The following is a 72,089-nucleotide window of genomic DNA, read 5'->3' on the forward strand; positions in this document are numbered from 1 at the left end:
TTAGGACAGGCACGATTGATATCACGGTAATCAACACAGACTCGGATAGTGCCCTGCTTTTTGTTCACAGGGACTATATTAGAAACCCAATCCGTCAGTGGAATGGGGTAAATGAAACCAGCTTTGAGAAGCTTTTCGACTTCTGCTTTGATGGCTGCGGCCTTTCGGGGGTGCACAGGGCGTAGGCGCTGACGGACAGGCTTAGCACCTGGGTACGTAGGTATTTCGTGCACCACGATACTGGGGTCGATGCCGGGCATTTCTTCATAGGACCACGCGAAGACATCACGGAATTCGCGAAATAGAGCGGTGTAGAGTTGAACCTCCTCTGGAGTACAAGTGACTCCTATGTAAATGTACTCAACAATCCCTGGTTTCACAGAGATGTCGATGGGTTGGGTTTGCGTGATGTTTCCCATATTGCCCTCAGAAGACACTTGGTAAAGCTGAATAGGTGTTTGAAGGGGCGGGGATGGGATACACGAAGCAAACCGCTCGAGACATGCGATCATTTCTGGATGGGGAGGGAGAAACGAAGAGTGGTGGTGATGATCTGACCAAGGGAGCTCTTCGAGAGACATGGTCTCTATGATGGCTTCATCGGAAGGAAATATTTCCTTTAATGGATCCGAAGTAGCATCATCTCCTAGCCAAGGGAAATGAACATATGAATCGGGAACACTGCCCGGAAGAGGAGGTTCAGCAGGGGGAGCCGATACAACGACGATTTCAACGTAGTTGAGCTCGGCAGGACTCAACGGCATCATATCACCCTAAGAGTCTATCTGATTAGCGGGCGGAAGGACCCACGGATTAGAACGTACAGAGATCATGTTAATAGGGGCGAGATTCAGAGGTGGGAGGGGAAAGACTCCCATTAAAGCAGGATCTTTGAAAAGTCCGGCACCCACGCTCTCGAATGACTTAGAGGTATGCTCCACAAATGGCACATTACCTTCAGAAGAAGAGGCGAAGAAGGAGAGCTGGTCCACCGTGACAATCTTCCCCTGGTGAGGGAAACGAATGACACGGAAAAGGGAGGAAGCCACGGCTTGCATGGCATATGTCCAGCTATGTCCGAGGATTAGGTTGTAGGTAAGATTGGCGTCGACAACTTCGACCTCCATTTCTACCGTCTTCCCTTCCAAAGAGATGGGCAAGCGTTGGAGGATACCCTAAGGACGGGACTCTCTTCCATCAAAGGCTTCTAACGTCGTAGGAGACTGACTCAACGTAGGAGAACCAATAGCTTTCCAGCAAGAAACAGACATGGTGCAAGTTGAGGCACCTTCATCAATGACTGTACGATGAATTGTTTTGCCATTGATGATGACCTATATAAGGAAAGAGACTTGGTGAGGCAGTCTCGGTGTAAAGCCCTCGAGATCGAAAGAAATCAAATCTGAATCAGCCGGGTCTATGCCACCAATAGCTGATAGCAAGGACTTTCTCTGGGAGGGGCAGCTCTAGAGGACTTCTAGAGCGGACATAGCAGACGGAGCCTAAGCTAAGTCCTCAACAATGCTATAATGCTGAGCAGCACGAGCATTAGGGTTGTAAGACGACTTCTGGAGTACACCTTTCGGAGGGGGTCGGGGGATCGTCTCAGTGCTGGGCCTTTCGATGTGGAGAGGACCAAAACTGGACGGAGGAGCGCTGGAGGGGATCTCCGGCTCTTTCCCGACAGGAGAAGGATATTCTTTTGCTCGAGTAGAAACATGGATGGGAATTGTCCCAACCATGAACACTTGAGAGCCGAACGAGGAAGAGGGTTGAGATGGGTCTGCCACCATTTGAGTTTGCTGGGAAGGGAAAGGTTCTTTAAGCACGGCAGGAGGCCCAGGAGCACCTTTCAATAATCGACTAACTTCGGACCGCCTTGGGCAGTCCTTAGTGTAGTGATCCTCATCACAGATAAGACAAGGATACTTAGGTTTTCGTTTGGCTCCTTCCTCGGGTGGAGGCTTAGGGGAATCCTGCTTGGGCTGTTCGGATTTATTCTTGGCTTTCCCTTTCTTTTTCCCTTTCGAGGATTTATCCGCCGTGGTGGACTGAACGGCGTTTACCTCGGAGGTACTTCCAGAATTAGATTGGCCCTGAGAAGCATTTCCACTAGAAGCGTTCTGCTTTTTCTTCCCAGGTTTCGTGGCCGATTTCTTTAATGACGAGTTTACAGAGCCAATGACTCCGTCAGCAGATGGTTTTGGCGGAGCCTTGGACTATCCAGGCCTCGGGGCATCTGGCAAATAATCATATAAAGTACCCGACTGAGAGTATACTAAGTCAAGGTACTGAGCACACGCGATAGCTTGCTCTTCAGTTACACAAGCTCCCATGGCGATGTCTCGCGTGATCGCAGGGACAAAGGAAGTCGTGAACCAATCGGTCAAGAGTTGATCAGGAATCCAAAATTTGATCAAGCGACGACGCCGTCTCCATTCATGTATATGATCAGATATATGCGTAGCCGTGTCCTGTTTGAGAGACGTAAGGAGATGAGTCCCTGTCTCATACCGAATGGGTAACTGAAAATGAGTTAGGAATGCCATAGCCAGCGAGTTGAAATCTTGAAATGCTCCGCGATTCAGCTCAATATACCACTTAGCAGCTGAGCCGGTGAGAGTTCTTTGAAAGAGGCGGAGCCGGATAGAGTCATCAAGCCATGAGTTCGATGAACACCAAAGGTGATAGGTCATGACATGGGCTTGAGGGTCTTCACCAGCTTTGCCATCAAATTTTGGGCAATCACCGGGTATTTTAGTCGGAACTGGTGGCCAATATGGGTTATGAAGAATGGGATCATTCGTTAACTTGGACACATCCGGGAGTTCCAACGTCGCTAAGAAAGGCAACTGAGGGTTAAAGGACATTTGTGGCTGTGGAAGAGAGGTAGTACCAGGGTTCCAACCAGGTGGTGGTTGCCCCCATGGACTTTGTCCAGATGGGCCCGGCCCGAAGGGGCCTTGCCCATAGGGATTTTGCCCGTAGGGGTTCTGTCCATACGGATTCTGTCCATATGCAGACAGTTGTCCCTGGGTCTGCCCCCCAGCACCCCATGGATTAGCAACTTGACCTGTAGGTGCAGCGTACTGATAATTCTGGTAAGGAGTGACCTGCATCTATTGATAATTTTTATAAGGGGTAAACTGAGTTTTCCCCTGGGGTTGCTGGTAGCCATACATTTGCTGAGCTCCATACTGAGCCTGATAAGAAGGCTGCGCTTGGTAAGAAGTTTGGGGTCGTGGCCCACCTTGCATTTGATAACCAAGTTGAGTTTGGGGCCGAGAAAGATGTCCTTGAACAGGTTGGGCTTGGACCATCTGGCCGGAAGGTTAGCTTGGTTGGGTTTGGGATGGACCTGTTTGCCCAGAAGGATGTGCTTGCTGGGTGCCAGGTTGTCCTTGAGCAACCAAGGGTTGTCCTTGCGGAACAGATGGTTGAGCGGACTGGACGGCCGGTTGACCTTGAGGTCGGCCAGCCTGTCCAGAAGGATGACTAAAACGGGCAGTGGGTTGGCCTTGCTGCGTAGAAAGCTGGCCCATTTGCCCGGAAGGATGCATAGACTGAGCAGTGGGTTGGCCCTGCTATACGTAGGGCTGCCCCCCTTGCCCAGAAGGATGACTAGACTGGGCAGTGGGTTGGCCCTGCTATACGTAAGGCTGCCCCCCTTGCCCAGAAGGATACCCCTGTTGGACTGCCGGTTGACCTTGTGGAATATAAGTTTGTCCAGCTTGTCCAGAGGGATAACCCTGCTGGAGACCAGGTTGGCCTTGTTGGATGTAAGGTTGTCCTGGTTGTCCAGACGGGTAACCTTGCTGGGTACCAGGTTTCCCCGGATAACCAGAAGGTTGACTCTGATAGGTAAACGATGGACCACCAGCGGCCGAAGGTTGTCCCTGATAGGGTTGTCCTTGTGGGCCCCCAGATTGTCCTGGGTAAGACTGGCCATAATGTGGCTGCCCTTGGGGGGCTTGCACATAAGGCGGTTGGCCTTGATTAGGCGGTCCTTGAAGCTGTGCAGGTATTGCTTGGCCCCCATGAAAAGAGTGAGTACTAGAGTCCCAAGCAATGGATAACGGTACCAAAACCTTAACAAAAGGTTGAGTAGGCAAGGGTTGAGAGAGTTGGAGGTATTGACCAGTAGAATCGTAATAGAAAAGTGGACCTTGCGCGTTCGGATCCTGAACAGCTTGCCCATAGGCATCATATGGCCCCCCTCCTGGAACAGGACCAGAAGAGGGTGGAGCACTTTGTGCAGGGTGGACGACTCTAGGCGAGAGTTCCGACTGGCCACTACTCACTTGACCGTGAGGGGAACCAGCACCAGTGTTCAAAGATGAAGACGTTGTCACGGCACTAACGACCTGAGTCGAGTGTGCTACACAAACAGTTGGATTCGTGGGAATTGAGGTAACATATGTAGTATGGGGTTGTGAAACAAAAGTTCTCGTGGTGGGAGTGACATGAGGATCCCACATGGTCGTAGCAGGAGTCCTGGCAGTTACCCTATCCCTCAACGACTGATAACGCGGGGGGAGTGGAGAAGTAACTGGGATGGGAGTTTCAACATTCGACACCACAGGTGTCTCACTTGTGCTAGGAGATGTCTCATCCATGTGGGAGGTAGACATTGGAGACGAAACACCAGGGGGGGTAACAGGAATATCGTCCTCGTCAGGCTCCCATAAAGGGTTCCAATCCTCTTCGTAAGCTTCGTCACCCGGGGCACGAGAGTTGATAGGCTGGATACTCGGGATAACAGGAAGAGTATCACTTACAACTGGTACCTCAGGAGCAGTGGAAGATGGAGAGCCTTGATCACTTGGAACAGGAGTTGACGATTCAGCCAGGATGACAAACTTCAAGTCAAGACCTAAGGGAGTCTAACGATAAAGGACCCTACTCAACTAACGCACACAAGATCTAACCAGGTGATGTTAACGTGGTCGAATAAATTTTTAAGACACAGGAACTAAACTTGACCTTTTCATGTTTTAAGAGTCGAGAAAAGGAAAAAGATGACTCTAGTCTCCTTCGAATGTTTAATGAGCACGAAGTGACAAGACGCTCACTGGCACCTTTTCTTTTAAGGAGTCCGAAAAGGATCAAAAGTGACTACTCTGGAGACTCTAGGCAGAGGGTTTACCAAGCAATCCGTAAAACTGCTTATACACCTTGGCAATCGTATGAGAACCAAGGACTTTCCGTACTGCAGTCAATCTTCCCGAATGTTGTGTTCGGTGCGTTATGGCTCGCAAGGCGGCAGACTCGGCTTCCTATGGATCAAGGACAAAAGCCTAGTGGGGTCTCCCTATATACGCGATGGTACGTGGGAGCACAATCCGTGTTATACCACTATCGAGTCACAGAAGGAGGAATCACCCAACCGTAATGTGAAACAATAGTGACTATGTTTAAAGACGTCGGAACACGTCTCTAACCTAGACCTCTGAATGTTTGCGTTAAGTTCCAATGCGTTTTTAGGTTTATTCAATTTATTTTATGGTTGATCTTGAATTAAGTTTCGGTTTCAGGTCCTATCGTGTGATCTCTCACAATTGCCTAGATGCAAATTACATGCCAAAGAATACCATTTCGTTCGATGAATTCTAACTATGAGAGGGTTAAGAATTTTCAATCAAACAAAATGAACACAATCAATCAAACAATCTAATGCAGCTAATGGCAAGGAAATGAGACTTTTTCTTTTGAGAACACAAATCAATGAAGCGCTCTTTTTCCCATTAACTATTGAATGCAAAAGATATTAGTTCGATTTCTTTTCCAATGGCACAATGCACTTAAAATGAATTTTGAGAGACAGCAACACCGAGTAAAGAGAAATAAAATCACTCAATGAAAAACATAACAAATGTGAAAAGAGCCGGTTGACCCCAAACAACTGTAATCCGTGTCTGGGTAGTGAGAAGTAATCGAAACAATATGGGGACTGGTTCAATAACAATCACCTAAACAAACAAGGAAAGCAAACAAATAGGAAGGTTTTCGCAAAGGCAAAATCAAGTAGTAACGAATCTTTGTGAACAAGTAACGAAATCGAGATGATAACACCAGGTCACAAGACACAAAACAAGATCCGCCCAACAAGACTTCGCAAGCAAGTGCTTCAATGTTCAGACAATAGAAATCAAGTCATAAACCAGGTGGAAAGAGCAGGGGATAGTCAAACCAACAGGCTCAGGAGGCAAAATTGAAAAAAAATCAATTCTACAGGATCAGCGCGGGTGATACACAGCAACAAGGCGCTGATCAAAAACCACGCATAGCAACAAAGGGCTGTCAGCGCGGAAGTACACGGCTTAACCGCGCTGGTTCGATTTTCAGAACCGTCGCGACTGTTAAATGTACAAACGCGATGACCACGAAGTCAAAGAAACCGCTATGCGATGTCAGCGTGACTGTTTTGTTATAAACCGCGTTGAGGCTAAAAAATAGGAACAATCAAGCCAAAAGCTCCCAAACCAAGGCAATGACTCTTTTAAACAATCAAGGCACCTCCCAGACTGAACCAGGAAATCCAAAAGCAGAGAACTAATCCCCAATCTTTGAAAGGAGAGCAACAATCAAACTCAAAGCAAGAATGAACAAAAGGGACAAAGGCCAGCTCCCCAGCGGAGTCGCCAAATTGTTGGAGAGGTAAATCCCCTCTACGGGTAGAGGCGATCCCCACTAGCCCAGAATGGGTCTAGCAACAATCAGTCAATGCTACTATGCAAGTTCCTAATTGCAAATAAAAGGTAGGCAATGAAGACCTACTTGGATTCCAACACTAATGTTTGATGAAGAGATGTTGCTCTCGCTCCTTCGCTTTGGTCGGTCACAATCCTCCACAATCCTCGTGCATAGACACCTGCACACACAAAGAGAAACACAAACACAAGTGTGAAATCTAATAAATGCAATTATACATCAGTCAGAAAGGACATAACTCACATTAACCATTATAAAGACAAATGAGAGTGGAACCATAATAGTAGTCATCTATTATTAATCAATAACAGAGAAGAGTACAACCAAAGTTCTGACGTCGAATCCTTCTCAAGAGGGTCCAGCCAACAAGTCTCTTAAGCATTCGCCCTTGGAGGTAGATCTCCCAAGACAAAAACTCTCTCTCACACAAGTTCACACAAGAAAGTCACACTTCAGAACCTTCCTTAAGCTCTCTAGCAATCCCACACTTGTCACACCAACTACCTACTAACAGCAGCACTCTAAGCACTATCAATTCCACACTGTCAAAAACTAACTGCTCATGGCAATGGTAGAGGCTTAAATAGGAGAAGGAGTCTCCATGAATGGTGGGAGGATGAGCTTATCTCCAAGGAAGGTGGCTCAAATGACGAAACAAACATGCCAGAGAAGGGAGGGCGACATTTACAAGGCCAAGAACCAGGTCTGGAGCAGGGAAAATTTTAAGAACCCCCCCTAAATTTATAAATATAATAAATGGGCGAATCTCCATGGTATATAGGAAAAATGGAAGGCGATTTTAGCAATAATATAATATGTATATATAATTTTTTGGCGAATCTCTCACCAGGCATGGCGAATTTTTAGTCAATTATAAAATCTTGTAAGATCTTGGCGAATCTTTCACTAAATAATAAAACTTTGTAAAGTCCTAGTGAATCTTAGCATAGGCTACATGCAGGTTTAGTTCCCTCATTTAAATAGGCTACATTCCAGGTGAATACCATGGGTCAATACCATGTGCCATTTTGGTGAATACCATGGGTCAATACCATGTGCCATTTTATTTTTATTAATTCTAATATTAGGGTTAATAATGGTTTTTTGTATGGTATTAATAACAATCTAGTCCATGGTATTTGTCCCATAGTATTTTGGCCATAGGTTTCACCTAAATATAACCCATTTTTTGAGTGTTCGTAAATATAAGGTGACTTATGAAGTAAATATAAAAAAATGTTTTATTTGTTTACCATACCTCTCGTTTATTTATATTTTTATTAATTTACCATACCTCTTTTACAAATATGGTATTTGGCCCATAGGATTCACTTAAATAAAACCTCTTTCTTGAGCCTTCATAAATAGAACGAGGGTTATGGACTAAATATAAAAAGAGGTTTTATTTATTTACGATACGTCTAGTTTATTTATATTTTTATTTATTTACTATACCTTTTGAGTAAGTATAAAAAGGCGTTTTATTTATTTACCATACCTCCACTTTACTTATATTTTTATTTGTTTACACCCTTACATGTATATAAGGTGACTTATGGAGTAAATATAAAAAATGTTTTATTTATTTACCATACCTCTCATTTATTTATATTTTTATTAATTTACCATACCTCTTTTATAAATATGGAATTTGGCCCATAGGATTCACTTAAATAAAACCTATTCTTGAAAATGGGCGAATGGATTAACTTAAATAAAACCTATTCTTGAAAATGGGCGAATGGAAGGTTGTAAGTCCTAATTTCAAGGGCTAAATTTACCTTTTTTACCCTCTCCCTTAAAATAAGGTGGGCTATTTGAGATGATTTGTAAAAATGTACTATGATACAAAATATTCGCCCACTAAAAATTTAAAACCCCTTAATTTCGCCAAAGGGCGAACATGCGCCCCTAAAATTATCCTTGGTCTGGAGTCATCTGGAAGGCCGGCTGTTAGAACAAACTTGCCCAAACAAGATCAGCGCGGGTTTATAACCGCACTGGAGCGCTGAAATTGCATCTTCATAACAGGGAAGGTTATGTCAGCGCGACCCAATATGAATAAAAGATGCACTGGTTCATGAAATTCGACCAGCGTGGGAAACACGTGTGCTTCCGCGCTGGCAGCGCATTCGTTGTATTATGAGGCGCCAGTCAGCGCGGTTATTTTAATAACAGTCACGATGATGGGAAAAAATTTGGCAAAGTAGGTCATTTGGCAGCATTAGAGAGCATGAGCATGATTAGTTTGAATTCATGACACAGTAGGGAGACTGACAGGGAAACAGTGACAAATTACTGTGTAACAATGTCCTCCACCATAGGAATTGCTATCTTCCCGCTCCGCGTCTTGCATGCCCGTGGGCACACCCGGGCCATCAACATGTCTAGAGTATCACCACCGGGTTGCTACCCCTCCAGAATAGGCATCTCACCTCGACGTGACAACCCGGTCAAAAAATAGATGTCTTTGTAATCAAACTCGATGTCTCGGTCTCGGATAACGAACTTCCCATCAATGGGATTCCAGGCTCTGATCAAGAGTTCCAGAAGGTCAGGCTGTGCTCGCAGGCGCGGAGTTAAGAAGAATTTAAGCAACCCGCACCCCCGCAATGCATTCCAACACCCAGCATCGGCAAATGCCACTATGTCCTCGTTATCATGAGCTCGTTCCTGCCAAATGAACGCCATTTTACCCTGCATGATCAAAAAAATTCATTAGGGCCCTGCTCATAAAGTTTCACACGTTATTTTTATAAAAAAACTTGTTGTGCGGCATCAGCGTGACTATTTTTAAAATAGTCGCGCTAATCATGGCTGCCTTTGATATTTTTTCCAGATCAGCACGGAAGTACATCACTCTTTCGCGCTGATCCGGGAGTGGTCTGTGGAAGTTTTTTTTGATCAGCGCGGACCCGATAGGGAAATCCGCGCTGACCGAGAGCGGAATGAGTTTCAAAAAATCCGCTCAAACGACCATTTCCCACCATTAAAATGCAGCAAAAGGACTTCAAAATGGAGCGTAAGGGAAGATGAACCTACCTGGAACTGACTGCAGGATGGTTGATGCACGTACGAGGTGGAATTTGGCTCGTCAACCTCACAGCTCCAAGTCGTTCTCCAAAGCTCCAAATGGTAACAATGGTAAAAAAATTTGTTTACCCCCTATTTATGGTAAATTTTGAAAATTAAATATTATTTTTCATAAATATGGGTTTTTTATGATGGTTTTTACCATATGCTTGGTTCCGATATAGTTTTACTATGTTTTTATGCATGTGGTCTATATTATTTCGAACAGGTTTACGCGTGCGGTGTTCCTTGTGCAGATTCTCATGCTGGTGGAATTACGACAGTTCTATACACACTTGGTCCCAAAACGTCGTCTTTAAGCTCTTTTTCGACGTGAAATAAGAAAAGATAGCCGAGTCTCCCTCTCGACTCATTAAAAGAAGCGAGAGGCGGTCGCCTTTAAAGCTCTTTTTTTGACCGTTTAAACTTAAAAAGATCGCCGGGTTTTTGTCGTTTCGAACTCGTTATTGGCTACAAAACGACATGCTTCTGACCGCTTTTCTACTTTTTCGGGTCGAAGTCACTATTTACGAAAAGTACTCCTCGATCATACTGGTCGGGTGGTTCTTTCGAGCATCGTTTTATACTTTTTCGGGCTCGAGAGACACAACTTTACGAAAAAGGACCCCCCTGGAGTTCACTTTTCTGCTGTCTTTTTAGACTCTCTAAACAGGAAAAGACGCCAAGTTCTTCCTTTATCAGACTTGTTAAAACTTAATGGCATCGGATTCTGTCGAAATGACGCCTTCCAAGCATATGCTATCCCCGTCAAGCTTGTCATCAAAAATGATCGGGGTACTCGCCAGAAATGGTGGGGAAAATGGAACCATAATCATTGTCGTGTTGGCAGTATGTCGCTCTTGAACATGGCACTTGTCCGCAGTCGCGTTTGGGTGGGAACCTCTGATCTTGTTTTTACACTTGCCTCCATGGGTTCGGGTTATCCTGTTTGACCTCTCATCTGCTCACTGCCTTGTCGCCATGACCCCTGATCATTTAATGTCAAATACTGCCAAGTCCGCTATTGTGCCGCCGATATGTTCAAGAGAAGTTGACCTCTGCAAGAATACTCAACCTCCCTCTGATACCTCACACAAAATATCTTATCCTTCTCTGTCTCCTGTCGATGATGTGGGAAACATTATGGCCCACCTTCGATCAGGGTCACTTCCTGTCGACTTCAGCCCATTATCCAGGAAGTTGACCTAGAGACTCCCTTCAGGTGCCTTGGAGCCTGCATGCCTCAATGGCAGGTTCTTCATGTTCGACGCGAGGTTTTCATCATTAGCCTCCGATCGAATGATTCTGCGGGTGTTCGACTTCAGCTCATTGATTCACACGCCATAGATTGTACCTATAGTACCTTGAGGACCATTGTCATTATTGGTGGTACCTCTCGCGTCTGTTAACAGTTTTCATCATTGACTGGTAATTAGATGATGTTCTTGCATGTTCGACTTCAACTCCCATATTCACATGCTTGAACTTGTACTTTGTTTGGGTCGAGATGGAGCGCAAGACCCTGGATTTTGTCTATTGAGATCCAGGTTGTGATTTTGTGGATTATTATGATCATTACATGACTCATTGATGGATGGTTGCGCCCATACCTGAGTCTTCATGGATGGCTGCGACCATACCTTTACTATCATCATGGTCTCATTAGCTGGGTGGCTATGTCCATACCACAGACCTCTTTTGTATGTCTTTTGGATGGCTGCGCCCATGCCTAGACTACATGTAATTGATTATCAGAGATATCAGTTGTACTTGCGTGCAGGTTCTTCCTGGTGGTGTTCCAGTTCAGTCGGTTTCATAAAGCATTTCACCCCTCCCACTCTCTCAGGCTTCATGCTTTAGGGGGCATCTGTTACACAGTAATTTGTCACTGTCTTCCTGTTAGTCTTCCTACTGTGTCATAAGATCAAATTAATCATGCTCATGCTCTCTAATGTTGCCAAATGACCCACTTTGCCAAAGTTCCTCTATCATCGCAACTGTTTTCAAAATAAACACGCTGATGAGCGCTCCAGAACAGACCTATTGTGCTGCCAGCGCGGAAGTACATGTGATTCCCACGCTGGTTGGAATTCATGAGACAACGCGTCTGTTACTTATATCTGATCGCGCTGATATGAATTTCTTTGTTATTCAGCAGTGATGTCAGTGCTCCAGTGCAGTTATGCACCCGCGATGATCCAGTCTGGGCGAGTTTGTTCTAACAGCCGACCTTCCAGATGACTCCAGACCTGGTTGTTGGCCTTGTAAATGTCGCCCTCCCTTCTCTGGCATGTCTGTTTCGTCATTTGAGCCACCTTCCTTGGAGATAAGCTCATCCTCCCACCATTCATGGAGACTCCTCCTATTTAAGCCTCCACCATTGCCATGAGCTGCTAGTTTGGAATTCATAGTGTTTGGAGTGTTGTTGATGGTGTGTGAGCTTGATAGGTAGCTGGTGTGACAAGTGTGGGATTGCTAGAGAGCTTAAGGAAGGTTGTGAAGTGTTTTTATCTTGTGTAAACTTGTGTGAGAGAGAGTTTTGTCTTGGGAGATCTACCTCCAAGGGTGAATGCTTGAGGGACTTGCTGGATGGACCCTCTTGAGAAGGATTTGATGTCAGAACTATGGTTGTATTCTTCTTTGTTTATCAATAATAGACAACTATCATTATGGTTCCACTCTTATTGTCTTTATGATGGTGTTTGAGTTATATCCTTTCTGACTGATATATAGTTGCATCTATTGGATTTTATGCTTCTGTTTGTATCGTTCTTTGCATGTGCAGGTGTCCGTGCACGAGGATCGTGAGGATTGTGACAAGCCGGGGCAAAGGAACGGGAGCATCAACTCTTCTACAAGTACTAGAGTTGGAATCCAGGTAGGCCTTCATCATTGGTCTTTCATTTGCAATTAGGAACCTGCGTGTTAGCATTGTTTGATTGTTGCTAGACCCTATTTGGACTAGTAGGGATCGCCTCTATCCGCAGAGGGGATTTACCTCCACAACAAGCACTCAAATCTTTCCCCCACTACACTCGTTCCACTTCCATCTCCCCTAAATTCAGATCTTTCCCCATGAACAAATGGTACGATGATGAATGCAAGAATCTACATTGAGAACTTTGATATGCTTTCACCCACTCTCAACCCTTCTAATCCAACCTCAAAGCTTCTTATCGTCATCTCCTTCATCACAAGAAACGACTCCTTGTCTCCCATAGAAGACGAGAACTTTCTGCTCTCCTTTCTCACTCCCTTAAACAAGTCTGGTGTACCATCCTTCTACAATGCTCCCCTCTTCCACCTGACCTTGACCCTACATCCATGTTCTCTCACACTTCCAACCTCTATGATATTCTCGAGCAGGACCAAATTCATGCTACCTCCCCACCCTCTTCCTGTTATCCATTCCTAGACAAGGATATTAGAGAGGCCATTTGGGTGATGAATAGCAGCAAAGCAGCCGATGAGGAAGGCTACCAAGTAGAGTTCTTTAAGCACAGTTTCCATGCTTTGGTTAGCTACATGGCTGATCTCTTCAACCATGTAGTCCATGAAGATTTTCCATTGACATGGGCACACCACATCATCCATCCGATCCACAAATCAGGTTCCAGCTCAAATCCCAATAACTACAAAATGATCATGGTGGGTCACACATTCTCAAAGTTGTATGCTAATGTTCTACATAGGAAGCTCTCCAATGACCTTGAGCAGAGACAACTCAGAGCTAGGGAACAGTCATGTTTTCACTGGATCATCATACCATTGACCACATCTTCACCCTTCGCACCGTGATTGAGGAGGCGCGACACCGCTCTTTGAAAGTCTATTGTTGTTTCGTAGATTTTCGAAAAGATTTTGACTCTGTTCCAAGGGAGGCCTTGCTCCAAAGACTCAGAGATACTAGCATCTCTACAACCCTATTGACCACTATTATGTGCCTATATGAGTCTGTTCTTGGTTGTCTTCACACAGCCCATGGGATGTCTGATTTCATTTGAAACACTGTTGGGGTGAAACAAGGTTGTCCACTATCCCCTACCCTGTTTGGGATCTATATTGATGGGTTGGAAGCATTTTTACATGAGCATATCCAAGACACTGATGGCTGCCTCCTTCACCAGGTTCTAATATCTATTCTACTCTTTGTTGACGACGTGGTCCTCCTCTCCTCATCCCCAGAAGGATTACAGAGGCAGCTCGAAGCCTTAGCTCTGCTTTGTGACCATCGACAGTTGATGATCAACTTGGGTAAAACTAAGGTTATGATCTTCAATAGGGTGAAGAAAACATCATAGCTTCACTTTATATTCAAAGGGGAGGAGATTGAGATCACTAGCATGTATACTTACTTGGGGGTGCAATTATCAGGTCCCCGCTTCATTTTGCGACTAGCGTTTTAGCCTCAGATCAACAAAGGATATGGATCCTTAGCCCTTCTTGAGAGATAATGATTTTGACATCACTTCTAGGACATCTCGTCCAAGATGAGCCTCATGGACACCTTGATTCATCCCACTATTCTATATGGCTCATAGATTTGGGGACCGTCTTTACTTACGTCAGACTGGGCTTCAGCTGAGAGACTCCAAATTCATCTTCTCCATCGCATCATTAGGTGCAAACTAATAGTGTCGCAGCACATCATCCTTGCAGAGTTTGGAGCTCAGACCTTTCGGCTTGAGACGGCCTTCAGATTGGTTTCATTCTTGCATCACGTCTAGGGCTTCGCAAACTCAACAAAGAGTAGGGACCGTTATCCTTACTTTGCATATTTCCCTTCTAGGACTATTGCATGTTCTACTCCCTCAGGCTGAGCCAGATGTTGGTTTACAAGAGTTTGAAACCTCTTAGAATCAACGGGAATTCAGTTGGATTGTCTCCCTCCTTTCTGATATTCCTTAGATGCTCCTGGTCACCTTTTACCTACTAGATAGGAGCTAAACAAGATCATCAGGGAGGACATCTACACGCAGTTCGTCCAAGTTACCTATGTCAATCCACCAGGAGGGTTGCGCCCAAAGACTACTTTCTACGTTGAGCACTTCTTGGAGTTGAGAGATGGGCTCATTGTTTGACCCTAGTATTATAGGTTTCACCACTGGATGCATGCTCTTCGCATTCCTCTAGGCCAGTTCAGAGTAGCTTCTCATAGACTTCCGATAGAGGCAGACCACCAAGTGGATAGACTAGATAGACTCTGCCAGGCATGCCATTTACAGGAAATGGAGACCAAGGTGCACTTCATCCTTGGTTGAGCTGTCTACTATGAGATCAGAGGAAGGTTTCATTGTTTGTTCAGAGATTCTCGGACCCTTGATGACTTTTTCAGGTACCCCAATCTGAGATGTTTGGCCTTATATATGCACAAGGCTCGTAGGTTCCGAGCGCTTATTCTACAGCCTCCCATCAAACCAAACCCCACACAAGGATCACGACATTTTTCAGGGTACTAACTTTAGACAGGGGCAACAAGAGATCGATTGATACCAGTACATATCCAGACTCCAAATCGGTGAGGATCTGTGGGACCTCACCCTACCACACGAGATCTCAGCAACAGTTCCATCTCAGATCCATTCCTGGGAGATAGACTAGGTCCTCGAGCATTCAGTATCATGTGAACCCCCCTAGGATACAATTTAGTGGATAGTCTCCACTTGCCATCAACTCTTCATTGGGCCAACAGACTTTGTTGAGTTTCTTCAGTGTTATTCATTCAAATTTAGATGTTAGGAGAGATGGGTCTGATTGTCGACCTCTTAGCTCCTGGATCTTCTCCGCTAGGGCCAGATGTTGATTTACTTCATGCATGTATCTTTTATAGGAGACCATTTTGTTTTCCTGCTTTGTATATACATCAATGTACTCAACAGTCCCTTTGACCTACTTTGTGGTCATTAGTTGGACATAAATATAACTATCTTATCTTATCTTATCTTATCTTATTCTTCTAGGAACAATATTTTATATTATAATTTATAATATTTTAAATTAATATTTTATATTATAATTTATAAAGATTAATAAAAAAATTATATATTTTTATTAAATATTGATATAAATATTTAGTTGTAACAATTTATAATAGTTTAGTTTAATAATTAATGTATTTTAGATTTTAAATTTTATGTAGGAAATACTTATAAAATTTAGAAAATTAAAAATTAGAAAAACACATGTTATTCACAAATAAACATAAGATATGTAACCCATTTTAAAAGTAATGCAGTTTTAGTGACTTTTCTCAAATATGGAAATATGTAAAGACAAATAAAGAGGTTTTTGACCTATAATTTGTAATGCTATAACTTGTAAGTCTTACAAAATTTTATTTGGATTTTCTTTTTCCTCTGACTTCTTACTCCTGGGAGATGCTTTGCTCAACTATGAAACAAATATAATGACATATAATGAAACCCACATTACTCCTTTCATTACTCCCAGTCTCTCCATATGTAACATAGTTAGATATAAAGATAAAGTCTCTCCATATGTGACATAGTTAGATATAGAGATAAAGTCTCTCCATATGTAACATAGTTAGATATAGAGATAAAGTTTGACTTATGTAACTATATTTACAGACCTTCTAGAATCTTATTGAGAGTAGGCACATGGATAAGTGCACATTTGCATGAGTAATAGGTCGACATGGCATCCTCCGATACCATTATGGTCAACAAGGTAGGTCAATGTGCTAGAGACATAACTTTTGCTTAGGAGCTTCAATTGATGTTATTATTAGAGTATTGGCAAGGTCAGTAAATGTAAATTAGCATAAAGGAATCCTAATCGAATTATGAAAATATTGATCCCAAACAATGTCATTTGATATCTCAGAATGGTTTCAAACTTTAACCTATTAGTTAAACTAACCTTAATTTTCCAAACTAAAACTTGTTATAAGTTAGAATGACCTTACCAAAAAAATTCCTTCCTTTACTTCCACTCTTATATTATTAAACTACATAAAAAATTAATATAAAATCTAATCCAAATCATTATTTATATTTGTGAATTTATTAAATATAAATATTATATTTAAATATAATTTTTTTATAAAATAAAATATAAAATAAATTACCTTTAAATAAATTAAAATGATATTTTTGTTTACTTTAATTTCAATACATAATAATATATTTATTTAAATTCAATATTAAATAACTTATATGTCTTTTAATTTTAATAAATAATTAAAGAAAGTTGAGATTTCTATGGTGTTGGTTTTTATCTCTAATATAATTCTTCAAACTGTGAATCTTCATCTTCCTGATAATGAATGCCTGAGAAATTGTGGAATATATCACTCCTCAGATATCGATGTCTTAACATGGAATGATATGAAAGGGATATCCCAGGTTCGGGTAAAAGATATTTACCTGAATCTGATTGCCTCTAAAATTGCCATTCCCATCTCTATTTTTCCACCAAATCTCTGGAAATCAGGATGCCTCTCCAAATCCATTTTCTTCTCGTGGCTGGTATTCCACGATAAAAACTTATCTTGGGAAAATCTAAAAAAGAGGGGCTGGCAGGGTCCAGGTCTCTGCTCAATTTGCAATTCTGAGGATGAAACAAACTGTCATATGTTCCTTCTTTGTCAGAAAACGCAACAGATTTGGCAATCTTTGGAAATTTTATATGGTTTCCCTCATGCTTCTCACTCGTCCATGCAAGAAGCTTTTGTTTGGTGGAGCAGGCAAAAGAATTCCTGGAGGCTGCTTTTTATCATTACCCTATGGTGCATATGGAGATGGAGAAACAACAAAATTTTTAAGGAAAGTAAAGAGCCTTTCATGGGAATCATCCAAAGCATATCTTTTCTCTTTGATTCCTTACCTGAGAAGCCTCCCAAGGAAAAAAGATTGGTCCCCAACATGGATGATCTGTTTCATAACTATTACCCGAAAGCCTTCTTTGATGGAGCGGCTCAAAACAACTCCTGTGGCTGTGGAATCCACATCATCATGGATGAAAATTCTCAATTTCTTATTTCGTGGAATGGAGGAAAAGGATCTGGATGCAAAGCGGAGGTGATGGCTCTAGCAGGGCTTCTCTCTTTCTGTCTCTTCTTTAATATTCAGTGCGTCTCAATTTTTGGGGATTCCAAAGTAATGGTTGATTTTGTCCTGGGAAAGATCCATATTAGCAATCCTCAACTTGCAGGCTGGATGAACAGGATTGTTTTTCTTTGGGAAAGGATGGAAGGATGTTCCATTCAACACATTTACAGGTTACAGAACAAGAAGGCTGACAGTTTATCAAAGGATGGTCTGCTTACAGCTCCAGGTATATGGCACATGAAGGTAATTTCAGACAAGCAAGTGTTCTCTATCACAGAATTCTCTTTACCTGAAGCTTAATTCATCTTGCTGGTGTCAGGTATGTTTTTTTGTCTATTTTGACCTCGCTGTTCTCATTTCTATTTAGATCAATCACTTTCTTGGAATTTCATCTTGCTGGTGTCAAGTATGTTTTTTTGTCTGTTTTGACCTTCTTGTTCTCATTTCTGTTTAGATCAATCACCTTCTTGGAATTTTGCTGTATCCTCCAAGGAGGATCTAAGTTCTCAAACTGTATGTATTTGCAAAATATCGTTTATGAGGCCCCTACTACAGAGATTGACTGTCTTTATGAACGATCATCAGATTTATGTTTTTCGGGGATCTCTTTCCTCTTTATCAGGATTTTTTTGTCACGGATTTTTAGTCCGTTATCCAGCGCTTTTGCAGTTCTTGTCTCGCAATGTATTCTGATCATTATACTCCTTATATAATATATTATGCTATACTCCTTATATAATATATTACGCTTTTTCGTGCCTAAAAAACTATAGATAAATTTAACTGTATGAAATTGAAGGAAAAAAACAAAAAAGCATTTTGATTGAGATGTTGATTCGGTTTTTAAAATAAAAAAGCTGCCAACTGAGTTACATGTCTGCCTCTATTTGCAACGTACAACCATGCTTAAATTTGAATGACAACAAAAAAACCAAACCCATTAAAAGGGCTAAACATTTTTTTATAATAATACTTATTTGAAATATAATGAAGAATTATATAAATTGCATTGTAAGAAAATAAATTGAAAATATGTTTGCTCACCACAAGATGGTCAACCATGTTACTATCAGTGCTAAACAACTAAATGTTGTATATCGCATATTTCAGAGGATTAAAGCTTGTAGAATCTATTGAATAAAGCCCTTCTGCTGTAAGCAGGCCACTGTATCGGCCAAACACTTCTTCATGGGGGTGAAGGACAGGCCCAAATCTCTGAGCTTCTGATTGGAAAACTTGTATGGCTGCTTTCTTGGGTTTTCTTCGTCTGAACACCTGCAACATGCATTCATGGCAATGAAATTAATTCATCAATTTAGATTTAGATTGCAGATGGAATTTCAGAAGATATATATAAAAAATATATATATATGAGTGGTTGGATACTTTGTAGGAATTGGATAGTGTGGGAACAATTCAGCCAACATGTGAGTCAGATCTCCTCTGTGGAGGTTCGATTCTGCACACAGATATCTCTGGCCACTGGCTGAAGGCGTTTCATACACCAAAATGTGAGCCTCTGCCACGTCCCTCACATCCACATATGCCTGAGTTAAATTTTTATACGTCTTGGTTGACCCTGCAATCCGTTGCAATTCAATTACTAATTCACTCACTTAATATGAATATTATGGTTTTATTTTGAAAAATCGTATCCATTTTTGAATCTTAAATCCTTACCATGGATATTTATTATACTAACCAGATGAAAACATTTCAAATACATGCATAATTTCTTTTCCTCATCGCCATAGTCTATATGTGCTACTTTTTGAAGGGGTTTTTTAGGTTAATTTCAGTCTAATTACTAGCTTAAAATTTGGCAGATATTTATTGGAATCCCAAGATTAAGTTGGAAACTCTCCACAATTTTAATGTTATTGGTTTTTTAGACGGTTTAATTTATTTATAGTCAAAACTTATTTTAAATAACAAAAATAAGATTTGACTTTAAAAAATTAGCTGATTCCATATAAAAATTGCAAAACATAACATATTTAAACAAAGTCGATAAAATTTGTTGTCCAGACAAAAAAATATACATATCTTTTTAAAAATTACAAAATTTCCAAAATATTTTAAAATTAAAAATAACTTAAAATTCAGGATAAAATTTAAACTTTTGTATAAGCATGTATTTTAAAATCTGACCAGCAAGAACAAAATCTATTGGGTGATATGTTCTTATTTAAATTCCAAAAGACTTATTTCAGACATTTACAATACAGGTAAGGATAGCCTTAATTACCCACCTTTCAGGTATTTCATAATATGAAAATTGCTCATGTTCATGGTGGGCTGCAACATAGGACCTAAAACCAGGCACGGAATAACCACTGCAATGTCCAAATTCCTTTTCTCGGCAATCTCCCATGCCAACTTCTCTGCCAAGATCTTTGCATAGCAATACCAATTCTGTAATGCATGAGTGGGATCAATTAATAAAATTAGTCCATGAAATTACCCACAATGTTTATTCACCTATAATCTACATATATCTGATCAACTTAATACCTTAGTTTCTTTGCAGTAGTCCAAATCGCTCCAACATTCATCATCGACTATGGCGAGTGGGTCTCTGTGAGGATCCATGTAAACCGCACCGATAGAAGATGTAACTACCACGCGCTTCACTCCCATTTCTGCACACGCCTCCAGAACGTTCCTGGTTCCGCTCACTGCTGGCTCTATAACTCGCTCCTGCGTCGTTAAAGAGAGCTTATTATGAAGATAAACTCACCCTTTTGATGCAGACTGATAAAAATTTAATCGATGCCATGTTAAACCGTAACAGCGACAGTCATCAACCAGAAACAGTAAAGCCGCATGAACTTTGAATCCGACCATTTTTAGGGTGGTTTTAGTGAAAGGATGGTCTAACCTTCTGTCATCAAAATTAAATTAAATTGTAATTTTGCTGTGTCCGTTAAAGAAAAAATTATAAAAATATAAAAATTAAATAAATAATGTGTATTAGTAAAAACAAAAATTACACTTAAAAAAATTGGATCTTTCTAGGTTCATGTTAAATCCGTATTTAAAATGGATCTATACCGGTTTAAAAGAAATGTGATCATGCCAGTGTTTGACTAGTAAATGGATAAAAATGGATTTAGTCTCATTAAAAGTGCCATGAAAAACCTCTTGGGCGCCCAAAACTCTGACTTGACAGTTGTAACCAGGATTTCAAAAAATTTCTACTGGATTTCATCTAATTCGCAGTGGATTTTAGATATTTTTCTTGAAAAAAAGTAGCCTCCTTAAACTACTTTACAAGTGATTGCAGATTCCAAAAATATTTTATCCTTGAAATCTTAGATACTAATAATTCGCAGTGGATTTTCCATATTTTTCTTGAAAAAAAGTAGACTCCTTAAACTACTTTACAAGTGATTGCAGATTCCAAAAATATTTTATCCTTGAAATCTTAGATACTAAGATTTGGTGCTGTTTGATTGCTAATTCTACAACTAGAATATTTATAAACAGAAAGAAAGTCAAATAATTTACTTTGTTTCTATTAAAGAATAGACGTTGTCTACTTGAAGCTACAATTTTACCCAAATGGCAAGTTTCTGGTTGGAATTCAGTGAATTTTTTTTCAAAAATCTGATTGTCAGAGTGGTTAAATCATTTTTTTCATGGCAGAAATAGATTCAGTACCATCAAAAACCTTAAGGATATCCAAAATCAAGCTTGACAGCTGTAATCCTGATTTTTAAGAGATTCTGCTAGATTTTCTGAAAATCTTAATGGAATGCCTATTGTTTTCCCTCCAAAATTGTGACCTTCTAAAAAATATTTTAAATCTGAAATAACTGATTTTGCTATTTTTCATATGAGAAGTCTAACTAATTAATAAATGAAATGATTTTCTTTTTAAGAATTTCCAACAAGGTGTTGAGGCCCTTTTTAAAGGTATGGCGTATTATTATTTGCACCCAATGACTGACGTGATTTTTTATTATCTCAAATACATCTGAATATATATAAATACATTAAACACCTAAAATATTTCTAAAATATTAAAATTTTTACACATTAAACAACTTAACTTAAATTTCTTAGAAATTCTAAAATTCAAATATAAAAGTTAAATTTCTTAGTAATTCTAAAATTCAACACTCCAATATAAAAGTTCATATGTATCCATAATTACTTACAGGGTCATTACTTATAAGACAAGCTGTGTGGAAAACACCGTGACAGCCTCGGATAACTGTGACCAAAGCCTGGTAATCGAGAATATCAGCTTTAACAATCTCAAGCCTCTCTTTTGCTCCTTCCAGCTCTCTTAAATGCTCATACTTACGCCCATCATCTGAAATCATGAAGTAATTAGACTAATCATTCAATGCAGAAACACCTGCCTAAATTAAATTCGTGTATCCAACAAAATTAAATTCATGTAACAAGAATTATACCAGCTGGATTGCTGTGAACTGCTCCTCTTACAGTATAGCCTTTGGCAAGGAGCTGCTTGACAAGCCATGAACCAATGAATCCTCCTGCTCCTGTCACACAAACTATTTTTTCTGTTTTCTTCTCCTCCTTCATTTGATCTGATCCCATGTTTTTTTTCAAACTACAGAATGTAACTCTCAGAGAAACAGGTTAACAAAAACAAGCAGTGAACAGTAGACAAGTGTGTAAAGCTTAATTTTTTAATCCAAGTAGAAAGAAGCTGAAGAGCAAACAGCATGTAAAGCTTCAAGAGAGGGGAAGAGTGATTGGAGTGTGGAAATGCAGGGGAGATCTTCCCTTTTAATAAAGATGGGGCAGAGCAGTTGAGAAAATGTTGACATTGGAACAAGAAAGTTGAGATGAATCTGTTAAAAATGGACAGAGCAGATCTCTATGTATATCCAGTGATCCACAGTGTCATATTCCAGCGATAATCATTGATTCACATGTTTGCAGAAAAAACATCAATATCAATCACCACCTAAAACATTAGTGGTTACCTAACTGTCTGGTAGCATGACAGACGGAGAACTGCAGTGCATACCTAATCGTCTGGTACACGTTGGGGTACAGGACAGACAGAGTAGTTGAGCTTTATGGTTGCTTAGAGATTGGGAAACTTTTTCAAATAGTAACGTTGCGTAGTTCTGAAAACAGAGCGCTGCTTATTATTTTATCCAGAATTAAATGGAAGAGTTGCATAGCTTTGTTTTTGGTGTTTCTTAAAATGAGGTGTTTTTTTTAAAATAAGTTTTATGGTATATATAGAATTGTTATTCTGTGAAAAAAATTCACAATTTAAATTTGTAATTCCAAACCATCCTTAAAACATACCCAAAAACATATACGTAGCTGTTAAACTACTTATTTTTTATTAAACTATTAAATATTAACTACTTCATCTTTATTGAACTATTAAATAGTTTTATGGTTTTCCAAAGATAATAGTTTTCCAAATGCTTTTAATAAAATCTTATCTAATAAAATTTTATCATTTCAATGCTTTTAATAAAATCTTTTCTAATAAACTTTATCATTTCCGGATAACTTAATTTTATTTATTGTTTATTTTTTTTTTAAATTATTTTAAAGTATTTTTTTTTATTGGGATGAGGGCGGTGTCAGAGGTGCCAGGCCTGAGTTGACATGGTGAGTACAATAAAATTCATTGTAGCCGCATCCACATGCTCAAGGCAGGGAGTGCGGTGTCCTCTGCGTTGAATGCATAGGAGGTGGGTTGGCAAGGTGGCAGAGGTGGACTTAAGGGAAGGTGGCGGAGTGGGAAGAGTTATTCGATGTGTAGTGGAGGTGAATGGTATAGCGGTGAAGGCAGGAACTACAGAGCGGGAGGGAGGCGAAGCAAATAAGTCTGTGGGCAAGCGTCGACTCTTGGGTATGTACACTGGTCCTGGCCATGTTCAATTCATAAGGTATGGTCAAGTTCTGGGGGAAATTACATGAGGTGGTGGGTGACTCGCTGGGGAGGAGGTAGAGATGTGAGGCCACCCCAACGAAGCTTAACTCAGTCAGGGAGGAACCAGGGAAGGCAAGGGGGAGCTATGGCTTGCCTCTGCGCTATTTTAATTTTTCTTTCAAGCAAAAGCTGGGGCTATGGCATGATGGATAGGGAACAGAGCATAGAAACCCAAACGACCAGCCCAAGGGCATAGGGATTAATGGGCAAGCCTCTCTTGGGCGACTGTGCATAACTGAGCGTGGCAAGGGAGTGTCGCAAGCAGGGAGTTGGGACGCAAGCAGGGTGGGAAATGGGCTGAGCAAACTCAAGCAAATGGCAATGCATAACCATACTGGAGTAGTCAGGGACCCTGGGTGGCCTAAGAGGCAGAGAGGTGAGCAGAAAGTGGACAGGACATCGTCGGCAGAGGCAAGGGTTTGCGGGTATGATAGCATTAGAAATACCTGGCTCCAGATGGGTCTGAGAGCTAGGTTATGGCCGCATGGGGGTGACCAATCTCTGAACAGTGGCAAGGGCGAGAGGCATGGAAATAAACCAGGGGAATCCTACTCCCATCCCACTTCCACTGGCCACCTGTGGGCACAGGGATACCTTTGCCTGTCGCAGGCTAGGAACGACAATGAAGTATGGTTAATGCAGTTGTGTTGTGTTGAAATGAATGATTTAGTGCAACTAACAATGTGGGAATGTATACAGGTTACAATTCGACAGGGTATGGCTCCAGCAAGACGTGGTCAAGGCCGCGGCAACAAGGGCCCGAAACCCTGGGCAACCAAGCGACCAAGCAGGGCAGAAGGCCACAGGGTCGTAAGCCCGCCGAGCACTTCATAGCTGAGGCAGCCGCAACATACAAGGAGGAAACTGACGAGGGCATCCAAAAGCTGATAGACGATTGGGAAGACCAGGTAAAGAATGAACTGGAACCAGACGATGAAATAGAAGTCTGGAGATCAATGGTGCCTGACCCAGGAACCACAAGAGAGAAAATTACACAATTCAAGCACACCGTGTACCTGTATTTCCTGATGAAAATTCTATTAGGCAAAGCATTAGAGCAAATTTCTGTGGGGATGGCAGTTACAATGCAAGTCCTTCCCAATTACAAAAAAGAAATCAAGAAGACCCTGTTTCGGCTGCACATACAGGACATTAGGATGTACCGGATTGACCGTCACATCCCTTGCATTGTGGAGCTCTTTGGAATGCCATAAGCAACTGCTGATGATCTTGCCCCAGTAGCCTCAGGCTCTGAGGAGTAGAATGTCAAGAAAGATTAGTCTTCCTATACTTAGTTTTTGTTTATGCGGATATCATTTATATTTCTAGTTGTTTATGTCAGTTGTCATAGCTACACAGTTTGTGGTCATGAGACTGAAACTTACCTAGTCTTGCTAGAAAGACTAAAGAAGTTATGTTTTTGGATGGCGTATAATGTCGACCGATGGCCAATAGACTCAATTTCCCTTTGGGGAGAGTTGAGGCCACCGAGTAAAACTGTGTGGTATAAATTTGTCTTATATATATGTTATGAAACCAGCTCAAGAAAAGATAGAAAAGATAGATCAACGCCTTAGAATTCAGCCTCTTCGAGGGGGCAACCTCCTTTACATTACATAAATGAACAATTCTTCAATGATACAAATGAAAAGCCCTCTTTTCTATATATAGGAGTCTAAGGGGTCCTAACATAATCAAAGCCGCCATAACAATAATAATGTAAGGGCACAATAATAACAATAGTGGGCTTCTATGGGGCACAATAGTAACAATATGGACACTACATGGGTACATCAATATAATAAGTGGGTTGTACTAATAACAATAAGGGGTTACACTAGTAGTATAGGGGCCTAACATGCCCCTCTCCTTCAAAAAGCGTTGTCCTCAACGCTTGAGTAGTTCTTGATTCTTCTGTATAAAATTCTTGTCCTCCCATGTGGAATATTCAGCGGGTAAGTTCTTCCACTTGATGAGATACTCTGAAATTGATCGATTTCATAGCTGTCGGGTTCTTGTTTCTGTGACTGCTCCAGGTTCCAATATGATTTTTCCTTCCTCTTCAATTTCTGGCAATATTGTTTGAATTGGGATCTTTTGCAACTTTTGAATAAGTGGCCATACTTCTTCATCCTTCTTCTATTCATCCCTTGCTTTGTTTATCCAATCTGGTTGGATAATAGAAATAACACAAAACAATGCTTCCACATCCTCATCCTTGAAGAGTCTTCCCATTCGGTAAGGTTGCCATTTTTTAAGTGCATGTAGTACTGCCAACATTTTCTTCTCATAAATATCTTGCTTGAGATGTAGGAGTAAAAATACCCAATCACCTACATCAAAACAGTTTTCACTATGATGTTGATCTACCTGTGGTTTCGTTTGATTTTGCACCGAAGTGGCGTTATCCTTTAAAAGTTGGAGAACTTGTTGTTGATGCTCGATGTGATCTTTCACTGCTTGAACCTTTTTCTTCTTGATATGTCCTTCTATCTCTAGAGTTTGAGGAGTGGTAATTTCTTCCAATCCTTTACAAGATATGGTCGGATTCATTTCTTGATGCTCGATGTGATCTTTCACTTCTTGAACATTTTTCTTCGTGATATGTCCTTCTATCTTGATAGTTTGAGGAGTGGTAATTTCGACAAATGAATTACAAGATATGGTTGGATTCCTTTCTTCTTTCTCAATGTGATCTTTCACTTCTTTCACCTTTTTCTTCTTCATATGTCCTTCTATCTTGAGAGTTTGAGGAGTGGTAATTCTTGCCAATGCTTTACAAGATATGGTCTGATTCATTTCTTCTTTCTCTGGGGTGGGGTCCTAGCGTATATATTCTTCCTTTGATGTTTCTTGATCCTTTTCCTCCTCCTCTTCATATTCTATGTAAAATAATTTCTTCTCAGCACACTTATGACCTTTAGTGCATTTGCTATCACAATTGTAACAAAGCCCTTTTTCTCTTTTTTCTTCCAATTGTTGTGGTGTAACCCTTGTAGGTTGTGGAAGGCTAGGAGAAACAACACTTCCATATTTATAGTTGTGAGGGGTATGCTTCCTGGTTTCCATAATTTTTCTTTCCACTAAGTCACAAATCCCTGTTACTCTTTCCAATTGTTGTGGTGTTGCTCTAAAGAAGGTGTTGCTCTTTGTATCCTCATAATGTGCTATCATTTCCTCCATGAAAATTGACCACGTAACAAGTTGTTTATGAGAACAAAGCCCTTCATACCATAAAAAGTGATCCGGTTCTAAATATGAAGATGTAATACATACCTTTTGTAATAGTGGTACACCATGTAGATCAAAATATTGCTCCATCTGAAGTATCCAATTTACCAGATCCTTGCCATCAAACTTCCCCATCTTGCTTTTTCTTGATTTTAGGAGCTCGATATTGAAATGACTGTAACTCTGTACTTTCAGATCTTTAAGTTCTGAAATTGTGACTTGTAGTAGCCCTCTGTGTCCTCTTTCCAATGCCACTAGTCTGATCCAAATTGGATTCTCCAAGAAAGAGTTATGCAAAATCTCCCACACTGACTTGATTATAGACTAGTTCAGTAGAACGAACTTGTATGATGTGTCGCGTGTCCCTGTTTCGACCTTTGGCTCTGAAAAGATATACAAGAAACTAAAATCTGTTCTCTTTCTATACCTTCTTACGAAATTTCAATCTGATGCTCAGAGAGAAAGTTATGACAATTTTCTCCAGGTCACCTATTTGGAATGTAATTCAGGAGTTTGCAAAAAGACCAACTTCCTCAGATCATATCTCCGTAAATATAGCGCGAAAAGATCTGAAATTTGGAACCGAGATTCAGCACGATGTCTTCTCAAATGGGTTTTTTTTTTTAGCTTCTGAAACGTCGCAAAAAAAAATTTATAGCGAAAATGCCACGATGACCTATTTGGAGCAGCGAAACTCTAGAATCCAAAGCTCTGATACCAAATGTTGTGAAACCAGCTCATGAAAAGATAGAAAAGATAGATCAACGCCTTAGAATTCAGCCTCTTCGAGGGGGAAACCTCCTTTACATTACATAAATGAACAATTCTTCGATGATACAAATGAAAAGACCTCCTTTCTATATATAGGAGTCTAAGGGGTCCTAACATAATCAAAGCCGCCATAACAATAATAATGTAAGGGCACAATAATAACAATAGTGGGCTTCTATGGGGCACAATAGTAACAATATGGGCACTACATGCGTACATCAATATAATAAGTGGATTGTACTAATAACAATAAGGGGTTACACTAGTAGTATAGAGGCTTGACAATATATAATAGAAAATAGATTGTCCTACTAAACATTACAAAACAAAAAAAATATTATAAATATTATTATATATAAAATATATTTAAAAAATAATATTAACACAAATATATTCTAATTTTTAATTCATTAAAATATAAATTAAAAATTAAAAATAACTATAATCTATTTTTTTAAATAATTAATATAATTTTATTTATATTTATTAGATTCATTTAATAGATTTTTATAGTCATTACAATCTCTTAAACACTTTGTGAAATTCATTTCTATTTTTTCTAGGTAATTACATATATAATGTATTACATAGTAATTACATATAATCTATTACAAATTACTTTGTTGGTATGAAAATTAATCTTAATCTATAATTCTAAAAAAAAGTGGTGCTCTCTAGAAAAATTATCGATAGTGCATCATATTTTTATTGTTATATTAATATTAGGTTAATTTTTAATTACTAACTGAGTAAATGATTCATAATGTTATTTTAATAGTTTTAGTGACCCATGGTTTTGTAGTTATATATTTAGCTATAATATAAAAATTTAATTGGTTTGAGATATTCTATTGTAATGAATCTAAAGGTGATTGGTTCACTTTACAAGATTTGATCAAGTATATTAATATAGATTTGTTGATGTTGATTTTTCTTAGTTTATATTTTCCAAGGAAAGTTTTATGTTTTTGTTGCTATGGTTTCTTTCACATTTTTGTTCCTAACTACTAGCATTAAAGCCACATTTTTATTCCTAGGAATTATTCACATAATAGGTTTGTTAGAGGAGGTTAGGAGGCTTTATCAAGTGGTGGTGAGACAATTGATAGTAAAAGAAGCAATGGATATGGTGACTGCATTCCCATGCAATCCTAAGGGTAATAGAAATAGCTCAAATAAATAAATAAAAGAATTGAATGAAATTGATTTTTTTTAAATTACATGAAAATGGATATATGACTGTAGAACCTTGTTAAGCATATTTATTCTTGGTAAAGTCTAAACATAGACCTAGGTGTCCATTGTAGGACCTTGTTAAGCATGTGTACTCTTGGTAAAGTCTAAGCATAGACTTAGGTGGCAGGGACGACAATGGTAGATTCCAAAATACTTTTATTATAAACGTTGAAGCGGGTAAGTCATGGATAATTACCCCAACTCCAGTGAAAAGGTGAGAACATTACAGTAAAATTGATTTGGTAAAAATGCCAATGAGTGAGATCTATTTTATGTCAATAGAAGTGGTCTTTAGGCCCATGGTTTTGTTAGATTTTTGCATTGTGCCCATGAATTACATGCAAATAAACCTTCAAAAGGATTGATATATTCCATTGTAATGTGCCTAAAGATGAATAGTGAAGGATCATTTAGCCATCATATCCAGATCATATAAAAGACATTAATAGATTTATTGACACTAATAGGTTTCCTACAATAAAATTGTGTTGTTGTTTCTTTGTTATAGTTTTTAATTAGTCTCATTTTCATTCTTAACCACTCGTATCAAAGCCAGGGTTATGGGCTACAGTAAGAACTAATCATGGATACATTATAGCTTGTGGATTTAAATGTTGTTGTGAATAAGCATAGGAAGCTAAAGAGTGCCTTTGTGGATATATCTTCCAAGTTCAACAATTTGGAGGATGCACACAAAGTGTTTGATATAACACATCACTGAGATGTTGTATCATAGACTATTATGATCGTAGGATATTCAAAAATTTGATTATTGAAGGAGGCTTTGATGCTTTATCAAGTAGTAGCAAAACAAATGTTGCCAAAAGAAGCAATGAACACAGTAAGTGAATTCCCATGGATTCCTAAAGTATAATGGCAAGGAATTGAATATTAAATAGATGTAAATTACATAAACGAAATTTAAGACCATTACTTGATAAATGTAAATCATTGATAATTACATAATCCATAGACCAATGGGCGGTGAAAATATTACTTGTGTGATGAAGAAAACAAATTAGTTATAATATTGTGATTTCAGAATTGTTGCACTACCTAATCTAGGTGACCACAACGAGTGTGTGGTAGATGAATCTCCACCAAAGGTAAGCTCAATTGCACCAATAATGACAAACACTTGTTTTTTCCCAATAATTATTTCCAGAAATAATGTCCCATATCATTCTCTTTGTCCATTAATTAGAATTCCTTTGTTTCAAAAATGGAAGGAAAAAATTAGTGCACATAATCCACTTATCATCTTTCATATTTTTTAATTTGTATCTTAAGCTTTTCTTAAGTTAATGGTTTTTTTTTTCTTTTTCTTTTTTCTTTTGGGATCAATTTAGATTTCTCCATTTTTATTCTTCTGGTTTTATTATTAAAAGTGTTTGTTTTATTTAATTATTATGATTTTCATTTTTTTTTAATTACTTATTTCATTTTCATTTTCATTAGTATGTATTAATTCAGTAATATGATACATTATATACTCCCCTCTTCAAGGAAATTCATCTTGAAGTTGGCTTTAATAATGTAGCTTATAATTTATATATTCCTATATCATGTACACAACACCCTCTATTGCAATTAGTATAAGTGTTTCCCAAGTGGCCATAGTAGGCATCAAAAGTTACCTCACAACATTGGGGGAACTGTGTGACATCCCCTATGGGTTAATTCCCCTTGTTAACATTTTTCCTTGTAACTATGTAACAATAAATTAAAAAAATGGCTAAGAAGGACACAGATTCCATTGCTTGAGGAGGGATATTGTTTGAGGAATGGTTATTTTAAATATCAATCGTGGGCTGAATGAGTGGTTTTAATAGAGCTAGCTATGTTATAAATTCAAATAAGAAAAAAAAGGACCAGGAACATGTTTAACACCCTCCTCCCACATTCACCCAAGTAACCATGCCAACTGGGGTAAACATGAGACAAGAGGCTACTATGATCAGATTCGACCTCCTACATGACCTTAAGAAAGTGGAATTGATGAAACATGACAGCTAGTCATCCAACATCATCAACAAAACCCTCATGAGACAAGTCAACCACTCAGATAGCTTGTCCCTGGGTCCCACTGTTGTTTTGGATATCTTAGGCCACGGTCGTTGTCATGCTATGGGCAAACGAGCGACCATAAACCCAAAGTCACTCTCATAGGCTTGCCTGCTAGCAACGAGAGACCAAAGTTTCTAGTTTTGTACCAGGAACCCTAGGATTTAAGCCACTTTTTCAGGCCCAAAGCCCAGGTCACTGCCCAAAATGGAATGATAGCTTGAAATGAGTAGAGATACAGGGAAACAATGATTCAAAATGAATAATCTAAACAAGACCATAACTAGACCCCTACTAGTCATGAGAAGCATTTCGTCAAACATATCATCAACATGTAACCTACAGGTGTAAAAAACAAAATTAAGTCTAGGGATCTTATACTTATTTGAGAATCATTAAGAACCATTGTTTCCTTATTTTATTTGTTGCATTACCATCTATTAGGTCATAGACACATTATCCATTCATATACATGTAAAAACATGTTAAGATCCATACATAGTTGTTGTCATAAAATATAGATATAACCAACATAATAGGAACATAAATACCATAAACATATCAGCCATCGAAATCCACATATACATCAATAAATTTACACATGAAAATCAAGCGAATTAATTTCCAATTAACTAATGCAATAAACCAACCAGAGATGGGACTACCACATTCTACCCGACCATAGATTGGCTGAGCCAAGTCTCTCTTCAGCCAATCACCCCCATGCCATATTCCAAACATGAATGTGGGACTCATGTAACACATCAAAACACCAATCAACATGGATGCCACTAGAGTTCTCCACCTCCACTGTGAGGAATTTGAGTGCCTCTTAGTCTCTCAGGCTTTACCATGCATCCATAGTCCGATCCAGGGATCACTAGTCCCTACACCAAGACATACTCTCTAGGCTTTACCATGCATCCCATCTCGGGATCACTAGGACCAACAGAGATAAAATCCACCTATTGGCTTTACCATATATCCTTCCATTCATCGGCAAGGATTCCTAGGCCCATCGAGGTACACAATCTTGCTTTATCGCAACCCACAGTCTGGTTTAGTGGTTACTAGGTTAGTGGCTTTGTGATCCACAGTCTGGTTCAGGGACCACTAGGCCATGTGTTTTTCAATTCAGAGATCCCCCCCACTCAGCTTCGAATCCAATATGGCCATCCCACATAAACCATATGAGAGAACCCATCTCATCAAAGCTATTAGGAAATGGCAAGGCTATGTTGAAAATATTTTCAGACCTAGCAAAACCCATGTCGTAGTAGAAAAGAAACACATGCAATCCCATGCATGCCAAATATGGCAAGGAAAATACACATGCAAGTCGATACCTGCAATGAAGCATGTTGTAGTTGATTGATCCTTCCTTTCCTTGCTTGATCTTTGCTTCTTCTTGCCTTCTTTTCCTTTCTTGCTCCAATGCCCAAATGTTCCAAGAAACTCTAAGGTTCCAAGATTATTAGAGAGAAAGAGAATAATGAGAGAGCTCCAAACCTAAATTAACAAAAGGTTACCAATTGATCCTAAAAATCCTTTTTATGGATGAGGCCTCTATTTTCTTCATTTTCCATTATTTTCCTTCATTTTTCTCCTCACATGCAACTTATGTCCTTTCACCTCCTTTGTATCATAATTTCCATTATTTTCATAAATAATCGTGCCAAAAATGCCATTTTTCCTTTCCAAAGCCTTTCCCTTTGCTTTTTCCAATTTCCTTAGCCATAAACAACCAAATGAATACCCCCTAGGATGTCTTTCCCAACATTCAACTTGGAATAAGTGTCCCATTGACCATGGTTATTGTTTTTAACTTTTATTACATGGAATTTTTACCATGGATGTTACAGAACCCTCCCCCTTTGGGGACACCGTCCTCGGTGTTCAATCACACATATACCTTAGCAACCCACTAAAAGAATACATACTACTCATGGAGCCTTATAACGTAGCTCGATGCAATATTTACAATGAAGGACCTTCTCAAAAGAAAAACATCATGACAACATACCACATATTGGAGCTTTATAACATAGCTCATTACAATATTTACAATGATCATCCTATTGAATGCCAACCCCATGACATCATAATAACATGATAACATAACCACATGATAGCCTAGTAACACGACAACATAATCATAATTACATGACACCTATACCACATAGTGGAGATTTATAACATAGCTCATGGTGTTATTTACATCCATATACATGTGTACATATAGCAACATCACCAAAAATATATACCAAAAACATATACCAAATCATATACCAAAGTCTATATCAAAACATATACTAAACATCATATCTAAGCATATATCAAAGCATCGTATATCATATACCAAAAAACCATATCAAAGCATATACCAAATCACCATAAATCATATACCATAGCACCATATCAAAGTTGCTTTGCCTTAATCGGCAAACAAGGAAGGATACATAGCCCGCATCTGATCCGCCATCTCCCATGTAGCTTCTTCAGGCACAAAGTGCTTCCATTGCACTTTAACTTGCTCAATTGCTCGGTTCTGGAGCATGAGTACCTTTTTCTGCAATATACATTGAGGCTCTGGCTAGAATTCTCCATCTAGTTCCACCTGCAATACAAACTAGTAAATCACATGATCAACATCTTTAACATACTTTTTAAGAAATGATACATGGAAAACATCATGGACTTTCACTGTCAGAGGCAGTGCAAGTTGATAGCTACTAGCCCAATCCTCTCAATGATACTAAAGGGTCCACAAAACTGTGGTGCCAGCTTGGCACATGATCCAATCCACAAGGAGCTCTTCTTCTGTTTGATGCACAAGTACACCTGTTCACCAATCTGGAAATCCTTGAACAATCTGTTCCGATCTGCATATCACTTCTACCTATCCTGTGTTTCCTTTAGATTCTTCTTGATTACCTGCATTTCCTGTTCCATGTCTACCAACATATCTGGTCCAATCTGTAACACGCTCCGGGATAAATGTGCATATAAAAAAACATAATAGGAACATAAATACAATAAACATATCAGCCATCAAAATCCATATATATACATCAGTACATTTGCACATGAAAATCAAGGGAATGAATTTTTCATTAATAAATGCAATGAGCCAACCAGTGATGGGGCTACCACGTTCCACCGGACCAAAGATTGACCAAGCCAAGTCTCTCTTTAGCCAATCACCCCCGTACCATATTCCAAGCATGAATGTGAGACTCATAGAACACATCAAAAACACCAATCAATGTGGACGCCACCGGAGTTCTCTGCCTACACTGTGAGGAATTTGAGTGCCTTCTAGTCTCTCAGGCTTTACCATGCATCCACAGTTTGATCCAGGGATTATTAGGCCCTACACCGAGACATACTCTCTAGGCTTTACCGTTGCATTCCATCCCGGAATTACTAGGCCCAACGGAGAGAAAATGTACCTCTTGGCTTTACTGTATATCTCGCCATTGACCAGAAAGGATTCCTAGACCCATCAAGGCACACAATCTAGCTTTACCACAACCCACAGTTTGGTTCAGAGGTTACTAGGCCAGTGGCTTCACTAGTAGAAAATGACTAATTAATTACTAAAAAAATGACTAAAATTTGTATATAAACGACTATTTTTTGGTTGGTGAACAATAGTAGCTAATTTACACTATATTATAAAGGGACCAACTTTTAGTCATTTTTAGCTTAATCATTAATTGGTTGTCTCAATTTTATTGTCTAGTAGTATATTTAGTCGTTAATTTAGACATTAATATAGTGATTAATTTGGTAATTATTTTAGTCATTGATTTGGTCATTAATTGTCATAATTAATGATCAAATATACGACAAATATATTACTAAAAGATCACCTGAGAAAACCAATTAATGACCAAATAAATATTACCAAACTATTGGTTGTGTTATAAGATACTGTAAATTAGATACTAATAGTCATATATATGCAAATTTTAGTCACCGTTTGAAACCAATTAATGACCAAAGATATATGATTAAATTTTAGTCATGTTATAAGATACTGTAAATTAGCTACTAATAGTGGTATATATGCAAAATTTAGTCATCATTTGTAATCATAAATTTATCATTTGCATTAGTCATTTATATTTTTTGGTAGTATCATATTCATTTTAGTCATTTATTCGTATCTTAATTTTATGTGTTTATCATTAATAAAAATAAACTACCAATTTAGTCGTTTTAGATTGATTTTATGTTTTCATTATTAATCAACATAAATTAATTAGTATGATTTTGCAACTAAATAAAAAAAAAATGGCATACAATGTACATGTTCATATAATATGAAAATGCAAAGTTACATATGTTAATTACAATACTATGTAATATCAAGTGCAACTATAAATAATTCCAACCACATAGATTATATTATATAAAATGTCAAGTATTACAATCTGAGTTTCCAACTTAATATTGGTTGGAGTGCAATTTACACATCAATTATTGTTTCATCACTTCAAAACATTATCATTGTGTTGCCAAGGCATTGCAGGTGAATTCACTAACTCTAAAGATTTGACCATTAGCCTTTATGTGTGTCTAATGCAGGATATTTGCTCTATGGGTATCACTAGATCAATGCTCTTCTCTTTCTCTTTCATTTGCATTTTGTCGCTCTAGTGTTATTGTTCTCCTCTTTCTTCAAGTCATGCTTCTTATGATCAATACTAAGTTCCTTTCCTGAAAAAAGAGATACAATGCAAAGTATAAGACATGAAAGTCGATGAACAATGGAATATAAACTAAAGTAGACTATAAAAGATTTATACGACATATACCTCAACATCAACAATATTGTTAATGTCATTTTTACCCATAAAAGCAAGAAACTTGAACAAGTTTTCTTTAGTTGGGCAATAGTGGCCACATGTGGCCATATGACCTATATAAGCAAAGAAAATAAAACGTCACCATAAAATAAATTTTGTACCTACTATGTTCTCAATGTACAACATTTGTTCATGAAATGTTATCTTCAACTAAAGTAATAAATGCAAATAGACGCACACATTTCTATCCCAATATTTTGAATTCCCATGCTTATGGTAAATTCCAATTTTGATTTTATCCAACATAATCAAACACATTGGAGCTAGCAATTTCTATTAAGAATGTTTCATGCTTCACTTTTGTAGTTGTATTGTTTCCTCTAGTTATCTTTAAGAAGTAGTGACACTTCAACAATAAAACTAGTTAGTAGAAATCTAATGGGTGGAGAAAAGTATTGTTGACACAAGATTACAACAATAAACTAGAAAATAATAAGACAAAACTTTGTAAATTGCAATACTAACTAGGAATATAGCTTCAACATAGTAATCTTCAATTGTCAGCGTACCATTCCGAGAGAAAAGGAATCCAATTCCCAGAAGCCAACAAATTATGTATGCCCCTTGTTTTCCTTGTAATTAATTGAGCAAGATTAGCACATGCAATTTCCATTTAGAATCTCTGAAATGATTCTATAAATATTCAAAGAAAACTTAATGTTACTCATTCATTTTTCTCTAATGCAGACAAAACTGAATATGCTAACATGTTTTTGAGCTGGAGAGTTATGTAATTCATTGTGTCCAAAATCATTGCTTATTGTCATGACTATTTTTTTTAATGATCATGCAATGGGCCTATATAATATTTGATCAAAAAACATATTTTTCAAAATATATTCCATTTTTCTAATTGAAAGCTAATTTCCTTCCAGTTTATGGCATTCAAATGAACCAAAATCTTTTTCCTTTAACAAGTCATTGTTTTAATATATTACTAAACTAGCAACTACGTAATGAAGCTATTAGTGGTGATACTATAAATCACAAATACTTGCAAGAAATAACACCACTATGTCCTAGGCATGCCAAGTATTTATCCTCTTGGTTGGAAACATTACTTAATGAAAACCACATATTTGATAGAAAAATTTTCTGAAACTAACCAACACTAGTGTATCCAAAAACAACAAAATTTCTATTGGCATGCCCTCAAAATGTGTGGAAGTATCATGTGTCCTGCACTTCCCTATAAACACTCCTCTTTCTTCGTGTCTTTAGAGGAAGCCCTCAAGTTCGATACTTTTCCAAGTACTACTACAAAGTTCTAGCTCTAAAGGCACTCAGATTTCAAATAGATGAATGTATTGTATCTTGGTTCTAAATGACAAACATAGTGATAGAAGCATCATGGAAAAATGGACGCAATTTGTGGTCATCAATTGGAAAATTAATTAATTACTCTCAATCCTAGTAATTTTGATACTACTTAAGATTTCATTTCCAAGTTCTATCTCTCTGGCCTCAATTAAAAGATTGTAAAATTGAGAAAAGTGATGAACAACTAATTTTTTCATTGCTCTCTAAGTTAGGCGAGTTTTATTCAGTGTTTGTTTCCACATTTATATTGAACTTAATATTCCTTGGGCCAAGCTTTTGTGAGTCTGCTTGCTTTTGATGCTTTTATTGAACAACTACTTGCGAGCAGGATAAACTCATCGAAATGGGTGCTCTTGGCTATGGAATTTTTATAGCTATATCACCTTCAAATTCAAGGATACAACATCAAAAGGCATCTAAGGGAAAAAAATGCAAAGTACAAAGGAGTGTTTGTAACCGCCCTGAAAAAACAATACGTAATTAATTAGATTAATCAAACGATTTATAATCAACACGCAATTTATCAACTAGTTAACATTAAATTTCAAAAGAAATGTGAAGAGAGACAACTTATAGTGTTAACTTTTCAAATCCATCACTCAAACAAAATTTTAAAGGAAATAATAGACCTCTTAAATGTGATTTTTATGGAAAGGTAATTCAAAATCTTGTTTGTAGAAATTGGTTGCCTTCGCTTCAGAGATGAAGAAACACAATTTAATTGCCAATATATCTTCTTTTGGCAATTATACAAGAAATTCTAAACTGGTCTCTGTTATTGAAAGTTTCTTCTTACCTAAATGGATAATTGATTATGGAGCAACCCATCACATGGCTGCACCTAAGAATTTGTTTTCTTCCATTAATTCATGCAATATAGAGCATATCTTTATGGGCAACTTTTCACCTTTACCTCTTCAAGGGAAATGTTCCATTGAGATGATAGATGACAAGATCAACAATGTTGTATATGTTTCTAATCTTTCAACTAATTTTCTCTCAATTTATCACATTAAAAATTTTGTTTCAAGGAAAACAATCTTGTTTACTCTTTATTTTTGTTTCATGAAATTAAGGACCCTTCAAAAAATTTTGCCATAGGGAAAGTGGATCATCATGCACACTTGAAATTATTTTCTCATTTTGTAGTGGAGCCTCCTATCAATGTATTACTTGGTCACTCAAATGAGTTAACTAAATTATGACATGAGATTTGGTCACTTAAACTCTTGCTATGATTATCAACTAAGTAAACTTTGGTCACTAATCTTATGTTTATTTCTCTTTTTGATGGTGTTTGTATTGGGTGTGTTCTTGGCAAGCATCCTCAAGGTACTTTTGTTAAGGACAAATCTTGGAGAGCTTCTAAAGGTCTTCAACTTGTTCACAATGATGTTGCAGGTCTTATTCCTACCTTGTCATTTCAAAGGGCCCATTATCTTCTTACATCCATTGATGACAACTCCAAACAAACTTGGGTCTACTTTTTAAAGAACAAAAGTGAGGCTTTTGACACTTTTCTTGAAGCAATCTAGAAATGTTTATCAAATGTTTGCAAAGAGTTAGAGACATAATGGTATTGAATATGTCAACCTCAAATTTGAAGACTATTATGCATTGATTGTATTCAATTGCAACATATAGTGCTCTACTGTCCACAGAAAAATGATCCTCCCTCTCTTTTAAAACTGTTATAAGTATTTTGTACATGGGTACCTATCATGGCCATGTAGCCGAGACCCATTTTTGGAATTTAGCCTCCTTTTTAATACTCACCTAAGTTTCACTTAAGGGGTTTGTTAGTGTACAGACAATTGTAAGTTAACTTGGGTAAATCATTAAATACTTGTATACTTTCCAACTATCCTTCTTAAATGCTGGACTCCTCCCAGGTTGCTATAAATAGAGGGCTTCCCCTTGTATTTCTCAGCAATAGATCTAATAGATGCAGTAATTCTCTTGTTCCTTCTATTGGCTTTGAGTCTATGTTAATCTTTTTCTGTTTTGTTGTTTGTATGGATTTTGACCATGTTATGATCATGTTTTTTCTGGTTTTATTCCACATTAGTGGAGGCTACTGTACTTTCAGGTTTTCAGATTTCTCTATTTGTCTGACATTACTTTTTGCATACATTCTGGAAATATTTGGAGCATGAGCCCTCTGAGACAATTCAACATTGCTCTTGTATTTGGGCTGAAGTCATTCCATTTTTCAAACTCTCTGTTAGGCTTGCCACTGTAGATTCACCAACTGATACATGAAATTCAAGGAAAATTACAGAGAATATTGATAATGAAGTGGGTGTTATACAGGGAAAAAATGGAAGGAATCTAATCTTCAGTTTTCGGTACTTCCACTCTACCTGCATTGGCAGCAAAAATTATTATCATCAACTTTATTAACTGGTTACTTGAATTGGTTATCTTTTAGGTGCTACATCCATCTTCCTCTTTTATGGCTTTTGATCCCCATTCATATTTTATTCTCTTCGAAGTTATGAGCTTTAGACTCATGCCTTTGAATCTTGAGACCCTGAATATGCAGGTCAATCTTTGAGTTTTTGTTTGTAGTCAGAACTTACAGGTTTTCTTAAAACTCATGCTCCTAATGTTCGCGTTTGAAATTCAATATTCAAGCACAAAAACCTTGTCTTTTAGAGCTAAGACTTTCTGAGGTATAATTACCAAATGGGTTCTCTCCTATTTTGCAACCATTACTCTCAGCAAAGTATTTGAGTGGTGGAAATGAATGACAAAGAGATCTCTCTCTAACCACACACCCACTTTTTGCAATTTGAATGATTTCAAAGCCTTACCATATAAGCTTATAAAGAGGGGAGTCATATCAGGTTGTCTTTACTTTCAATGAATTTGAAGCTAGATCAACCCCCTTATTTGCAAAAATCCCAGTCACCTTAAACAAATGCCTGGTGGGTGAGAATACAATCCTGTCAAAAAAATTGTTTTCCCATCAAGTAGTGCCTTTAGTTTCCTAATGTTGATGGACTATGTGCTACTACTAACAACATTGTCTATGAGCCTAGGGTGAGCTTGTAATCCCCATAACATTTTTCCATGACTAATTCTAGAGTTAGATAACATTTTCATTGTGTTATTAGTGTTTACTAGAAGTTCTGTAATTTTGAGGTGATAACAAGGCCTCTCTGGCTCTGTTCTGCCAGGGTTAGTTCTAGCCACTCCATATTCATCATGTCTCATTACAACATTTTTAACAATATTTTTTGTATGATTTAAGATTTGTGTTATCAGATTCCCCAGTACAGTGGTATCATCTTGTGCATGTAGTGGGTACACTGTAGAGACTGTTATCAGTAAAGTTGTAACTTGTAAGTTATAAACAAATTTCGATGTGTAAGTTTTAGATTTTTTGTTCGTACCCTTATGCAAACATCTACTTTGATTGCTGCATTTTGTGGTGTACAAGTCAAGAACATGCTTTTTTAAAAGTATTATGTTGGCACACATTTTTATTGATTTGAATTTTAAATTTAACTTGTGGTGCATGACATTTGCTTTCAGTCTTTTTCTTACACTGTAATACGTTTATGTTATGACATAAATTGAAGAATGTAAGTCCAGATTTACTTCTTGAATATGGCTATTCTGCACATGCCTATCTAGATGGTTGTTGTGAACTATAATGTAAAGTTTCTTTTGCTCTAGGTACTTCATTAGGATTTTTAATGTGGAGAACATATCTGAAAGAAACGTATTGGTATCATTTGTATAATTTTAGTTTTTCCTTCATTCTCTTTGCTCTTTTGCTTAATATTTGAATAGTGCTCTTAAAAATTTACCTCTATCTTGAAAGTTTAGTCTCATTCTCTTTTGAAGTCCACTGATTTTTTTAATTCCTCTCTCTAAGTTTAATCAACCTTTTAAGGTACCTTTTTCTCTGATTTAAAGTAGTCAAGGTAAACTGTTTAGTTCATGAGTGTGCAACTTTTTTCATAGGATTGTTTTCTTATGGGTGCCAGTAGCTTCATTTTCTTATGATACTTCAATTACCAGGTTGGAAAAAACCTCTGACATCTCACAAAGCATCCTCAAGAAATTATTTTTGTTAGACACTGGCTTACTTGATTCTTGGAAGAAGTTTGTGACAACAGAAATCTTGCTAACAATGGAAACAAAGCTACAAAGTCAGAAGATAAGCTATCCAAGACTATTAAAGTGGAGGTCAATGCTGTTAAGAAAGAGTATGTAAAGGTTGAGAAGAAACCCAAGGAAGAAGAAGAATCTATCACCAATAAGAAGGTATCGTCCTCTTCAAATGGCCCTCCAAAGTTGACAAGTATGATTAAGTGTAATAACAACTTGGTGAGAGTAAATGCATGTGATCTAGTATGAGTTGCAGTTTCTGTTGAGACACTGATGTTTGAAAAGTTAGGGCTGTCTACTAGAGCCCAAAAGTTGAAATATAGGTCCATCATGTTCAACTTGAAAGATGTAAACAATCCAGATTTGAGAAGGAGAGTTCTTCTTGGTGAAATTAAGCAAGAGAAAATTATTTTCATGATAGTGGAATAAATGGCTAGTGATCAAAGGAATCTCAAGAACAAATAGATCAAAGACAAGGAACTTTTTTACTGTGAGCATGGGATAAAGACTAAAGCTACAATAGACCAATTCAAGTGTGGTAAATGTGGTGAGCGGAAGTGTACTTACTATCAGTTGAAAAAAAGAAGTGCAGATGAACCTATGACCAAATTTATCACATGTGTAAACTGTAATAACCATTGGAAGTTCTGCTAATCTCAAGCCAGACTGGTAGCTTGGTAGGTAGAGAAAAATTAGGTTAGTGAGATCTAGAGATTCATTGCCTACCCCTTGTTGGTTAAAACTCTTAATGGCACCCTTGATTGAAAATTCATATTTGTTACATATTTACTTGACAGTAGGTATAAATGATTGGGTAGGTTTGTCAAGATCTTTTCACTAACTACATATCATGTTCTAAAGTTAGACAACGGATTCTTAGGAAAGTGTTGAAGCCCCGAAAATCGAGTCTACAACAAGGGGGATACCCATCTGGTCCGGACCTTGAAAGCAGCGCCTTTTCCATTTGGGATGGTGGGTCCGACTGGGGATAATGGGACTAGTTTCCCAATTTGTGTGTGTGTGATGAGAATTGATATTTCCTTTCTAATAATTCCTAAGTAAAATGCTTTTATTCTAAATCTAATTTAACAATATGCAATTGTATTCTAATGAATAGAAATATCTAATTCTAAAACTAACCTGGGATTTAACCTTTCAGTTATGTGATCTAAAATAATTCCTAATAGCAATTGGTAATAAAGATCATTCAATTGCTATTAGAAAATAATTCAATAAAAATGAACTGTTTCGTATAAAAAGTTAGCCGAAACAATTGTGAGAAACATATCGCATAATAAGTCATTCATACATTAAGCATAAATAGAATAGTCATCACTGTACATAAGTTCCAAATGATAACTCAAACATTCAAGCATTCATATCTAAATAACTGAACATAAATATCACCTTAACACATAAGCAGAAATCATTAAGAGATAAAAGTACCATTGATAACAAGTTCTACTCATGATCTTTAGCAATAATGATTTATCTCTTCCTAATTCAACATCTACTAAGAGTACAAAAGTGCATTTCAGTAGCAAACATTAAACATAGATATCAATAAATCTTGTTCCATTCATTCATGAAAACCTCCTCCGAGGGTGTAGAAGTGCATGTTCTGAGGAAACGTTTTTGACAAATTTCAGGACCCTTCTCTAAATGCATGAGAGGGGTTGAAATACTACTAGCTAAATCTTAAAAACAGTCTATTACAAAAATATAGGAGGAGGTTTAAATGACTGTCCTCATCTAAGGCAAAAATAAATCAAAACTAAAACTAAAACTGAATCTGGAAATTAACTATCTATGTAACTGTTCTCTACGGTCGCAAGCATTCAGCATTGGCTTGAGGAGAGTTGGTTGGCCGACCTTCGATTTTAGTTGCCCTGCGAAAATAGAATTGGCAAGTGTTGGCGCTATCTTCTCGGTAGAGTTAGTAAGGCATTTGAGAGTCATGCATTGACTGTGTGGTTTAACGAAGTATTACCAGTAAGAATCCCAATTCAACTTGGTTAACTTCTTGATGGACTCTGCTCTTTCCTCATCCTTTTGTCTCCTGCTTGTCTGTAGATGCTAAATCAAATGATCAGAAATTTACATACCACTTAAGGATATCCTTGATAAATACCACTGGTTTTTAGAGCTCGGGTTTTTCCTTTAGCCTTTAGCACTTTTTCCTACAATTTTCCAGGCTTACAGGCAACTGAGTGATCAGAGGCTTTCCTTCTCAAGGGGTTTTTCCCAGCTAATCGCACATCGGAAACTGCCTCTGTTTCTCAATCCGGGCTTCCCTGGTGATAGTTTTCACTTCTTGCGTGTTTTTGTTAGAGGATATATAAACCTTAAATTTTGTGGAGCGAACGACCCAATGAGTTCTTGGCTCTGAGTCTTAAATTGTCTGTTCGTTATGTCAGAACTATCTAGTACCCATTTGACCATGTCTGTGTATGGAAGAATCTTGGGTCTCGCCACTATCCGGTGCAAGAATGAACATGCAAGTTCTGTAATCGACACCTTAGATGACCTGTGTGAGTCTACAGTTTCTTTAACCTCCATTACTCTAGGATTTTCTTCTTCGAATAGACTGTACATGCCTTCCCAAGTAGTTATGCCGACGTCTCTATTATCGGTGGTGTTTGTGTATAAGGGCATCATTTCTTTGTCTTCAGAAATCAGAGCTTTTCCCTTCTTTCCCATTATAATCTGAACACTGCTACGTATACCTTTCTGCTTTCTGCTCCTGCAATTTACAAATAAGGAAAGAGTAATGATAAGAAATAAGGTGATGGGAAAGCTTTTAATGCCGAAATCATATAAAATATACCACCCTATGTGAAATGACCTTTCGATCAAATCTAAACCTTATCTCATTAATGATCATCAACTAACTCATTAAATTAACATTAATGTACATAACTTGGCATCGGATTACGAAAAAAACTTTTTTGAACGATGAGCCCTATAGATCTGTGATAAAGCGATTTTGCGATTTGCTTCGCAATATCGTAGATTGCAATATCGCTAATCCGGTGTGTTTAACAATCATCTATCACCACATGTTTATGTGAGATGTGATTTGCGAGATGTGTTATCGCATATTGCCGGGTTGAGGTATTTTACCTTAAGTGATACTTGAGGCATATGAAAACTGCGACGCACGATGAGCTTCTTCAGTGTGCGATCTCACATCGCGATTTCGAAATCTTAGTAGTTTGCTTATATGGTGTTATCCATTAACTTTTTGCGATGTGATGCTTTATTATTGAGAGAACGATTTTGTTCGAACTTATCATAAAACTTAAGTCCTTTTGGATTTTTTGTGGCTGTTCTCCTAAGTTTATGATAGTAAGATTTATTCAAAATGGGAATATAAGTGCTAATTTTTTATTTTTATTTTTTAAGAGAAGGGTCCCCACTTATTTAGTATTAGTAATAAAGCTAAATAAGAAGGGGGGCTGTTTTTGGCCACAACAATTAGCGATTCACTTGGAAGAACCAGTTATCTCTGATTTTCTTTTGAATTTTATAAACTTCCAAAACAGAAGGGTTTTTTGGAAAATCAAACTTTATTATAGAAAGATAAAGTACATAATGCTTTCAGTTGTTAATGATAGTTTGTTTCTTCTATGTTAACTCTGATTATTTACTTCCTAAAGCTAGTCATTGTATTTACATCAGCCACTACTTGGTTTATAAAGATAAAAACAAAGTCTTTGTAAATCAGTTTTAAATATGCTCATTTGTCGTAGGTAGAGCCTCTGCTACCAGCAGGTGTTTATAGCCTCGACAGGGTTACCTGTTACCCAGCAATGATCCTATATCCTAAGTGGAGGAATATACGATTTTCAAAGGGAAATCCATATCCACACTTATTGCTTTTATTTTCTTTTAATTCTTAAAGAACAATGTCTTGGTTTGGTAGCCAAATTATGACAGTGCCACTCACTTGATTTATAACTTTTCTGAACAAGTTGGCTTGTGATGAGACCCCTTGTCTTTTGATTGCAACAATCTTGAGTCATTGCCCTGTTGTGGTATGTAGTTTTGCCAAAGTCAGCAAGCTATAATATCTATGATCATGATAAGTTGGCTTGTGATGAGACCTCTTATTCTTTAAGTTTACAGTATATCACAAGATTATTCCTTGAACTCGTAATTCTCTAGGTGGGGAGGAAGTCATTGGTTCCTTAAGAATAGCTCTGGACAACAATGGTAGAGTTTTTGGAAAGAGCTTTTCTACAGAGAATCTTCATTTTTTGTTATTGATGCTTTTCATTGACTGATAGAAAACAAATTCCTACTAAAGGTTGCTTTTTATCAAAATTCGCAAGGTTGAATCTAGTATCATTTCCAGGCTTATAGCTGTTGACTGTATCTTTCAATAATAATGATCAATTTTCCAAATCAGTTCTATTTATACAAGCGAAAAACAAAATCTAAAAGAAACACTAGTTTTTTTTGTGAATTCCAAATGTAACCATTTACAACTGGTTTTATTATCAAAAATAAAAAACTAATTTATAAAAAATAGAGGAAGTGATCTTCTATGGAAAGTATTTTTTGAGCATCTACCCGTTAACAGGTAAACATTCTCTTTTCCTTGCTAAATCCTACAACATAAAAGCGGATGGACCTATGATTTCCGCAATTTGGAATGGGCCAAGCCACATTCGTTGGAATTTCGTATGTTTACCTTTTTCCTTGTGGGCCTTATCCCATTTTAAAACTAAATCTCCAATTTGAAAGTCCTTTCTGGATACCATGTTTGAATCAAAAGAAGCCTTTACTAATGCTTGATGATGAGCGTATGTTATTTTAGCATGTTCTCGTTGCTCTTCTAGCTTAAGGATTTGCAGTTGTCTTAGCTGTAAGGATGAAGTTGGTGTTTCGTCAATAAATTGAACTAAGTCCAAAGAGGAAATTGCTAGGTGAGTTGGGAGAACCACTTCTTTCCAATAAACTAAATTAAAGGGAGAAGTGCCAATGGAGGCTTTTTGCATTATTCGGTCTGCCCACAGAGCATACATCAAATATTTGTGCCAATTCTTATGATTTTGATCAATGGTTTGCTTAATGATTCTGATTAAATTTTTATTTGTTGATTCAGCCAACCCATTCCCCTGTGGGTAACAATAAGCAGAGTATTTAAGCTTAAAACCTCTTTTGAGCACAAATTCAGTCATAGCATTGCTAGAAAAATACGATGCATTATCAAACATTAAAGTAGAGGGTAAACCAAACCTAGTGATTATGAACTGATCTATGAAATCAATGATGTGTTCAGCATTAGCTGTCTTGAGAGGAACTGCTTCTACCCATTTAGTAAAATAATCTGTAGCTATAAGGATATACCTATGCTGTTTAGAAGAGTGAGGAACGATCTCAACTATTATATCCAATCCCCATTGATCAAAGTGTTGATCGATATTGACTAGTTGCAAAGGCAATGATGGTTTCTTTTGTCTTTTAGTAGTAGTTTGACAAACTTGACATTTCCTTACATAGCTATGTGCATCTGTAAATAATGTAGGCCAATAGTACCCTGCGCGCAAGATTTTATGTGTTGTAGCATCTCCAGCATAATGTCCACCTGCTGGGCCATCATGGAGTTCCTGCAACACTTTTCCAGCTTCAGATTTCTCAAGACATCGAAGGAGAACAAAATCATAATTCATCCTAAAAAGTACATCGTTTATGAGTTGATATTGCTTAGTCTTCAATCTTAGGGCTCTTTTCTTTGTATAATCCATGTTTGATGGAGCATATCTGGTCTTTAGATAAAATATGATATTAGCATATAATGGTTCAATATCGTTTAGGCTTACCTCATACATTTGTACTTCTTGATTTGAAGATGGTATTTTGGAAATAAGCGATGCTCCAGCCAGCATTTTGCAAAAACCTCGACCTTTTACAATATTTGCTAGTTTAATTTTAGCGTCGTATTCTTGTAAGGTAGTGACCCAATTTTCCTTTTCCTCACCCACGTCATTCTGTACTAAGAGATTTCTTATGACTGGAAATGGTACTATGATTTTTGTATGGGTTTTAAGAAGGAAGGGTCTGAACTGCTTAATCGCTTTGAAAACAACATAAGCTTGTTTCTCAACATCCGAATAATTTAATTCGGCCCCTTGTAGATTTGAACTGAAAAAGGAAATTGGGGCTTCCGCCTTGTCTTGATTTGCTTGAGTGAGTATCGCAGCATATGATCTATCAGAGGCAAATGTATACAAAATGAAAGGATTGGAAAAATTTGGAGTTGCTAAGGATGGGGCATTTACAATCGCTTGCTTAATCAGATTGAATGCTTCATATTCCTCTTGGCCCCATTTGAAGAGTGAATTCTTTTTAATCATTGCTTGTAAGGGAGATACAATCCTTGAGAAGTCTGGAACAAATCTCTTAACAAAATTAATCTGGCCAAGGAAGGATTGCATGGCTTTCTTGTTGTGAGGCAAGGGTATTTCAGAAATCTCCTTAATTCTATCGGGATCAATATGGATTCCAGATTTTGACACTATAAATCCAAGAAGTTTTCCTTCACTTAATGCAAAAAATGACTTTTTTGGATTAAGTGAAATCCCATACCTTTGGCAACGTTGGAAGATCTACTTTAAGTCTCTAAGATGATTACCACGTTTTTTAGAATATATAGTTATATCATCCAAGTAAATTACTACTGATTTGTTTACTAATCCCTTAAATGCGATGTCCATGGCCCTTTGAAATGTGGCGCCAGCGTTGATCAGACCAAAAGGCATATTTTGATATGCGTAAGTACCCCATTTGGTTCTAAACGTGGTCTTTAGTTGATCGTCAAGATGGACCAAAACATGGTTGTAGCCAGAGAAACCATCTAAAAAGGAAATTAATTCTGATCCTGCAACTGCTTGCAATATTTGCTCCATGGGAGGTAGGGGAAAGTTATCCTTTTGGCAGGCTTTGTTAGGGTTTCAAAAGTCAATACAAATTCAAATGTCTCCGTTTTTCTTTATGATGTGAACCAAGTTGGAAACCCATCTAGAATGTTGAATGGGAAAAATAATTTTGGCTTTCAATAATTTGTTGAGCTCAGACTTAATCTGGCTTTCCAGATTAGGATGGATCTTCCTCAGCTTTTGTTGGACATGTTTTTCATTGGTTATCATTGGGATAGTATGTTGTATGACAGAAGTGTCGTAAGTCTTAAGGTCATCGTAGTTCCAGGAAAAGACACTTTTGTGTTGTTTCAGCAGACGAACATAAGCTAATCTTTCTTTAGGGGCTAGGCCAATACCTAGGTTGATATTCTGCAGCATGGTACCAGTTCCTAGATTTACTAATTCATAGTTCAGAGTTGAACTCTGAAGTTTTCAATTGGTAGATCTCTTGAATCGGTCTTTTAAATCATATAGGTCTTCCAACTTGACTACTGATTTTGGCATAGCATTATTAGTGCTTTCTTGTTGCAACTATTTGTCATGTTGGTCCTCATCAATTATCTGATTAGTGTAAGATCCCTTTGATGTGAGGAAGCTTACAATATCAGGATCATCGTTGAAAATTCTCCAGTTTGTAACATTATCAAGAATCGAGGGTCTAAAGATCAATTCGATTGAGAATCTGTCTGGGATATAGTCTTCTGAGGGAATGAGCTTGGACGTTACGTTTGCCAAGAGGTCAGCACTAGCATTTTGGAGTCTGGGAATTGGTGAAATATTGAATGCTATAAAATGTTCAGTCAGATCTTGCACTAAAGATTGATAATGCTTTAAATGATCTAATAGACAATGTATAGTATTTCGTACCTGTTTAATAAAAATTTCAGAATCTCCGAAGACTTGTAGATACTTGATATCTAATCCGATTGCCTTGTATAATCCTTGGACTAAAGCCTCGTATTCTGCAATGTTATTGGTGCAATCAAACTTGAGTCTACAAGTTAGCATAGTTTTGTTTCCCTCTGGACTAACTAATACGCATCCTGCTCCTGCTCCATCGTTAGACTTAGAACCATCAAAAAATAACTTCCAAAATAAATATTTATTTACAGGACTATCTATAAAATTAACACATTTAGAACTATCTGTTTGAGAAAATTTTTCTACTTGAGACAAAACAGAATGTTCTAAGTAAGGTGACATATGAGCATTAAAATTTCCTAAGAAAGAGTCAATAGAATAGTTGCCAATTATATTGTTGCTATATGCTACAAGTTCATTTTCTCCTTCCAATTCTGTCACTATGTATTTTTGATGTCTTTCTCACTCAACCTTTATCTGATTCGGTTTACCATTGTAAGGGAGCCACATATGTGACCAATCGGTTGCAAAGTATCCATGAAGCTTTTCATACCAATCCCTACTAAGAATTAAGCCATAAAATTCTGGAATGTCTGCAACTAAAATATCAATGACTTGACATACCTTTGGATTAGATGACAGCCTTATTGTAACCTGATTTAGTTCACCGATCACTTCAACCTGCGACTAGTCTAGTTGAACTATGCTTACTGCAGATTTTTGAGGTTGAACGTTTAACTTTGCACATATTGATTTAAGTAAGATATTAGATGAAGCTCCTGAATCTACCAAACAATTATGCAAGTTTTAGTTGAAAACCTCATAAGTAAGAAGAAATGGGGGAGTATGAGATCTTGACCTTCCTCCAATTAAAGCGATATCATTTGGATCAAATTTATTAGTCACATTAGTTGGAGGTCTTCCCATCTCATGAGAAGCTTGTGAGATTACAGCGACAGGGAGAGGTGCAACAGGTATTGCATGTAACTCTTTCAAAAGTACCTTTTTTTGATGTTTTAATTTGCTCAATTCATGAAAATTAATGTTATCCCTATTCGTCTTCAAGTCTTCAAGTCTTCAACAATATTATACTCCATCTCGTCAGAAACAATCAATGTTTTAGATGGAGTTGGTGAATCGGATTGGAATGGGCTTGTTTGAGTTGCTTTGGGTGATGATTTCTTACCTGCGACTTTATCTTTAGATATCGAGCTTGCGCTCTTCTGTTTAGGAGTAGGTTGTGGAGGATCGAGTTGATTTCTACTTCTGGTACTGACTGGTGATGCCTCTTGATCCTCTTCGTCTGGGAGGATGAAGTCCCACATTCCCTGTACTTCTACAACTTCTTCTTCATCAGTAGGTTCCTCGTTAGAAACTTCCTCTTCTTCTTCTTCTGATTCTGCATTTGTGATAGCATTGGGAGGCTTTGAATCAGTTGAAGGATTTTTTCTATAAGGTTTGTAAGGCTTTTTAGAAGAAGTCTTTGCTACTTGTTTCTTAATGTCAACCATTTCATTAGACATGGTTTTCAAAACTTTCTGCAATCCTTCTAAATCAAATGGGTCTTTTGATTATTTTTTCTTGGGATCTTCTCTAAAAGTGACCTTCTTAGATTTTCGTTCATTGACAACATTTTTCTTTTCTAAGGCTATGATACATTTTTCTACCGCTATTGCTTCCTTCATATTATCAACCAAATTTGTTTTGGTAGCCCTATCAACGAAGATCGCTATGTTTGATGGTAGAGCAAATATGTACCATTCACTTCGAACTTCTTTGCTAGGCTTGGAAGCGGTAGGAATTTTATTCAAAAGTTTATTGAAACGCGAGTTAAAATCTTTGATAGGTTCCCTTGATTCAGTCTTAAGATTCGACAGATCATTGATCAATGTTGCAGTAGACCTATCATCACCGAACTTAGTCAAGAATTGCTCTTGGAAAATATCCCAACTAGTGATAGATCCTGATGGTAATGAAAAATACCAGGATCCGGCTGCTCCTTGCAAAGTGTAAGGGAAGAGCCAGACAACAGAATCTTCATTAGTAACTCCATTTAGATTTACAGATAACATAAAGTTGCTTATGTGTTCTTTTGCTAGCATGCCTACTTCAGAATTAAACTTAGGTAGCCATTTTTTAGGATGGGCTGGTATTTGACTCAAGGGCGCAGGCATTAAGACTGCCCCTGGGTTATTCCATGGGGTTTGGGCCATCGTTGAACTACTAACAGAGGAAAGCGTAGAAGATGTTCCTTGCAGTTGGGAAGATGAGGATATTACAGTTCCAGATGATTGAGAAGCAGATGTTGAAGTTCCAGTAGTCTGGTGGACAACAATTTGAAGTGGAGGGGTGGATGGTTGACTTCACAGTGGAGAGGTTGAGATGGATGATGATGATGAAAGAGTCTCACTATTAGACCCTTTAGGTGATTTCCTTTCTCTTTTCCTTTTAGGTAGAGGTAATTCAGTTGGTTCGATACCAAACTTTTCACTCTGCAATCTGGTAAGAGGATGAGAAGGATTATATTGCGAAGTCACACTACCTTGAGATATTTCAGATTTTTGGGGTGATATAGAAAATCCTTGAAGTTTATGGATCAAAGATTCAACTTCAGGAGGTTCAATAGTATATTTCTCTGAAATGTTCGGGTTTGTGGCAGTGGTTGTTATTTTATCGACTTCTTGTTCAAGATTTAAAATTTCCAAGTGCAATGGAGAAGTTAGGGGAGATGTTGAGGGCGATTTACTCTCAGAACGGTATTTAGATTTAGATTTATTATCCATTCGTAGTTCGGGCCCTCCTTCTAGCGCCAAATATGTTGAAGCCCCGAAAATCGGGTCTACAACAAGGGGGATACCCATCCGGTCCGGACCTTGAAAGCAGCTCCTTTTCCGTTTGGGATGGTGGGTCCAACTGGGGATAATGGGACCAGTTTCCCAATTTGTGTGAGTGTGATGAGAATTGATATTTCCTTTCTAATAACTCCTAAGTAAAATGTTTTTATTTTAAATCTAATTTAACAATATGCAATTGTATTCGAATGAATAGAAATATATAATTCTAAAACTAACCCGGGATTTAACCTTTCAGTTATGCGATCTAAAATAATTTCTAGGAGCAATTGGTAATAAAGATCATTCAATTGCTATGAGAAAAGAATTCAATAAAAATAAACTGTTTCATATAAAAAGTTAGCCAAAACAATTGTGAGAAACATATCACATAATAATTCATTCATATATTAAGAATAAATAGAATAGTCATCACTATACATAAGTGCCAAATGATAACTCAAACATTCAAGCATTCATATATAAATAACTGAACATAAATATCACCTTAACACATAAGCAGAAATCATTAAGAGATAAAAGTACCATTGATAACAAGTTCTACTCATGAGCTTCAACAATAATGATTTATCTCTTCCTAATTCAACATCTACTAAGAGTACAAAAGTGCATTTCAGTAGCAAACATTAAACACAGTTATCAATAAATCTTGTTCCATTCATTCATGAAAACCTCCTCTGAGGTTGCAGAAGTGCATGTTCTGAGGAAACATTTTTGACAAATTTTAGGACCTTTCTCTAAAAGCATGAGAGGGGTTGAAATACTACTAGCTAAATCCTAAAAGTAGTCTATTACAAAAATATAGGAGGAGGTTTAAATGACCGTCCTCATCTAAGGAAAAAATAAATCAAAACTAAAACTAAAACTGAATCTGGAAATTAACTATCTATGTATCTGTTCTCTATGGTCGCAAGCATTCAGCATTGGCTTGAGGAGAGTTGGTTGGCTGACCTCTGATTTTAGTTTCCCTGTGAAAACAGAATTGACAAGTGTTGGCGCTATGTTTTCGGCAGAGTTAGTAAGGCATTTGAGAGTCATGCATTGACTGTGCGGTTTAACCAAGTACTGCCAGTAAGAATCCCGATTCAACTTGGTTAACTTTTTGATGGACTCTGCTCTTTCCTCAGCCTTTTGTCTCCAGCTTGTCTGTAGATGCTAAATCAAATGATTATAAATTTACATACCACTTAAGGATATCCCTGATAAATACCACTGGTTTTTAGAGCTCAGGTTTTTGCCTTTAGCCTTTAGCACTTTTTCCTACAATTTTCCGGGCTTACAGGCGATTGAGTGATTAGATGATTTACTTCTCAAGGGGTTTTGCCCAGAGATGTGCGATTAGCTAATCGTGCATCAGAAACTGCCTCCGTTTCACGATCCGGGCTTCCCTGGTGATAGTTTTCTCCTCTTGCGCATTTTTGTTAGAGGATATATAAGCCTTAAATTTTGTGGAGTGAACAACCCAATGAGTTCTTGGCTCTGAGTCTTAAATTTTCTATCTGTTATGTCAGCACTATCCAGTACCCATTTGACCATGTCCATGTATGGAAGAATCTTGGGTCTCACCGCTATCTGGTGCAAGAATGAACATGCAAGTTCTGTAATCGACGCCTCAGATGACCCACATGAGTCTGCAGTTGCTTTAACCTCCATTACTCTGGGATTTTCTTCTTCGAGTAGACTGTACATGCCTTCCCAAGTAGTTATGCTGGCATCTCTGTTACAGGTGGTGTCTGTGTATAAGGGTGTCATTTCTTTGTCTTCAGAAATCAGAGCTTTTCCCTTCTTTCCCATTATACTCTGAACACTGCTACGTATACCTTTCTGCTTTCTGCTCCTGCAATTTACAAATAAGGAAAGAGTAATGATAAGAAATAAGGTGACGGGAAAGCTTTTAATGCCAAAATCATATAAAATATACCACCCTACGTGAAATGACCTTTCGATCAGATCTAAACCTTATCTCATTAATGATCATCAACTAACTCATTAAATTAACATTAATGCGCATAACTTGGCATCGGATTATGAAAAAAACTTTTTTGAACGATGAGCCCTATAGATCTGTGATAAAGCGATTTTGCGATTTGCTTCACAATATTGCTGATCGCAATATCAGAGATCACAATATCGCTAATCCGTTGTGTTTAACAATCATCTATCACCACATGTTTCTGCGAGATGCGATTTGTGAGATGTGTTATCGTATATCGTCGGGTTGATATATTTTACCTTAAGTGATGCTTGAGGCATATGAAAATTGCGACGCACGATGAGCTTCTTCAGTGTGCGATCTCGCATCGCGATTTCACAATCTTAGTAGTTTGCTTATATGGTGTCATCCATTACCTTTTTGTGATGCGACGCTTTATTATTGAGAGGATGATTTTGTTCGAAGTTACCATAAAACTTAAGTCCTTTTGGATTTTTTGTGGGTGTTCTCCTAAGTTTATGATAGTAAGATTTACTCAAAAAGGGAATATAAGTGCTAATTTATTTTTTAATTTTTTTAGACAAGGGTCCCCACTTATTTAGTATTAGTAATAAAACTAAATAAGAAGGGGGGTTGTTGCTGGACACAACAGAAATTAAATGCAATTAACTGTAACATTCTAAGGAAAAGTACCTAATTATATTTTTTCTATTCATTTTATATGAATGAACTCGATATTTTATCCATGATGGTAATAAAAATAATTGTTTTGTATGCATTAGATGGCCTTCTTGATAGTTTAGCATCATGGAATAAAAGACCTATAAGTGTTTTGAGCCTTAGGTTCAGTTGTTACAATTATCATGGATTTCATATTCACAATTAGTTTGAAATTGAGAAGTGCACAACTTTTATAGATCCCATTAAACATGAGAACATTGAATATCAAAGCTTCTAGGGTGTAGTTTTATTTAATATTAAAATTGAAGACAGACATCAACTAGAGACCTTGAAACAAAAAGTATTTCATTCGTAATGTTTTTATTCGGGTCAACCTTCACATACAAAAATGCATTCTTAATCACATTGGTTAGATAATTGACCTAGAGTGTAAGACACCTTTATGATTATGTGTAACACAACTGAAACAAAAGGTGCAACATAGAAATCCACTTACTCAACAACAATTTGGAGAGAAAAATATTTCAAAGGAATCCTCTTCAAATATTCTTGAATTATTGCAAATTCCTCCTCAAAATGTGTTTCATCGACACAAAAAATTCTCATGTGAAGAATTACCCGTCGATCATTTGGTTGTAAGGTAGAATTATATCTACTCATTAACATTTCTTGTTTTCATTGGCTTCAAATTCAGCCCTCTAGCACCATACAAAAGGAAATCATACTAAAATAGAACATTAATGACAGGTAAGGAACGTGATCTCAACTACCTTAAGGATGTCTCAAGGGGAAATACATTTTTGAAAGGAATCAAAAAGTGCTTTGTAAGATGAGTTTGCAATCGTTGTAGCAACTAGAGTCCCTACCTGTTCTCTTAGATATGAATGATCCAAGCTACTCCCAGACTCCCTCTTGTTTGAGGAATTACATGCTATTGAAGAGTTTATGCTCCCATATTCAAACTGAACGAGAAATTTTCAACAAGCATCTCTCACCATCCCATCATAGCTGATTGTCAAATCAAGTAGAAAGGTCACTAGATTCTTAAAATGTGTTCCTTTTTCTTTCATTCCCATCTTCTGACATAAATTAGCTTCTTTGGAAGAGATGGAATGAATAAATGTCTTGCAGTGATTTAATAAAAAAACATACGACGATTTAACAAGTCCACAAATTTCAGGCGAATCATATTTCTTGTGTGGCTCTAAAGGATGAGAACCATTGAATGGAAGATGTGAAAAAAGATTTTTAAGCCAATCTCTAGGAAACTATTTCCTCCCTGGAAACATATGAAACCCTAAGAAGCCAAGTTGTTGAACCATGTTCTTAGCAGATCTTGCATTTCCACTGTGAACCATCAGAAAAAAGGAACTAGAAGAAAAAATAGCCTTGGTAACATTTTCCTGCACTTCAAGTAGATGCTTCTCCACTTGGGAAATGATGGAATTATCATATATTCCTCCCCTCACATGCTTCATAAGCCTAGCAATTTCAGTAAGTTCATTTCCTAGATCTTCCGTAAATATCTTTCTCTGAGAAACATAGTGAGCAAGAACCAAATCATCCAAACCTACACTCAAACCATCTAAGGATAAAAAAAATGTTCAACTGAATTCAAGCACTTCACTATCGCTCGTAGACTTTTACACTTAACAATTGTTTTAAAATTTTTAGTGAAAGAGCTTAGAAATTGGGTTTTATCACCATTGAATAATATTATTTCACTATTTCTTATGAGAAGCCCATTCTTCTCACAGTTCAATTCCGGAGGTAAACCCATATGAAGAAGTTGGCTAGCTGTCCAAAAAGGCCCTCCATCATGCACTTTAGTGACTGCTGGTTTAGGAAATTTTTTAGAAGTCTACATTCATAGTTGATTCAGTGTGGTTTTATCCAGCATAGATTTTCTAGATAGAAGCTTGGAAGCCAACAATGTATCTACTATCAACACTCAGTGTTGTTTGCCTCTCCATAATGGGAACTAAACATTTTTTGATCCACACTTAGAAGCTGAGAAAGCTCAACTTGAGATTTTAAAGATTGGGGATAAAAAACATGAATGCCATCCCCATCAAAATCTGCACCAAGTGGCCAACATATGAGAGGGTTAATAATCATTGTAGACCCAGATGTACGTATGCTTTTAATGCCTCCAATGAATGTTTGTGGACACTTGGAGGATGATTAATCAAAACAAAATCCCCATCATGAAGTCCACAGTTAATCACTTCACTGATTTCAACTTTCTTCATTGTTTTTCCAAATGCATTTGAACAAAAATTACCTCCTTAGTCAACATAGGTTCTACACTGTCCCTTTTGTACAATTTTCTGCAATTTTTCCCTGTTGTAAACATTTACACGCTCCACAAATGTTCCTCTCTTGGCTATTTCTATAGATATACCAATTTCAATTATCCTTCTATATGCATTTCCAATGACAACACATCGAGATGATATATTACAACTCTTAAACACTAAACAGTTAACACTAAATCTCAAAGGGACTCACCTATAATAGTTGTTGAGCTACAAGGACAATAATCAAAAAGTTGTATCTTGCTAACATTACAAAAGTTTTAGATAGAAATTGCATGTTGGGAAATGTGAACATAGGCACATCACAGTCTTGGCTTAAACTATTCACATGATTTTAGTTTCGTGGTTGCCCAAACTAATTGTAATTTCTATATTTCCCTTGCAAGTTAATGGAAAAGCAATGCTATAATATCCTAGCACAAACTTTCTCAAGAAGTTTTCTATATCCAAAACAATTGAGTTTACTTGTTGTTTGGTGGAAGGCCACCCTGATAGATTCATAAAGCTTTGACTTTAGTTGGAAAATCCAACTAGGAAATGGATTGCAGTTGTCAGTGTCTGTTGTAGACCTGCCAACCCACAGTGAGAATTTGAGCGCAATGTGGGAGCCTAATAAGCATGGAGTTACGTTTGAGCCCTGAGCTTCAGGAACTCAAATACATAATTCAACTAGGATATTTCCACTTTTATTGCGAGTGTTCAATATTTAATAAGATTAAGCCTACATTTGTATATGTCATCTTTATCCCTCAAACAAGTATTTTCCTTAATAAAACCATAAATTTTGCAATTTTTTATTGACATTTTGATCCATCAAAATGCAAATGAACCTTTTTAGAATGTATGCTTGTTACATATCTGCTATGTTGTTTGTTTTTTAACCAGTGAACACCTTTTATTTTTTTTATTTTTTTATGGTAAACCTCTATATCAAACCTTTGTACCGAGAATTGATTTCAACCCTCAAAATTCAAGTAGAATCCACCCCATTCGGAAATTTTTCTTAAACACTTGTTTCTTAAATCACGAGGCCTTTATTATGGGTTAGGATATTCTTGCTGTATTGTGTTACTTTTATTCCAGTAAAACTATAAGCCATGAACCAAATAAAATGAACACTACACAGTGACATCTTAAATGTTATAAATTTCTTAACTACTTGTACTTGTTGCAGGAAGAATCTCTTCATGAACTTCTAGCTTCTACACAAGATGAAAAAGAAGAGTCAGCATATTGGTATGAAAATGAAGATGTACGAAAGTCGTATATGATCGATATCTCAACACCTAATTCTTTATTAGATATGAATGTTGAGAAATGGCAACATGTTGAAAATTGTGATTCAGAGTGGGAATTTCTTTGACATTCCTAGGTCTAATAAATATTAAGCTACCATAAAATGGAAATAAAACTACCTTCCAGTGCAGTTATGCCTTATTCTGGAGTCTAGTTCTATAGGACTGGCAACATTATCTGGATCCTCTGGCAATAGTTGCATTGTGATCCAGTATGGCTGTGATTTGGTTCAAGTGAGTTATCTTCCTGAAATTATATCTCTGATGTTGTTATTCTTGAGAATTCAAGTTCAGAGCACCCCATAGCATATCATTATCAGTCCAGTGACATTATCATCTAGATCAGGTTATTATAGCAGGACTCTCTGCAGCATTTAACTACCTATTTTGGGTACCCTTTCGGAAAGTGGGGTTAGTTCACGGATGGTCAAAATTGAAAGTTCTGATACTCATTTCCCTCAACATATTGGATTTGATGGCTGAGGCATTAAATAACAACTGTACAAGACTTGTTCAAAATTCAACTTTATTAGAATGGTAAATATGCTCCATACAGAGCAAAGGGTGTGACCTCCAACATGTCTCAAAAATTGTATTGAATCAAGGTTACTGTTTCCCTATATATATATATATATATATATATATCGTTGAATAAGTTGTGTTATAATTTTACCTGACATTTACTGGATTAGTTGCTACCTCCATATAGGTTTTGCTTCAGTCAGATTAGTTGAATGCATATCTACTACGGATTGTTGTGTGTTTCTGTTAAAGTCGATATTAATTAAAGTGAGTTTGGATTATTAACCGATGTATCTAAAAGAGCATCAGTGTCTTCAAAACAGTTGCGCCTAATGAATTTTTCTCTCAATTGGAAACCCTAACAATACATAACTGCAGGATTTAGGCTGTTCATGTTATTGTCATGGCAATTGTTGTAAATGATGGTATGATAAAAGATGTTGTAGCCATCCCAAGTACATCCTAGTTTACATGGTTGTAACATTGGATCTTTACCTCTATTGAATTTGATAATTTATCCCAACCATTGTGTTCTAAAAGAGATGCATCGACTATAATCTTTCTGCCTCGTTGATCCACCAGCCATTGTTCCCTAGCTCTGTTAGTATTTCAAGAAATTACATGAGACTATCATCCAAAGGACACTAGTTATATGATGGTTAAAACCTCAGAGTTAAAATGGGGATCCAAGCCCTTGGTTTTCTATTAGTGGTGAGATGGTTTTGGCTAAAAATAATTAGTAGCAACATTGCTAAATGTTTTATTTTATTTTGATTCTGAGTGAGACTTAGGGGTCAAACAGAGCTATGCATCAGCTACTCCGTGGCTTGCAAATAATGGTTATATATCAATAACATGTGTTTTATAGGTTTTTCAATATTCTCTTTGGCTTGGGTTTTTTTTTTTGTGCCAGCTTCCTTTTTTCAAATAGTGGCTGAAGGATTCACATTAGAAACATGTATTTGTATGAAAATAGCATTGTGTTGCATGATATAACTTTGTATACATATGCAATTCCTATCTTTAGTAAAAATTCATAGAATTAGAAGTGAACAAACTATCTTCATCTGTTATGGATTAAAAGGGACTCCCACAATTGAAAATACTTCGACCTTGTCCATGTACTTTTTTCAAACCATGAAAGGAATATAATGTAGATAGAGGAATGAATAATCTAATTTACATAGAAGGGAACCGATATTACCTGAATGTTTGAAGAAGACTCAATGATATCTTGGAGGTACATCCTTGAAGAATATAACATCCTCTTGAATCCAATACTTTCTCACTACATCATAAAGGAACTCACCTGAAATAGTTGTAGCTGCACTACAAGGAATATCATTGAAAAGCAGTTCCTTGCTACCAATACTAAAAAAATTCTCATCCACGTACTTTCCTATAACCATGAACATGATGTAAATAGACAATGACTGCAACTAACATAAAAGGGTACTGTATATTACTTGAATGTTTCAATAAGCCTCAATGGTAATTTGGAAGTATTCTTATCCAAAGAGAGATGTTCCACCATCGTAACTATTGTGTGTGGAGCATGATTGTTCAGAGGTATTTGTTTCAGCCGGATGTATACCCCAGGAAGTTTGTACACCCCTCCACACGGGGGGGTGCAGGGGGTCCAGGGGCCAGCGGTCCCCCAGCGGGGGTTCGGGGCAACGCCCCCGAAGCCAAAAATAGATGTAAAATTTCCTTGTAAAAGTATAGTAATTTCTAATCAATCTGGGCCGTTCATTAGGCAGATGATCTGATGGTAGAACTTATGTTTAGTTTGGGATTTTTTTCCCTAGAAGGAAACCCCTCTCTTTGTATGAGGGCATTGTATTTGAGGCTGTGTAATAGATGTGCATTCTGTGAGCGAGAAACAGAGAAGTGAGACTGTGAGAGAAAACAGAGGATATTACAGTGGATTTGCTGTAGGTTGTGTCTCTTCATTTTGCTGGATAATAGAAAGGAAGGACTGGTTGTTCGGGGTGGATGTAGCCCAAACTGGGTGAACCACGTACATCTGTGTCTCTCTTGTTTTATGCATTCTCCGTGTTTAAATTTCTACAATATTTTATGTGTTCCGTTGCTCCGTAATATAATTTTATAATAGAAACAAATTCTTGTTGTAGCATCAAAGGAATCATGATTATCAAAATCTATAATGAGCTTAAATTGATTTCCACCTAACCTCATAATTGAAATCAAACTGGATTTAGGCTGACAATAGATTCTTGCACTAAACTTCTGAAAACAAAAATCAATTTGCAGCCTTGTACATAAAATGAAAAGGTACTTGTAACTTAAAGGAAGATGTGGTTGAGAAAATCAATTTCTTCTTCATGAAACATTCTCAATAGGTAGAAGGTAAAATGATTGTTTCTTATACCGGTGAATGCTATGTGAAAGAAGTCCATGTCTACCATGAATAAATCTTCCTTTTGCTTATAGAAGATGAAAAATAGTTTATCACATATGCATTTTCTATTGTGTTTTCTTTAAAATTTAAAATATAAAAGAACAGAGAGAATCAAAATAGAAACTAATGCATTTTTTTATCAATTATCATGGATTTGGTATTGGGATTTTCAAATTGGGTTCAGACTGACAATAGATTCTTGCACTAAACATCCAAAAATAATAATATATTTGCAGCCTTGTACTTCAGATGCAAAGGTGTTTGTGACTTGAAGAGGGATGTGGTTGAGCAACTCAATTTCTTAATGAAACATTCTCAAAAATTCGAAGGTGAAATAATTGTTTCTTATACCACTATGAATGTTGTGTGAAGGAAACTCATGTCTACCATGGATAAATCTTTTTTTTTTGCATGTAGAAGATCAAAACTAGTTTATAATGCATGCATTTTCTATTGCATTTTCATTAAAAGATAAAATATAAAAGAACAAACAGAATCAAAACATAAATTACTACATTTTGTGTCAATTATCATGGATTTGATATTCACATTTAGTTTGAAATTTTGAACTGCACAATTTTTAAAGAGATCTCATTAAACATGAGAAAATTGAATATCGAAGATTCTACAGTGTATTTTTATTTAATATTAATGTTGAAGACAATTATCAACTAGAAACTTTGAAACAATAAGCAGTTCATTCACAATTTTTTATTAGGGTCAACCTTCAAATACAAAAATGCATTCTGAATCAGATTGGTTAGATGATTGACCTGGGGAGTAAGAAACTTTTATGATTATGTATAACACAACTGAAACAAAAGGTGCAACAAATAAATCCACTTACTGAACAACAAATTGGAGAGAAAAATATTTCAAAGGAATCCTCTTCAAAGATTCTTTAATTCTTGTAGATTTCTCCTCAAAATGTGTTTCATCAGCACAACATCTTCTCATGTGAATAATTACCCATCTATCATTTGGTTGTAAGGTAGAATTATATCTACTCATTAACATTTCTTGTTTTCATTGGCTTCAAATTCAGCCCTCCCACTGTACAAAAGGAAATCATACTGAAATAGAACATTAATGACAGGTAAGGAATGTGATCTCAACTACCTTAAGGATGTCCAAAGGGGAAATAGGAATCAACAAGTGCTTTGTAAGATGAGTTTACAATATCTACAGTAGCCAGGGTCCCTACCTGTTCTCCTAGAGATGAATGATCCAAGCTACTCCCAGACTCCATCTTGTTTGAGGAATTACATGCTACTGAAGAGTTTATGTTCCCATATTCAAACTAAATGAGAAATTTTCCACAAGCATCTTTGATGTCCCATCATAGAAAATTGTCAAATCAAGTAGAAAGGCCATTATATTCTTAAAAAGAATTCCTAGTTCTTTCATTCCCATCTTCTGACAGAAAAGACCTTCTCTAGAAGAGATAGAATGAATAAATGCCTCACATTGATTTAATCCACAAACATAGGATGATTTAACGAGTCCACAAACTTATAGGTGAATCATATTTCTTGTGTGGATCCAAAGGATGAGAACCATTGAATGGAAGATGTGAAAAAATATTTTTAAGCCAATCTCTAGGAAATGTTTTCCTTGAAACATTTGAAGCCCTAAGAAGCCAAGCTGTTGAACCACTTTCTTAGCAGATCTTGCATTTCCACTGTCAACCATCAGAAAAAAGGAACTTGAAGAATAAATAGCCTTGGTAACATTTTCCCACACTCCAAGTAGATGCTTCTCCACTTGGGAAATGATGGAATTATCATATCTTCCTCCCCTCACATGCTTCATAAGCCTAAAAATTTCAGTAAGTTCATTTCCTAACTCTTCCGTAGATATATTTCTCTGAGAAACACAGTGAGCAAGAACCAAATCATCCAAACCTACACTAAAACCATTTAAGGTTAAAAATTCAATAAAAAAACCTTGAACTGAATTCAAACAATTCATTGTCACTCCTGGACCTTTTCATTTAACAATTGCATTAAAAATTTGAGTCAGAGAACTTAGCAATTGTGTTTTATCACCATTGAATAATAGTATTTCATTGTTGCTTATGAGAAGCCCATTCTCCTCATAGTTCAATTTCGAGGTAAAGCCATCTAAAGAAGTTTTCTAGTTGTCCAAAATGGCCCTCCATCATGCACTTTAGTGACTACTGGTTCAGGAAAGGTTCCAAAAGTCCATAATGATAGCTAATTCAGTGTGGTTTTATCCAACTTAGGTTTTCTGGATAGAAGCTTGGTAGCCAACAATGCATATTTTTTTTTTCAAGTGAAGAAATAACGTTTATATTAGCTCTGGGGTGTACATAGTCCTACTTGGGATTGCTATCAATTGTGGGAACCAGACCTCCCTGCCTAACTATTGGATCATATCCTCATGACTAACCAACCAACAATGTATCTACTATCAACACTCAGTGCTATGTTTTCCTCTCCATAATGGGAACTAAACATTTGTTGATCCACACTTAGAAGCTACAAAAGATCAGCTTGATATTCTAAATATTGGGGATAAAAAACATGAATGAAATCCCCATCAAAATCTACACCAAGTGGCCAACTTATGAGAGGATTAATAATCATTGTAGATCCCAGATGTATGTATGTTTTTAATGCCTACAATGAATGTTTTTGGACACTTGGAGGACGATTAATCAAAACAAAATCCCCATCATGAAGTCCATGGTTGATCACTTCACCAATTTCAACTTTCTTCATTGCTTTTCTGAATGCATTTGAACAATAATTACCTCCTTTGTCAACATAGTCTACAATTTTCTACAATTTTTCCCTATTGTAAACATTTACACGCTCTGCAAATGTTACTCTCTTGGCTATCTCTATAGGCATACAAATTTCATTTATCCTTCTATATGCATCTCTAGTGACAACGCATTGAGATGATAGATTACAACTCTTACTAATAAAAAAACTATGCAATTTGTCAAATTTTTTACTTTTTGCATTTCCAGGAAAGTTGTTTGTTGGAAATTTTCTTCCAGGTATCTAAAAAGGATATTGTAGAATGTCAAAATACAAAATATTGTAAAAAATATTAAGATTGATATCCATCCTAAAGACTCTTTTAAGTTTCTACTACTACTTTGTATACCTTTCTCCCTTCCCTTACACACAGATAATTTGTGAACAAGAATTGTAGATCCTTTGATTCAGCCTCGTGTCGTATCTTAAATCTTTGATCTCTTCAACAACACTAACAATTTTCTTCAGTGTGTGTGAAACACATTCCTAAGACAACAAGACTAATATTGACAATCTAAATTTAATATTACCACTTAGATATGAATTCCAATAAAATAGTTGTTTATACTGCAATTACAAAAACGAAGTAACAATAAAAATCATGTTACTTACAGATGTTGTTAAGGGTTTCCCCACATATCAGGAATTTGTACACAGTTAGGAGTTCAAGGTAGAAGTTAAAACATAAAATTTTTCTTGCTTGAGGGTTAATTTCAACTAACCTCTGAGAAATTTTTCATCTGTGGAAAAATCTTCAATATCATTGAAATTGATCTAGGGTTTTCTGAGTACGATCCCTTGAACTAAATTTTGACAGTGGGATTTAGCAGCGAGGATCAGATTACCATTAGCACAAGCCGTCATCTTAGTATCTTGAGTCTTGGAATCAAGTCTTCATTGCAACACTATAGATCTTCATGTCTTAAGCTAGGAAAACTTGAGTTCCTGGGATCAATCCCTGCCATTGGAAGCCCTGGGGTCCAGGGAACGATTCGATATGTCAATGATATCTAGCCAACATTTGATTTCATGATATTGGTTACAAATGGTTGGGTTTTCATATTCTCCATCATTATTGTCAAAGCCAAGAGTGAATGACCAATGTTTCCATTCAAAATTGAGGCCTCGGGAGAATGTAGGAGCTTCAAAGTCGTCCATTAGAGTAATTCGAAAAAAGTGCAATGCATAGATTCAAAATGTTCTTTGAATTCAAATTAGCACCAAATACTTGAGGTCTTTCTCCCTAGAAATGAACTTGAGGTTCTCCATTGGCGGGATGATGTTGCAATATTGCAGTCTATAACTGGATGGATCTAGCGTATTTTGTGACTTTTTGTTGTTGATGTTGCAATCATCTCCATTATGGTCTACAATTGGATGGATTTGGCTCAGTCTCTTTAACTCTTAGTGTAACTATTAGTATTTCATTTGCTCAAATTTTCTCTTACTTCTTAGTATTGTAGATGGTTTGGAACAATCATTGTGCTTAGTGCTATGTGGGAGGATGAAAGTGAAGTTGGAATCTATGATTTGCTAATATTTTTTTTCATTTATATTACTACATTAATAATCCATAGCTTATATTGGGTGCATTAATTTGAATAATTATACAGTGCAAAATGATTATATGTATTGATTTAAGAAATAGTAATGGGAAAATTGATAAGTATTGATTTCAAATCTAATATAGTTAAAATTATCTAAGTGATTTCAAAACTAATATATTGCAAAACAGTTTAGAAATACATATTATAATGTTATAAAATAAATATTCTATTACAAGGTAAATATCAACACTTTTTTTATGCAATACTAATATTTTAGTATAATTTTTTGATGAAAAATGTTTATGAATGTGATGCATTGATTTTTAGTGAAAATACAATCCATTTTGTCACTCATTGAATATATGCAATATATCAAATAAGTATAAGAAAAATCAAGTAATTTCATTGACTTCAATAATCATATAATGTATCCCTAGATGGGTTAGCTAGCATGAGACAGATGGGGGGAATGGGACCATAGTCCCACTCACTACAAGAGGAGGGAGACATTCCACCATTGCCCCCAATGAATTAAAATGCACATACAATTGCATTGTGTGCCATAATTATGTTACCACCCCATCAATCATGTCACTTGTGTTTGTCTAATGGCATATTTCCCTTGGCTCATTAGTCTTTTAACCCCTCTTGTACTTGGAAGACTAACATGGTTTGTAAGCCTACTCTAAATTTCCACATTAGTCATTCTAGGAGGTAAACAATTATGATGGCACCTGAGCCATCTCTCTATACATGAGGGTCAGGCTAATAGTTTGTATGCAATTGTATATTGTGCAGTAATGGTGTAATGGTGTCTGGTATATTTTGTGAGTTTCAAGCCTGATCATAGGTATTTAGAAGGAACATTGGTCATTTTTGTATCATTTTATGTTTTTCACCCTGTAGTGATTCATCCCCCTCGATAAATTTGGTGGTATTTCTTACTGAACTTGCTATGTTGAGACCATTCCCCTAGTCCATCAGAGCTACTTCTACTGAATTTTCCTCATTTTTTCTTGGCCTTTAGCTAATTACTTCCTCACTATATTTTCTTAGCTTGAATTCCTCTCCCCTTTTTAGGCACACAATCTCGCCCTCTAACCTCATCAGGCCCCACCACTTTCACCTTCCACTTCCCACTAGCCTATCTTTGTGGAATTGTCCCTCCTATAAACTCTTTCTTTCTGATTTCTTATAGTTTCCTTCTCCTATGGAGACCATGGTGAGATAGAGAGCATAGGTCTACCATGGAACTGCCTATTATAGGGACTTTGGAAGCCCCAAAACCCAAGAATGAGTTGAAATATTTGCTACTCCTTATCATGATTTTACTCCTAGAAGTGTTCAAGAGGGAATTTTTCAAGATAAATGTGACATTGTAGATGAAATACAATGCATTATTAACTTTTAGGTGCTTACTAAGGTGGAGAGATGGGTTGCAAACATGGCCCACTACTAGAGTTTCCTCAATCACTATATACATATAGTCAATCTTTACTGGCACCTCAGGTTATTGTTTGGCGCATGGTGATGGAGAAGAACACTACCTAAGAAGAGATGGTTTTTAATTGGATGAATTGTAGGTGTTAATGTGCTTCATGGACAACAAACTAGGGAAAATTAAAGCCCACTTTGACTTGCCCCCTACTCTAGGTTGTTCTCTAGGAAGTGAAAGGGATCCTATCCCTATGGAAGCCTTAGAATATAGAAAATATTAAATGTTAATTATGTTCTCTAGTTATCTACTATCAAGTCCACTCACTTTTTTTTTGCTTCATTATATCCCTATAGCCCATATATTATTGACAAACTTGTTCATTTTTTGGTACACTATTAGTAAACTTTTTGTGTGGCTCTTAAGGAAAATGAAATTTTGTGCTTGGTCTGGTTTCTATAGTGGCAGACCATGAAATATTTCAACCTCTTTTGATGTAAAATAATGATTTGATGGAATGAAAACACTTTCACTTAAGAAACAAATACAATCATATAATGCAAATGAATAAGGTGCATTGATTTCACTATTAGTAAATTAAAAAATGATTTGGTGCATTCATAACAAAAAGTATTAAATTAAATGGATTCATCATGGAAAAAAATTCAAAATGTTGATTACTATGATACCAAATATGTTCTTTCTTGTAATTTATAATCCAATGTTTTCTTTAATTGAGTGTGAATTATATCCTATTAGTTTTTTGCAAATAAAAATCATAATGCTTTGGTGCATTAACACAAATTATCAAATTAAATGGATTCATCATGGAAAATAATTTCAAAATATTGATTACTATATAGATATATAATATGTTCTTACTTGTAAGTTATAATCCAATGCTTTCTTTCATTGAGTGTAAACTATATCCTATTAGTTTTTGCGAATTAAAATCGTTATTTAGTTTTTGTTATAATGCTAAGCTAGATATAGAATGAGCTCATATATAGAATACAATTAAAAACCAAGAGCATGTTAGAGAGGCTAAATATATTTATGATAGGCATATGAGAATATAGTTATTTACTCCTACTTGTTAGTATTGTAGATGCTTTAGAAAAACTATTGTGCTTGGTGCTATGTGGGGGGTGAGAGTGAAGTTGGAGTTGATGATTTGCTAATATTTTTTCCCTTCTCATTCATATTACCACATTAATAACCCATAGCCTAGATTTTTCTTAGTTGATTTGAGCATCATGGCCTGTGTAATATTTAGAACTAAGGATTGAGGATTTTGTGTATGTTTATTAGTGTTTCCTCTTCATTACGTGGGTTTTTGTTGGATGTTGGCATTGTTGTATTTGTCCATCAGTATTTCTAGATGATGTGTGGAAGTTGTGTGAGGTTGTTGTTAAAGTTGAGGGTTCACAAGGATGTTATGTGCATTCACTCTTGACAAATGATTTGAATTTAATTCCTTGTGAATGTTATCAAATGATATAACCTTGAAGATTCTAATCATATCCCTAATTGTAACCTTCCACTGATCCAATAAAGAAGTGTTTAAGGAAGTATAACCTTTCAACCAATCTATAAAAACCTTTGAATCCCCTATCACTTATAAGTTTAGATTGAAGAAGTCAGACAATTAAAATGACTAACTTAAATGACTAGTTTCTATTATTTTAGTACTTGCTAGGTAGTCATATTTTTGTTCGTAGACTAAATTAGTCATTCGTGTTAGTCATTTTTAGTTATATTACTTATTAGCTAGTCGTATATTTTAATCTGCAACTAAATTAGTCGTTTTTAGTTGGGTCAGTTGAGATTGCTTAATTTTGGTCATATTTCACTTGGAAAAGCTACAATGACTAACATTTTTAGTCACCTAGCCACTAATTTCATCATTTTCTACTAGTGCTTCATGCATCCTCAGTCTCGTTTAGGGACCACTACCACCATGTGTTTGCCAATTCAGAGGTCCACCCCACTCAGATTTGAATTCAAATCGGTCGTCCCCCACAAAACACATGAGAGAACCCATCTCATCAAAGCTATCAGGAAATGGAAAGGCTAGGCTGAAAATACTATCACACCTGGAAACACCCATGCCATGGTAGAAAAGAAACACATGCAATCCCATGCATGCAAAATCTAGCAAGGAAAATACACATGCAAGTTGATACCTACAATGAAGAATGTTGTAGCTGCTTGATCCTGCCTTTACCTGCTTGATATTTGCTTCCTCTTGCCTTTTTTTCCTTTCTTTCTCCAATGCCAAAGTTCTCCAAGAAAAATCTAAGTGTCCAAGAGTATGAGAGAGAGAGAGAATAATGAGAAAGCTCCAAAACTGAACTGACAAAAGGTTCACATTGAGAGGAAGAATCTTTCCAACTGATCCTCAGAAGCCCTTTTATGAATGAGGCCTCTATTTTCTTTATTTTCCTCCTCACATGCAACTTGTGACATTTCACCCAATTTTTCTCCTAATTTCCATTATTTTCCTTCATTTTCCTCCTCACATGCAACCTATGACCTTTCACCTCCTTTTTCTCCTAATTTCCATTATTTTCATCAATAAATGTGCCAAAATACCTTTTTGCCTCTTTAATGCCTTAGCCATTTCCTTTGCCAATTTCCTTAACCATAAACAACCAAATGAAAACCCACTAGGATGTATTTCCCACCATTCATCTTGGAATACATGTCCCATCATCTGTGGTATTTATATATTTTTATAGTGAATTTTCACAAGGGCTATTACAGAACCCTCCCCCTTGGGGGAACACTGTCCTCGGTGTTCAATGACACCTATAACCAACATGACTGCTAAAAACAAAACATACTACCCATGGAGATTTATAACATAGCTCGTTGCAGTATTTACAATGAATGACCCGCTCAAAAGAAAAATATCATGACAACATGACCAGGTAAAAACCATAATGCATATTGGAGCTTTATAACTCAGCTCATTATGGTATTTACAATGATATACACATATACACATTTTATTAACTAGAAAATCAAGGATACGATGTTCGTATCAATCAACAAGGGAATCTAGAGGCTCACATCTCCACCCTCAAAGTAATGCCAGGATTCACCTCCTTCCCAGGAAGTCCAGAATCCACTACAAAATCAAATCTGCATCCAATGTCTAGCGCTATAATCCTGCACCACTTGTCCTCTCAGGGAATAGTTACCGACTCATTGTTCCAGGGCGCACTCCCAATGTGCATCTAATTCCATCTGGAAATGCTATTGACTAAAACAAATCCATCTGTGACCTTCCCTTCTCTGCTACACAGTCCCTCAAGAATTTAGTCACCCCTTTCGTGTAGTCACTTACCTTCCAAGTTCTTCTGCCACCCTCATCCTAGTGTTATAGACATTTTTGTGCCTTACAGCATGAAGCATGAAATATCAATAATCTGAGGGATCCAAAGTCCCTAAACATGTTGTTCCTACCCCTAGAGGAACAAGGTCAGCAAACCACAGCTCTTCAAGTCAGTTCTCCACTGAAAAACACTCAAAAACAGGTCAATTCTGGATCATGTCAACTGCTCCACTGAGCATCTGCGCTGAATGTCAACTGCTCCATGGTGTACCTGCGTTGAATGTCAACTTCATCAAAGGCTACCTGCGCTGAGCGAGTTTGGACATGTGGAGGAATCTTTCCTCAATGTGTCAGTGCCCAGGAAGCTTCCAAAATGACACTTGGATCAAAAGATTCGCCTAAGTGAAGAGTAAGAGGTTCTAAAACTCCAAGTGGAAGGTAGAATCTCCAAGTGGACTCAAGAACTGAAGAACAACTGGGGTTGAAGAGGACAACAGTCACACATCAAGCTGACTTATCTTCACTCCAAAACTCTATATAAGGATCTCATCCCATGGGATCTGGAGGCCGGAATTTTGTGCAAAGAATTGCTGTTGGTTTACAGTTGAGATTATTGGGTGATTGCTTGAAGGAGGTGAAGAGGAGATTTCTTTCTGTCGGGAAGGTGATGCTGGATTGGGCCTCTTATGGTTGTATCACCGCCTGAACCTTACTTTCTTCCATTAATAAAGCATTTGAGGTTCTTCTATTCGCATGTGTTTCAATGATGTATTGTCTTACTTGCGTATTTGATTTATTCTAATCCTTGAATCAATTATGAATGCATGCCGCTTGTAGTTTCCTTTTCTTGTCTTGTTTGCAGGATCTTGTGTAGCTGGGCCCGTGAGAAGACAAGGAGCTGGGAGCAAGCAACAAGAAGAGAAGATTGGATCGACCATTCGCGAAAGACATCGGTGAGTGGATCTCTTCCTTTCCTCTTTTTGCATGTCATAAAGAAGTAATCTTAGATAGCTTTGCTTTGACTGTTGCTAAGGAACTATCACCCTTAGAGTGGGATAGGGTCATTCCGTGTTGGATACTTTTCCCTACAACAGACTGGCGACTCCACTGGGGAGCGTATCTTGTTGGTAGCTTGTGTTTCTTGCTATTCATTTCCTAAACAAAGGGAGTACCGAATCGAACTGCATTTGAGTCCTTCGAATGCAAAGTAGAGGGCAGCTACTCTAGCTCAGTTCTGGGCATGTTTATGATTTGAAGAGCTGATCCACAAGGACTCTTAATAGCTCTTTGTGATAGTGTTCATCTTCCTTTAATCATCCTCTAGAGTATACTTGATTGATAGCCTCTGATTTGGCCAAAAACAGTTGATTTTTGAGCAATCTGTGACCCGGAACCTGAGAGAAACGAAACTTTTCTCTCCAGCGCCACTGCAGTGAAGGCTCTCTGCGTTTCAACGCAGGTCCCGAAGGGCCTACCTGCGTTGAATGTCAAACTGACAGTGCAGAGCCTGCGCTGAACCAGTTTTGCATTGTGCAACTGGGGTTCCCTGCCTTCTGTTGCCCAGTTTTCAGTATTGTTTTTGCAGCCTGTTATCAACCTGTATACCCATCTGGAACTACCTCTCTTTGCCATCATTCCGCCTCGGTTGTATGAAGAAACTGTGATTGTTCTTTGTTGTATTTCTTACTTCATTTACAGTTTCCCATAATGAAAGTGAACTAGTCTTGCTGTGGCCTCTTAGATCTAGACCTGTGATA

The 72,089-nt window shown here is 37.1% G+C and overlaps 1 protein-coding gene and 1 pseudogene across 2 annotated transcripts; one reads left to right on the forward strand and one right to left on the reverse strand.

The window, feature by feature from the left end:
* Positions 1–18,782: 18,782 nt before the first annotated feature.
* On the reverse strand, positions 18,783–22,672 carry LOC149161899 (cinnamoyl-CoA reductase 1-like). 2 transcript variants are annotated; one of them, XM_089435581.1, is made up of 6 exons: positions 22,280–22,671; positions 22,019–22,176; positions 20,370–20,555; positions 20,108–20,270; positions 19,242–19,434; positions 18,783–19,130 (listed from the first exon to the last, which is right to left on the reverse strand). In XM_089435581.1, the coding sequence occupies exons 1-6, from the start codon at positions 22,425–22,427 to the stop codon at positions 18,986–18,988; spliced, it is 993 nt and encodes a 330-aa protein (XP_089291707.1). In that variant the 5' UTR covers positions 22,428–22,671; the 3' UTR covers positions 18,783–18,985. The 2 variants fall into 2 exon arrangements, with proteins under 2 accessions (XP_089291707.1, XP_089291708.1); XM_089435582.1 differs by lacking the exon at positions 19,242–19,434 and having other exon boundaries at positions 22,280–22,672.
* A 6,543-nt stretch (positions 22,673–29,215) lies between these two features.
* On the forward strand, positions 29,216–42,065 carry LOC149161900 (transcription elongation factor TFIIS pseudogene; annotated as a pseudogene).
* Positions 42,066–72,089: the final 30,024 nt, after the last annotated feature.

The sequence above is a fragment of the Pinus tabuliformis genome, chromosome 5_2 (assembly GCF_031772625.1).
Source record: "Pinus tabuliformis cultivar Carrire ecotype Pingquan chromosome 5_2, CPIR1, whole genome shotgun sequence".
NCBI classification, from domain to species: Eukaryota; Viridiplantae; Streptophyta; class Pinopsida; order Pinales; family Pinaceae; genus Pinus; species Pinus tabuliformis.

Coding starts and splice junctions, on each gene's coding strand:
- LOC149161899 (XM_089435581.1), bottom strand. CDS start 22,427: ATGGGATCAGATCAAATGAAGGAGGAGAAGAAAACAGAAAAAATAGTT. Junction 19,435..20,107: donor TATTATGAAATACCTGAAAG/GTGGGTAATTAA, acceptor AACGGATTGCAG/GGTCAACCAAGACGTATAAA. Junction 19,131..19,241: donor CACTATCCAATTCCTACAAA/GTATCCAACCAC, acceptor TGCATGTTGCAG/GTGTTCAGACGAAGAAAACC.